This window comes from Castanea sativa, chromosome 1, assembly GCF_040712315.1.
Source record: "Castanea sativa cultivar Marrone di Chiusa Pesio chromosome 1, ASM4071231v1".
NCBI classification, from domain to species: domain Eukaryota; kingdom Viridiplantae; phylum Streptophyta; class Magnoliopsida; order Fagales; family Fagaceae; genus Castanea; species Castanea sativa.
In genome coordinates, this window is record NC_134013.1 from 73366360 (window position 1) to 73438448 (window position 72089).

The 72089-nt window shown below is 32.7% G+C and overlaps 4 protein-coding genes and 1 long non-coding RNA gene across 7 annotated transcripts; 3 read left to right on the forward strand and 2 right to left on the reverse strand.

Moving 5' to 3' along the window:
- Positions 1-19897: 19897 nt before the first annotated feature.
- Positions 19898-29444, forward strand: LOC142644446 (uncharacterized). 3 transcript variants are annotated; one of them, XM_075819063.1, is made up of 9 exons: positions 19898-19957; positions 21092-21159; positions 25688-25820; positions 26014-26258; positions 26368-26592; positions 27316-27408; positions 27509-27610; positions 27871-28287; positions 29123-29444. In XM_075819063.1, the coding sequence occupies exons 3-9, from the start codon at positions 25703-25705 to the stop codon at positions 29195-29197; spliced, it is 1275 nt and encodes a 424-aa protein (XP_075675178.1). In that variant the 5' UTR covers positions 19898-19957; positions 21092-21159; positions 25688-25702; the 3' UTR covers positions 29198-29444. The 3 variants fall into 3 exon arrangements, with proteins under 3 accessions (XP_075675178.1, XP_075675185.1, XP_075675181.1); XM_075819070.1 differs by lacking the exon at positions 19898-19957 and having other exon boundaries at positions 20826-21159; XM_075819066.1 differs by lacking the exons at positions 19898-19957; positions 21092-21159 and adding an exon at positions 25217-25346.
- Positions 29445-41028: 11584 nt separating this feature from the next.
- Positions 41029-41799, reverse strand: LOC142634055 (uncharacterized). Its single transcript, XM_075808328.1, has 3 exons — positions 41779-41799; positions 41544-41645; positions 41029-41466 (listed from the first exon to the last, which is right to left on the reverse strand). Exons 1-3 carry the CDS (start codon positions 41797-41799, stop codon positions 41029-41031), a joined length of 561 nt encoding a protein of 186 aa, XP_075664443.1.
- A 19783-nt stretch (positions 41800-61582) lies between these two features.
- Positions 61583-63393, forward strand: LOC142634066 (uncharacterized). Its single transcript, XM_075808339.1, has 3 exons — positions 61583-61613; positions 62056-62505; positions 63221-63393. Exons 1-3 carry the CDS (start codon positions 61583-61585, stop codon positions 63391-63393), a joined length of 654 nt encoding a protein of 217 aa, XP_075664454.1.
- A 1293-nt stretch (positions 63394-64686) lies between these two features.
- On the forward strand, positions 64687-65996 carry LOC142634073 (uncharacterized). The gene is made up of 2 exons (XM_075808351.1): positions 64687-65130; positions 65367-65996. Exons 1-2 carry the CDS (start codon positions 64687-64689, stop codon positions 65994-65996), a joined length of 1074 nt encoding a protein of 357 aa, XP_075664466.1.
- Positions 65997-67813: 1817 nt separating this feature from the next.
- LOC142606000 (uncharacterized) lies at positions 67814-69635 on the reverse strand. The gene is made up of 2 exons (XR_012839119.1): positions 69422-69635; positions 67814-68541 (listed from the first exon to the last, which is right to left on the reverse strand). It is a non-coding gene; the product is annotated as an uncharacterized LOC142606000 (long non-coding RNA).
- Between the last annotated feature and the right edge of the window lie 2454 nt (positions 69636-72089).

Here is a 72089-nt window from a genome sequence, read left to right on the forward strand (position 1 = left end):
AGGGTCCAATTGGGCTTGAAAGGTAAACTTTAGAGACTAATAATATAGTTTCACATTTTCTAAAAGGCACAACCTATAAATATTGAAAACACTCTTCAAAGTCAATAAATATCTTTACTACAAAATTTTCCTCTAGTGTCAGACTCAGAGCAACCCGTTTTGGACAATGTCTGTCCCCAGTTTAAAATTTAGGGAATAATCTTTGGCAAAGCTATGAAGAAAATATCATTAGGTTCAAGAGAGTTATTATGGGGTAATTTTTTTTTTTCTGTAATATTCATGTTTCAGTTTTTTTGTTTTTTTTGTTTGAGAGTTATGTTTTATGGTTAGTTAAGTTGTGAAGTCCCACATTTAATACTAATAACAATAATGAGTGGTTAGTACTTAATATTACATAATTTGGTCCAAACTCATTGGTTTAAAATTTTAAGTTAACTGATGTCCCTGTATATTATATTAAACTTCTCAATTGGAATCTCCAATGTCCATTAGTGGATTCCTCCAAGTAGAACGAGGAAGATTCCAATAAATATTGGTGACTTTGATAGTTGCGCAAGAAAGGCTTTCATGTTCACTCCATCCATGGTTAAGTAAAACGCACCCTATAAATGATGGTAAATTGGTAATGTATGACACTTAGATTGTCAAGGAAAATGCTATCATTTAAGGGAGAGACTTTTAAAGTATTTCTTAATAAACCATTTTGAGAAAACTTTTATGAGACTAGAAAAAAAAAAGAAAAGAAGTAATTAATATTTTAACATTATATCTACAAATTTTAATCAATTTTTCTTTCTATTTACCCGGTGAAGCAGTTTGCCCAGATTTGCTTGTCTAGCTATTTCGTTGTTGTTTACATTGAATTGTTTGTTTAATGTAAGTGGTTTTATGATTTATTTATTTATTTTTAGTTTGGTTGCTAAGAAAATGATTGACATAGTAAAGATATTTTTTTGGTAACAGATTTGGGCTGGCACAAGCATATGAGAAAGAGAGAGAAATAGAAAGAGAGAGAGAACTGCTGAGTTGAATCTTTTGATCACTGATCTGTTTGCGAGAGAGAGAGAGGGAAACCGGAAAAATTGTCCATAGACTCCATACGTTTATTTTGATTTTTATTTTGAGCAATCGATTTTAGTTTAGGTACGGGGTAAACCAATGCCACTTTGACTATTCAATTTGAGTAGTGTGGCTATCATCCTCCCCTTTCTTTGCTTTTCTTTTTTATATTTTTTTATTAATTTACACTAACAAGACGATATACTGGTAATGATCAGTATGGAAATATATAATTTTACTAGCCATTTATAGGAACAATATTTTTTTTTTTTGGATAGAAAACACACAAACTTCATTAATAATTAAAAGCAGAAGATACATCATGGAGAATAACCTATTCAAGAAAACATGGACTCTCTCTAATCCAAATAGAAAAATCAAAGATGCCTAAAACATGTTTAGCTGATTAATTGGAAAGCAGACATATTGCCATTCTTGTGAACATGAGAAAATAAAGCATTTCGAAACTCATAGGAAGCAGCTTGCACCCAATAAATCAAAGTAGTAATCGTTGAAGCAACATGAGAATTTCCACAAAGAGCATGAACAATATTAAGTGAATCTCCTAATAGAACAAAGTCCTGAATACCCATATCCTTAGCGAATTCCAAACCAGATTCAAAAGCCTTTCCTTCAACTTCAATAGCTCCAAGAGGACACCGAATTTCTTGCTATGACTTGCAATAATATTTCCAACATGGTCTCGAATTACAACCCCTACTCCGACTTCTTTTTTATCCTTAAAAATAGCATCCTTAAAAATAGCTCCATCTACGTTAAATTACTATTTTCTCACCAATAGAAATTTGCTACTTAGAATTTTGTTATGAAAATATTGTGGACATTGAGTTTTTGAGAAATAAGAGAAATGTTATTTCCACAACATTTTCACAACAAATCATAAGTGGCAAGTTGTTATGAGTTGTTATTAGTGGGTAAAAAAGTAATTTCATATGTGGATTTTAAATTAGAACCAATAATAACTTATCAACTATAATTTGTTGTGAAAGTATTATAAAAATATTGTGGATATGACATTTTTTTTTCCACAATATTTTCACAACAAATACTAAGTGGCAGGTTGTTTTTGATTATTACGGATAGGCAAAAAAGTAATTTCAATAATAAGTTTAAAATTAAAACTAATAATAACTTAACACTTAAGATTTGTTGTAAAATATTTTTTTATTATAAATTATTGTAAATATATTGTAAATATGTCACTTCTCAAAAAATACCGTGTCATAAGGAATTATAGGTGTCTTTACTATTTGGTAAAAAGTTTATCTACTATTAGTATATTCATGTTAGAATTTTGTATATGTTATCATGAGAAATTATTGATGTCTTTGGCATTTAAGTTTATCAACTATTATTATAATATTAACGTTAGAATTTAGTATCTGTTATTGTTATCTTTTATTTTTTGTAACGTTGAAGTTGTTTTTCGGTTGTTATTTGGAGTCCTAATAGGCTGCGAGAATACTTGTTTTTAGATTGTAAACATTGTGAAGTCCTTAATTTTTTATTGTTAAGTTGTAGTAACTGATATCAGCAACTATTATTGAACTAAAATGAATGAATGGTCTAATAAAGAACAATGGAAGTACAAAGAAAATCAGAGATCAAATAGAAATTTGATCATTCTCAAAAAAGGAAAAAAAAATTTTGATGACTAGCTTGTAGGTAAAATATATAAATCACTTTCTATAGGCAATATTTGCCCCTACGCTTAGGGTGTGTTTGGTTGGAGAGAAAACAGAGAGGATGAAAAATAGGGAGAGGAAAATAGGATGGAAAATGACATTTTTTACTGTTTAGTTGAAAGGAAGAGAGAGAGAGAGAGAAAAGTGGTGGGCCCACAAATTTTCTCTCCTCCCCTTCAAAATACGATCTCTCCAAATTAGAGAGAAAATTGGAGTGAAAAGTGAGATTTTTTTTTTTGACAAAACTGCCCCACTTTTTTTGTTCTGTTTTTTGCTTTTTTCTTTTTTCTTTCTTTTGTTTGGTCAGGTGGTGGGTTTTTCTTTTCTTTCTTTTTTATCTCTTAATTTTTATTTTTATTATTTTTTAAGAAAATATTTTTGGATGATTTCTTATATTATTTTTTTGAAATGTCCACTTTCATCTATACACAATTTTTTAAAAATGTATAATGTATTATTTTCTCTTTTATTTAAAAGAAACATGATGGTAAATTTATACAAATATTATTTTCAACCAACCCAAAAAGTTTTTCATCCTTCTACTTTTCTACCCTCTCAACCAAACATAACTGAGAAAAATTAAAAACTTTTCTATTCTCTCATTTTTTTTATCTTCTCTCTATTTTTTATCCTTTCACTTTTTTATTATTCCAACTAAACGGATACTTAAATTGCTAAAGAATTTCTTATTTCTACAAATTTGTACCTAATACAGGCTGATTACGTTAGTGATGTTTTGGAGTCTTATTGATGGCATAATCAAGGACTTGTAACGTTTAGGAAGCATTAATGGCCAGTATTAATTATTTCGCGCAAGGGCCATAAATGATAACATTTTCCGTCAATTTGTATTTATGGTGGGTATTGGACGTTTCTGAGAAAGAAATGACAGGTATTGGACGATCACATTAACTGATACCATGTTTCCCCATCAAATACCCTACCACGTGCGTAATGTCTTACTATCACAATCTGCAATGTCTATCGTCTGGCCCCAACTAATGTTCAACCACACTAACTTCTAAAGCTCACTTATTTTACGTTGAGTAACAATAAATTTCGGACAAAAGGTTTTTTTTTTTTTTTTTTTTATAGTACGGACAAAAGTTGTTGCAGATCCATTGGTACATTTTTATGGACAAACTGACTGACAAAGTGTTTAATCATTTGCTTGGTTGGTTAGTTTGAATAATATTATTTGGGTATTTTTGATATACATATAAGTAAAAAAATGTATTAAAATATGTGTAAGGTTATTTAAAATGTATAAAAATATGTTAAAACTTAGCTACCAAACACCTCTTAAAAGGTCAGTAATGAGATATTTGAGCTACAGGGTTTGCATAGCTTATTATTGTATATATTTCTGACCGTGTATAAAAAGAAAAATTCTTTATCACCAAAAATCAATATTCATCCCATTTTATCTCCAATCTCACGAAATCGTATCACTTGTCATACTAATCTTGCTCATCTCTCTGCTTCTAATAACCCAGGCATCCATTTAATCATTGACTTAAGCCATCCTCTTTTAAGTCATGCGATTCTTCGGACCATGAGCTCTCCAACCCGCCAAGCCCATCTCCCCACCCTTAAGTCTGACCCCACAACTCTTTCCTTTGAGCCCACCTTGCGCTACCGCTGTCTGCTGCCAGGTTTTCTCATTGGCGTAATGCAATTAATGTCAGCTGGGCTCTTCTAGCCAGTAACACATGGGTGTTGGTTCCCTCATTACCAAAAGTTGAATTCAATGTGTAAAACTTTCGGTTTTTTTTTTTATTTTTTTAATTTTTTTTTATACAATATAGAAATTTTATTTTAATTTAATCTAAGTGTATATATTTGTGAAACTCCTTTTGAAACTTGAATATCAACTATTACCCTCCACACCTCACAAACACTTATACTTTAAGATTTTAGTCAATATAGCAGTTGGAAAATTATAAATGATGCCAGCTACTTTTCATAATATTAGTGTGTGATTATTTCAGCCATAATGATACAGCTACAAGACATACTACGAATCTGAATCATATGACCATTAGGGTTATACATATGATCCGGAGAATCTGGACTGAAAATAAAAGAAATAGGGGCCACATGCATTGCAGAATAAGAGAATCCAACATTTCCTGTTTCTGATTGGAACTATGCATCAAGTATTCAAGATCGTTGGCCTTAATTTTTATGTGGCATAATGTGATCTAAGCTGTGCGTTAAACATCAAATTTTGCATTCATTAGGGATTAGAAGTGCTCAAAGAATGAAATAGGATTATCTTTCTACATAGGTTTAATAGATTTTCAGTCATTAAATCATACATAACATGATCAGTTTTCTATCGATAGGAAAATACCACATAATAAAAAAATAAAAAATAAAAACTCAGTATTTTTTGAATGAAAACAAAGTCGGAATATGATTCAATACACTCATATATAATATCAAGTAACAACACCATTTTTTCTTCCAGAATAAAAACAAGTTAAAGTAACAACACCATTTTTGGGTAACACTACTAGTTATGGCCGTACGGTTAAAAAACCAAACAGCATGGCCCTAAGAGATTGCACACGTACACTAATTATTATATTTATTATGTCTAAACATTCTCACCTAAAATATTGTGTCGCAAGTATTTACTACATATCATCTTCATTTTAAGAAAATAATTTTTATTTTCTTTGTGAACCAGAACTTTTATCGTGACATCTATTATGCCTTTTTATTTGTTTCCACCCTATCCAATAGAGCATTCTATCAGTATTAGTCTTGATTTTACCATGTGGCATGTACACTGTGTATGTATATATATAGGAAAATTATATATTAAAATCATAATTATTTTAAACTTTACTGTCTATAGTTTCAAATTAAACTCTATACTTCAAATTTAAATACGTTTAAATTGCTAAGGGTTTTGTAGTTTAATTTCTTGGCATCTCTTATATGTCTATGACATCTAAGGTTTATATACCCTTTCTCTGTTGTAATTGAAACAAACAAACAAGCATTTCAATTAACATTGTAAACCTATTTATGATGATGTCATTAATAGAAATAGTTCATACACATGTGCATATTATATATGAACAATATTTCACTCTTTGCCACACAATGTCGATTTTTAAAGCGCATTTTATACAATTAAAAAATATTTTTGAAATTGTATGGTTTAATTTAAATTTTCTAAAATTGTGGGTTTAAATTGAATTTATAGTTCCATACCTAAGTTATACCTAAGTTATAGGGTTTTTTTTTTTTTTTTTGATAATTAGGGGAGGGTGAAGTGGATTATAATGTTTCCATACCAAAAAAATACCTTAATCCATATGACTCTTGGCCTCTAAGTTAAATTATTAAAAATGTATTAAAACTCTACATATCAATTACTAGCATTCCATTACAACATACCTTAAGCATTAATTGCATGGGGTAAAACTTGATATTCGCAATTCTATTTTTTTTTTTTTCGTAATTCTTAAACTTCTTACCATTTAGTAGATCCTACAAATTGTTTAATCTCTTAGACCTCTGTCTTTATTTGAGTTGTAAGTGAGTCAAGAATTAAGATATCCAAGCTTGTTTAGTTTACTCTGCTATCAAGATTGAGTTAAACTCAAGCTTAAAAATTGAGCTCAGTTATAATGTTCGAGCTTAGTAGCTTAACTTGCCAAATGCACACCAACTTTGTTAAGTTGGTTAGATAACATTACTGAATACAATTTTCAATTAATAAGTATAAGTAATATCGAACTTTTCATATGAAAAAAAGAAGAAAAAAAAAAGAAAACGAACATTGATAGTCAATTTATATACTGAAGCCTCACTATTTTATACCTACATCACTAAATCTTCAATATAATTTAATTTTTCCTGCTTTAAAAAATTAACAAGGTTTTCTCATTGGCGTGATGCAATTAATGTCAGCTGGGCTCTTCTAGCCAGTAACACATGGGTGTTGGTTCCCTCATTACCAAAACATGAATGGAATTGGATGTAAATGGGTGTACCGCCTGATGGCTCTATTGATCAGTACAAAACTGTCAAAACAAGACGTGTATCAACGATATGGCATTGACTATTCTAAGATGTTCAGTCTTATGAACAAGCCCACATTTGTTGGCATTGTAGTGTCCATTGCTCTTAAATGGTTGGACATTTCACAACTTGACATCAATAATGCATTTCTTAATAGAAATTTGACAAATCATCTTAAATGATTATACCATTTGATAGCTTGACATCAATAATGCATTTTTTAGTGGAAATTTGACAAAAAATCAATTTATATTACTCACCCTCCTGGGTTTGTAGATTTTAGTTTTACTAGACCGAATCATGTTTTCAAATTTCAACGCTCACTTCTTGGTCTCAAACAAGCCCTTAGAGCTTGGTTTAATTGCCTATCTAGCTTCCTTCTTTGTCATGGCTTTTATGCCTTCAAATCTAATACCTCTTTGTTGCTCTACCATCGAGATGATGTTTGCATTTTTATACTAGTGTATGTTGATTATATTACTGTGACCAATAACAATTTCCAATGTGTATCATCCATTATCTCTACATTACAATCTGATTTTGGTTGTGTTGATGACCATCCCGCAACTGATGTTTATGCTATTTTCCGAAGTCATAATTTCATCTCATGGTCCTCCAAGAAACAATGTATCATTGCTCAATCCTTGAACTGAATCTGAAAATAAAGCCCTAGTTGACACTGCTGCTGAGATTATTTGGCTTAGGTCATTGCTCATTGAACTTGGTGTCTCTCTTCCTTCTTCTCATGTTGTTTAGTGCAACAATGTTGGGGCTACTTCTCTTGTTGCAAATATTGTGTTACATGCACGCACTAAGCATGTGGAAATCAATTTCCACTTAGTTGGAGAAAAGGTCACAAGTCTGGCGTTAGATATTCGTGCGATTTATTCCCACCAATGACTAGTTAGCTAACATCATGACTAAATGTTTATCTTTTCCACAGTTTGCTTTCCTTTGTGACAAGTTTAATCTCTCCTCCGAAGATACTTCAACTTGAGGGGGCGTACCATATTTCCATATTTTGTATTTATCAATCCATATTGTTTGAATTACTGTAATCTCTATTTGTTACCATCCTTATCATGTATATCCATTTATACAACAGTGGTGTTTATTACACACCACTTAATGCACACAACATACACAAAAATAATGATTTCAATGCAAAAGTGATTTGTGTGTAGGTTTTATGCATTAAGGGAGTATGCGATTCCGTTTAAATATAATTACAATACAAAAAACTCAATAGAGTGTGAGACGATTACAACAATCAAACCCATGCACGTCTGTTTCAAAAAGGAATATCCATGACTAATGTTAGAAAATATATGGTCTAGAGTGCAGCAATGAGGGCTTAATGGCACAGATTCAGGGCGGCTCTACATTGAAGTTAGAGTGGTCATCGGACCATCATGACCTGGAAAAAAAATAATTATTATTATATAAATTTTAAAAGTATTATGATTTTTTTTACCTTCAAAAAATATTGTGAACACCATAAAATTTTTAAGACCCAATATAATTGAATCTTGGACAAATTTTGGTAACAAACTTGATTGTAGACTAAACCTACAAATCCACCTAATATATATTTTTTTTATTTGATGTGAATTTTGACAAATCCACCATTGGATTACATTTTCTTCTTATATCCTTCATGCTTATTTGTAAAATTTTAATAAAATAAAAAATCAATAGCTATGTTATTTGACAAATGTTTAAATTTTGAGTTTTTGTAGTCTAAAATTATACATAAAAAAAAGTTTATAGATCGAATAATAAATAACATGTGTTTTAAAAATATAAAAAATATGCAATTCAACGATTAAACTTTCAAAATATGTAATCATGTTCATTTGTTTAGTGAGAATTGTAATCGTAGGCTATAACTAAGTTTGTAGCCAAATAGTCCAAGAAAAAATATATTGAACTAAAATTTTGTAAGAGATGTAATTTGCAACATTAATAATGAAACTATTATGTAACGATTTCAAAATGAGAAAACGTATAGAGAAAATTATAAAATTTTATGTATTTGCATGTGTGTGTATATATATTTTTTTATCAATATATGAAGCCTTTTTATTAGATTTTATATAATTTAAATTTCATAATGACCATCTTGAAAAAAAAAATTGGAGCCGCAACTGTAAGTACTATGATTTAAGATCTGATCCAAGGCTCATCCTCTTGGTTCCAAATATTCATTAAATATACCCATAATGCCAAGGATATATAACAAGGTTGCATATTAGTTACTTGTATTGTGTAGCTACTATAGTTGTTTATCTTGGTTGAATATAGTTCCATTCATAGCATAACAGGAAAATAAAAAATTCACAGTCACAAATTGCATTCCACCTATTCAATTATGAATTATCCCCAAAGACGATCATTCATAATCGTAGGAGTAAGGTCATTGGCCCAAAAAATACAAGGAGAAATATATAAAATAGGGCAAAGGAATAACTGCAGCACCACGCAACAACAAACATAGGAAAGATACGAACCCTTATTGTGTTGCCGATCATGTAGCTACACAAATGCATGCATGTCCCATGCATTTGAATCATCACCTTTATTTATCTTGCCCTGTTCTTTCGTTATCCACTGGCTGTGACTCGTTGTCTATAATTGAGTAATTAAGTCTTCATCTCTGAGAATCATCACCTTTATTTATCTTGCCCTGCTAACTTCTGCTTGCCAGACCCTTTCGTGCCTTTATTAGATGCAGTATGTGCATGAGTGGATTTACGAGTGGATGTATTACCTTGGAGTAGCTGACTTAGCTTTTCTAGCCTTTTTCAGATGCTGGCCCTTCCTTGCCTTCATTCAGGCCTTTGTCAGGCCTTTTGAGGCCTTCATCATTGGGACGTTGGAGCTGCTCAATTGCTGATGGTTTCGGGGCTTTCTTAGCTGGTCGAGATTGCAAATCTTCATCGAGACCTTGGAGCCGCTTAATTGATGATGGTTTCGGGGCTTTCTTAGCTGGTCGAGATTTCAAATCTTCATCGAGACCTTGGAACCGGTCCATTGATGGTGGTTTCGGGGCATTCTTAGCTGGTGCAGTAGGCAATACATTTTTAGAACCATGGAGCTGCTCACTTAATGATAGTTTCGGGTCTTGCTTAGCTTGTGCAGGAGGCGTTACGTTACTAGGGCCTTGGATCTGCTTACTTGATGAATTCTTGTCATTCTTAGGCGATTTTTCTTTAGAAGGAGTGCTCCCCTTCTCCTTTGATGATTTAGAACCTTGGGCTGGTTTCGTAGGGGGCATCTTCTTGAAGATAGAATAGAAATGATCACATTGATCCCCTTTTAAAGAATTTAACACCTTCACTGCTTACTACTTTTATTTTTCTTTAAAGATCTACCACAATTTATAGACTACACCGACTCCCACATATAGTAAAAAATTACAACGTTAACTATAGCATTTTCTGGGTTTTTAAGCAATACTAATGTGAAACTTAAATTCTATTTTCACTTTAATTAACTAACAGCATGGAGTGAAATGTTTATTTTTCACTCAACTAAAATGTTCAAGAGTATTTTGATCATTTAAAAATCAATCATGATGATTAAATTAATAATTGTATAATTACTGAATATGTTTATAGACATTTATTGTTATAAAAAATTAAAATTTTTATATACTTTAGATGATAATGTTGCTTAAAAACGAAATATACAAATTTATTATATATATCAAGGAAGTCAATACCGTATCGGAGGCTGTACTAGTTGGGCCACTGGTATGATATATTTCGAATACCGATCAATACCGGTGTACCGTTTCGAATTTATCGCTATTTTATATACACATACACATACACACACACTAAAATCTCTAGAACCATGTTTATAAATATATAATATTTCACTTATATTATAGTAAATATAAAAGTTTATCATAAAACATTACCTCAATTCAGAACAAATTATTCATAGTTTTAGACTTTAGTATCAATTAAAAGAAAAAAAAAACACAATATAAAAAATAGAAAGTTTAGTTGTTCATTACATACTAAGAAAACAAATAATACTAATAAGTTAATGTAAATAAGTTACCATTATACCCTTACAAAAATTCAAAAATTACAAAACTAAAAAAAAAAAAAAAAAGCTTTTTTCTGTACCGGCCGATATGGCTGGTACGACCGATATTTTTTCCGGTACAATATAGAAGTGTACCGGTACCGATACACTGGCCGGTACGGTCGGTACCGGTACGGTATCGACCACCCTGATATATATATATATATATATATATATATATATATATATATATATATATATATATATATATATATATATTCAAAAAGCATGAATGCCAACTATTGGAAATTCTAATGCTTGGAAGTTTAAAATATCAAAAATATAAATATAATTTGGAGATTTTGAAATTCTCAATAACTAAATAGGGTAACGTTTGACACTACAATTTTTTTTTACTTCTCTCCTTCAAATAAAGCACATATTATAAATAAATAACAAACAAACAAAAAGCGCCAGCGAGAACAAAGAAAAAAGAAACTAGAAAGGAATAAACATTTTTAAAATGAAATTGGTTTAAAAATTACATTTGATACCAAAGAATTAAAATATACATTTACAATACTGATTTAAAAGGTTCATGTCTAAAAAAAGATAATTAAAAAAACTGATAATTATTACATTTGTTCACAGAGACGGCTGCCTAACTATTTAAGACAAAATCCTTTTATAATCAGTTTTTAATCGAACGAATGAAATAGATGTTTTATTTACGCGATGGTTCTTCAGCTCTTCAGAAATCAAAATAGACCTTATCCTTACAAGAAAATAAGTCATTCATTATCGAAAAAAGAAAGGAAAAAGGAAAAGAACTGAGAGGTGAGAGGTGTTCTCTTTTATATTTGGACATAATAATTTAGTAGGATTCAGCATATATATATATATATATATATATAATGTCCAGCAAATCTTCCTTATTTTTTGGTTTTATGTAAAACGGATATTTGTCACCAGTCACGGTCGTAGTGTGTTTTATGGGGTTTATTATACTATTAAGCATATACATGTTAGTAAAGTCTCACATCAAATAACAATAAGAAAAATAAGTGGTTAATATAAAATAATTCAATTCATACCCATTGAGCTTAAGCTTTTTGGATTAAGTAGCTGATGAGATATGTTTCTTGAAAAAAAAAAAAAAAAAAAAAAAGGCTAATGAGATATGAAAGTTTCTATGAATAGAGTGACTCTTGTTTCTATGTGGGGGTTTGGAGAATGGGTTTGTTTAGTATGTTATTGATTGATAACGTTGTTCTAGTAACATTGTTTGTATTTTTTGAAAATATGTATAGGTAAAAGTGTGTGAAAATGCGTGTAATATTGTTTAAAAACTGAAAATATATGTTTAAATTCTTATATGAAACGGCCCCAGTGTACGTGTGTGTTGGTCAGTTGGTGTGAAAGCAACTTTGGGCGAATTTAGGATTTCAGTTTATATATATTTGTGAGTTGTTTTTAGTGTGGTTATAATTTTTATCATCTAAACATCAACTGTGTATTTTGATTGATATTACATTATTACTCATAGATGTTGATAGTGGAGAAGCCAAAAGTTGAATTCAATGTGTAAAACTTGGGGTTTTTATTTTTTTTTACAAGATAAAAATTTTACTTTAGTTTAATCTAAATGTATATGTTTGTGAAACTCCTTTCTGAAACTTGAATATCAGCTCTTACCCTCCACACCTCACAAACACTTATACTTTAAGATTTTAGTCAATATAGCAGTTGGAAAATTATAAATGATGCCAGCTACTTTTCATAATATTGGTGTGTGATTATTTCAGCCATAATGATACAGCTACAAGACGTACTACGAATATGAGTCATATGACCATTAGGGTTATACATATGATCCGGAGAATCTGGACTGAAAATAAAAGAAATAGGGGGCCACATGCATTGCAGAATAAGAGAATCCAACATTTCCTGTTTCTGATTGGAACTATGCATCAAGTATTCAAGATCGTTGGCCTTAATTTTTATGTGGCATAATGTGATCTAAGCTGTACGTTAAACATCAAATTTTACATTCATTAGGGATTAGAAGTGCTCAAGGAATGAAATAGGATTATTTTTCTACATAGGTTTAACAGATTTTCAGTGATTAAATCATACATAACATGATTAGTTTTCTATCGATAGGAAAATACCACATAATAAAAAAATAAAAAATAAAAACTCAGTATTTTTTGAATGAAAACAAAGTCGGAATATGATTCAATACACTCATATATAATATCAGCTAACAACACCATTTTATTTATTTTTTATTTTTCCAGAATAAAAACAAGTTAAAGTAACAACACCATTTTTGGGTAACACTACTAGTTATGGCCGTACGGTTAAAAAAACAAACAGCATGGCCCTAAGAGGTTGCACACGTACACTAATTATTATATTTATTATGTCTAAACATTCTCACCTAAAATATTGTGTCGCAAGTATTAACTACATATCATCTACATTTTAAGATAAATAATTTTGATTTTCTTTGTGAACCAGAACTTTTATCATGACATCTATTATGCCTTTTTATTTGTTTCCACCCTATCCAATAGAGCATTCTATCAGCATTAGTCTTGATTTTATCAGTATTAGTCTTGATTTTACCATGTGGCATGTACACTGTGTATGCATATAAATAGGAAAATTATATATTAAAATCATAATTATTTTAAACTTTACTGTCTATAGTTTCAAATTAAACTCTATACTTCAAATTTAAATACATTTCAATTGCCAAGGGTTTTGTAGTTTAATTTCTTGGCATCTCTTATATATGTCTATGACATCTAAGGTTTATATATCCCTTCTCTGTTGTAATTGAAACAAACAAACAAGCATTTTAATTAACATTGTAAACCTATTTATGATGATGTCATTAATAGAAATAGTTCATACATGTGCATATTATATATGAACAATATTTCACTCTTTGCCACATAGTATCATTTTTGAAAAGCATTTTCTACAATTAAAAAACATTTTTGAAATTGTGTGGTTTAATTTAAATTTTCTAAAATTGTGGGTTTAAATTAAATTTATAGTTCCATGCCTAAGTTATAGGAGGTTTTTTTTTTTTTTTTTTTTTTGGTAATTTGTTAATTAGGGGATGAGGAAGTGGATTATAATGTTTCCACTGGAAATACCAAAAAATTACCTTGATCCATAAGACTCTTGGCCTCTAATTTAAATGATTAAAAATGTATTAAAACTCTATATATTTTTTTTTCTACATATCAATTACTAGCATTCCATTATAACATACCTTACGCATTAATTGCATGGGGTAAAACTTGATTTTCGCAATTCTTTTTTTTTTTTTTTTTTTTTTTCGTAATTCTTAAACTTCTTACCATTTAGTAGATCCTACAAATTGTGTAATCTCTTATACCTGTGTTTTTATTTGAGTTGTAAGTGAGTCAAGAATTAAGATATTCAAGCTTGTTTAGTTTACTCTGCTATCAAGATTGAGTTAAACTCAAGCTTAAAAATTGAGCTCAGTTATAATGTTCGAGCTTACACTACAAGAAAACTGGGCTATTGCGGCGGGCCTATTGCGGCGGGCACAAAAAACGCCGCTATAAGTCGCCTATTGTGGCGGGTTTTTGGCCCGCCGCAATATAGCAAAACTATTGCGGCGGGCCAATGGCCCGCCGCAATAGTTCTGCTATATTGCGGCGTACTACAGCGGCGGGCCAATGACCCGCCGCAATAGGAGACTTGTAGCGGCTTCATCTTACCTATAGCGGCGGGCCAATGACCCGCCGCAATAGGCCTTAAATGAAACCCACTTGGCCCTAAATTTTCCCTCGGTATTTTTTTCCCTTTTCATTTTTAGCGCCTTTCCATTTCGTTAGTCTCCCCACCCACACACACACACACACACACACACACACACTCTCTCTCTCTCTCTCTCTCTCTGAAGAAATCTCTTCAATCTCATCTCTACCACTCCTCACAGCCACAGCCGCCGCCGCCGCCGCCACCACCCATACTCACCACTAGCCAACCCAACCCACAGCAAACCCAAAATCACCACCAGCCACCATCACCCACCCACCTTCCACCACCGTAAACCCCTACCCAAAATCAACCCACCACTACAAAACAAGGACGAATCACAAAACCTAGCCACCAAATCCCCAAATCGCAAAACAACCACCACCAAATCCCCAAATCGCAAAACCTAGCCAGTGACCGCCGAAGCACTGTGATCGCACCCATGGGAAATCGGTGAGAGAGAGAAAGGGACGAGCAACTAGGAAGCGGCGTGTATATTCCAAATAAGTAAACGACATCGTTTCGGGAAATCGGTTAGCAGATTGGAATTCTTACGCGGCTGCTCAATCGCCGGAGGAGAGCGCTAGTTTGGGTTTGGGTTTCGATCTCGAATCTGCGATCAGGTCCGCAAACGACACCGTTTCGGGAGCTTTCAGTGTGTAAGCTATCCCTCTCAATTTCTCAATCATGGGTTTTTTTTTTCCTTTTTGATTTAAGGGTTTTGGGTATTTTGTAAATGCGTTTAGTATTTTATATTGGGGTTTGGGGAATAGTGTGTAAGTATGAATGAACAATGTACATATATAAAATATGTGTATCCGTAGGTTCAACAAAGATAATCAAATTCAGCTCTTATAAAATGCTGAATTCTAAAAATGCTGATGTATCAGTTCTTATTGACTGTTTCTTTAGGAGTCCAGCTTTTGCCGATGTATCAATATAAAGCTCAATCTATATTTCAATTAGTTGATAAATATGGTTGGTTGGTTTTTGAACTTGGACAATTTGATTATGTGAAAGAATGTTAATTTGACAATATGTGCAAAGTAGTTAGGCTTGTTCTTTTAAGGTGCAACTGCACTTGTGATTTTTGGTTACAATATACACTTTTCCAACTGCACATGTGCCAATGAGTTCTAGTTCAAATAGGGCTTCTGCCTTAGAGGGTGAGGTTTTTGGGTTCAAGAATCATTAAGTGGGTGTTGAACTTATTTATGGAAAAAGAGAGAGAGGTACAACTGCGCATGAAAATATGGTTGCATTTATATATTTAATGTGAGTGTGCCTTGAATGTTTTACTCTTTGAAGTAAAGGGTCCCCAAGAGGCAGACTTTTTTGATGGAAGGTTTTGCCTTTTAATCGTTATTATGAGGTTATGATATGTTTTGTTTGATTACCAGATTGGACAGGAAAAGAAAAATGGTACTCCATGTTTAATTTGCTCTGCTTACTTTTATGAATATGACTAAAATTTGCATTTGCACTTTGAAAAATGTCTTGCAGGAGCATCTTGTAAAAACTTGTCACGGTTCTGTGTCTGTTGCTGTGTTTGGGGATCAGGACAAGCCAGCTCTTGTCACTTATCCGGACTTATCTCTAAATCGTAAGTAAACTAAACTTAATATATTACATGAATTTTTTTCCATCTTTCTGTTGCTCGAACATATGGATTGTCATGAATCCAGCATGTCCATTGCTGCATTACTTACTCACCAAACCAATTAAGTAGTGGTAGAATTGGTTGATAAACTTATTAATTCAGTGTCAGTGTACACAGTTAATTGATATGTGGGCGCATGTACGCGTAGGAATGGCAATGTGTTGGGTTTGGGACTAAAAAATCCAAACCCAAACCCTCTAAACATTTTAAATACCAAACCCTACCAACGCAAACTTATCCATTTAAATAAATAAATAAAACCAAACCAACCAGTTTATCTAACCATGAGTCAGATTGAACATGTTGTGGATCGGACCGTGTTGACCTAAAATTGAAAATCTAGAATACTATCTACATTTAATCATTAGTGAGAAATTTTACACTAAATTTAACAATATTTAAAACAGAAAGAGAGGTACACCACACACCTAATTTTTTTTTTGAAACTCGAGTTTTTGTGTAAATAAAATTAGTAATTAGGGTATTTTAGTAATTTAAATACATAGGCAGGTTGGGGTTGGGTACCTAAGGTAACAAAATTTCTTAAATTTCCAACCTTGACATTGATGTAGCTTCCTGAAGACCATGTCCATGTGGACTAGATACTATTTGAGTCTCCCAACAAAAATCATATATTATATTTTGTGGCAACCACGATCTTGCAATGTCTGGTAGATTATTCTTTGAATCATCATAGCTATATATGCAGAGACCATCACTTATAATTGTTATGTGCTGAATCTCTGCATCTCCTTCTAGTGAACAAATTGTATCCCCACTAGTTGGTTGTTACTACAACTATTTGCACTGACCTGCACAATGGAATATCTTTGGATCATTTCTATATCTTTGCTATCAAGGATGGAAGCCAGAAAAAGAAACAGGACTTTTTTTGTTAGTTTGTGAGAATTTGGATCAACTTTTACCTCTGGAAAAGTTGTAGGATTGCTCAGCTACCATATTCCTCTTGCAGTTTTCAACTATTTGATCCTTACTGTTTTAAATTTGATTGAAGAGTCACCATTTTAATTTGTGGGTAAGAGAGTACCCTCCTATAATTCACCTCCTATAATTCACACATCCTAACTATATAAATAGATCAGAAACTGTCATTTTTGAAAAATCACACGTTCAGTAGTTGAGAGCCTAGGGTGTCCACTTAAGTTTTAGGCCATGATCAAGCTTTGCAGTTACTTTCGTACCTGCTGTCTCATTAGTGTGCCTGTCATCCTTTGGCAATGCTAGAAGGGACCCTCCCCCTTTATGTCAATTTTAGATTATAAAGTTCCTATGTAATTGCCTTTGCAAAAGAACCTCTATGTATAATATAGGATGCTGTGCCATCCCTAATTTTTTGGTGCACTTATGTATGATCTATTCTCACAAAAAGATCATTTGTGCCAATTAGAAAGTGTCAGATAATGTTTTTGGAAGAAATGGTTTTGTTTGTGTTAGCAGAAGCTATACCTGTGTTGATGTTTAGAAAGTTGTCTTTAGATTGATTGATTTTTTCTCTTTTTCTTCTTTAGTTGCGAGGGTCTGCAGTTGGCTGTTTTAGGCTTTTAGCTGTTTCCTCTGTATAGATTTGTTTGCAGCTTCTCACTGGGTTGCAGTTCTTTGTATTGACTGTTTGCAGCATTTTCAAGGGTTGCTTGTTTCATTAAAACTTTTTTTTTTGGGGGATAAATATGAGTATTTTATTGATATAAAGAGGCGTATGGCCCAGGTACACTGGAAGTATACAATAGGTACACAATGATCGGTCAAATCTAATAATTTTGTAACTGAAAATAATTCTGATGTTATCATCCCTTCAAACAAGGATCTGAAAAACAGCAATTTCAACTCTAAAATGGTCCTTCACACCCTTCAAAGCTTCTGCTATTCCTCTCTCACCATATGCACTACATTAGTATTCTTCTCTCACCATATGCACCAAATTAAACTAAATTATCAATTATCATCTTCAAAATACATAAGAAAAGAATAAAACACTAAATTCAAAATAAATAAAGTAAAAAAAAAACATAAATACAAAATAAATAATATAAATGTAAATAATATGGTGCATTATACAAGTCATGACAACTTTTTTTTTTTTTTTGAAACGACAACTACGGTGTAGTCAGTTGACAAGTAGGTAGTACGTCAGCCATCGGGTGACTTTTCTTTTTCAAATATTCTGACTTAAACCTTTCTTTTATAGTTTCAACTTTCAACATTTAATCTTCTTTTATTTTCTTTTTTTTTGATTGATTCAACACCAACAACATTCAAATATTCAATCTTAATCCAATAGAACATGCATCTTTGATTTTGAGGCTCTATTTTTTCAGCGAGTTTATGTCTATTAGGTGGAAATTGATTCTGATAGCAAGTTTATTCGATGGAAATCAACCACATTACATACATTTTTCTATGACTGGTCTTTGTTTGTTGTATGGATTTGTCAGACTGCAAAAGAGAGTTGGAATTATTGAAATTGCTAAAGAAGGTGTTTTAAATGCTGTGAGGAACTTCTTTGAGCATAATTTTGTATTTATCTTCCATTCAGTCAAATTGGGTTATCACTGTTGCTGGTTCAAATCCAGGTCCTTGGTGAGCGTATGAGAATGTGATCTCAATATTTTTAAACCATTACAATCCATAACCAACCAATAAGGAAATCCCCATCACATACATTTCACATTGAGGATCAATTAGGATAGTCACCAAGGCTTCTTTGAATCACTTCAATAATTTTTTTGAGCACATCTTTTTCATTAGTGATTATATGGAAATACTTAAACAGGTAGCAAGTTGATTCATGTGGCAATGGATGCTTCAGAATTTATTTCTTCAGCAACACAAATAACCACTAGATAAGATCATTACTAAGTATCCTTATGATCCCACTTAGTCCTAAAAAAACTGTTAATTATTATGGATTAATAATTTGCTCATTATGTCAAAATCATATTGCCTTTTTATGTCATTATCTTTGGATTCACCCCCCCCCCAACACACATAGAATGAAAGAACTTTGAAGGTCTTATTTTAATTAAAATGCTGTGCTATGGACTGCTGATGGGATATACTGGGATTGGTTCGACCAACTTGGTCTTGAGTATTAAAATATGCTAAGGGCAAGGGGCCTAGGACATTGCTTCAAGCTTCTCTAAATATTTCTATTTTTTTCTTTTCTTTGGTTTTTATTTTCTCACAGCCAAAATTGTAGAAGTGGGGGAGGGCCTCCACTTCTACAATTTTGCTTTGTTTCATACAATTTTTTGCTTTGTTTCATACAATTTTTCCTTCAAGCTTATCTTAATTTCCTGATATATAGTTTAGTTCATGTAGTGATTGTTGAAAAATAACTTTTATGTGATCCTGTCATAATTTTTCATATGTCATATGTCAAATGTAGTGATTGGTTTGGTATTAATTCTGATTCATTTATGTGATCCCGTCATAATTTTTCGTAGGCAATGCGAGCAGCTTGTTCGAACCAAGGAAGCTCTTTCAAGGCCGAAATCATCAATAGAGGAGGAACTGCCTCTCGACTTTTGGACGATTGATTTGAGAGATGCCGCTTTGGCCCTTGGGCGTATAAGTGGAGAAGATATCTCTGAAGAGGTTTTGTCAAACATATTTGGCAAGTTCTGTATTGGTAAATAATAGATTGTTCCCAATATCTGAAACATGATGTAAAGTGCAAAATTTTGCTTTTGCTTTGCTTTGTTTTTCCCTTTTCTATTCTTATTCTAAAATACCTGGTGATACCAGCAATATGAGTACCATGCTATAGGAGGCTAAAGAGTAAGAGATGATTTAATGAAATATACTTTTCTGCATTTTTTAAAGGTAATGTTCGTTCTCGGTATTTAAAGATATTAACCAAAGAAGACTTTTCATATGAGATTCACTTACAATTATTATTTGAATAGCATCGGCATCCAATCACAAATATTAATTTGTGGGTGATTATCACTTACCGATTAAAATTGTGCTTCTTCTTGAGAAACACCGAAAGAGGGCCCCGAACAGACGCGCGCACACACAAACTCGCTAGTTTACTCTTGTAATCTATCTTCTAGTTTAAATTAAGCCTCGATGCAAGTTTATTTCCAGTACTTTCAGTTTTCTTCTAATACTTTAGTTTTTTGTTTAACTAAACTCTGATTGGTTCAATATAGCTTCAATTTACTATGTTATTATCGATTGTATTATTTTATTTTCGTTACACATTTAGATATAATTAATTTCATCACTTTCGAATTATGTCCAAATTACGATTGCATCATCACACCTAGGCTTAAGTCCTCTTCGCTAAAATGATACTAAATCCTCAAATCTTAAAACGCCTCATTGAGGACACTTTACAATCAAACTTATTACAAACGCTAACCTCAGGTTAAAATTTTCCCATCGACCAAACATTAAAGTTTCATTTGATGAAGTCTTTTGGTAATATAATATATTGGTTCAAGTTATTTCATATGTCATATATCAAATGTAGTTTTGAGTCACATTTAAACTTAACGTAGTTCTTCAGAATATATGATGGATAAATTAAATTTGGGAAGTTGAAAAGCAGCTGATGTTTATACAGATCACAATAAATAGTTTTAGTTACTAGGTTGGAGTTTTGTTATTGTCATAAGCCTAGTTTTTTTAGCGTAGATGGCAAAATTTCAAATTTGTTAAACTAGATAGCTTGGTTTACCCTATTTGTTGTTTGTTGAATAAAAGTTTCTTTTTGTCTCACTTTTAAGTTTTAATATTTCACTTTATGATCTATCAGCCACACAAAAAGAAGAGGCACTATAAGTTTGTGTGATCAAAGCAAGTGAAGTTGGTGAAAGACTTGAGGTACTCTCTCTCTCTCTCTGTCTCTCTCTCTGTCTCTCTCTCTGTTTGTGGTGGGTTGTTGAATTGGGGCAAGCAGGTGGCTTGCATGGAGTAATAAGGTGGTTTTAATTGATATTGGGAGTGCTGATTGTTTTGTGTAATATTGGATGATTGTTGTTAAGTTGTTCTTATTTGATTAATTCATTTTAAGGAATGCTTCTCTCTATCTTTTTCACACATGTGGAACGCTAAAATGGAATTGCATATTTAAAGAGATGTCCATTCCTAAAGAATATTGCTAGTAATGATGTTATAGTTACCAAATGTATTAATAACTTCTCTATGCATTTAAATTCATTGTTTGATTAGAAACATAGGTAAAAGTGAATGATTAAAGATGATTTGTTTCTTAAATTAAGGTGAAATTGTGTAAATGGAATGTGTGTTAACTCTTGGTTTGTGTTTTCATGAAATCACATTATAGGTATTTCTTGTAAACCACATTATAGCAATGGATAAGAGTTGGATGAAACTTACCAATAGAAGGTCGCGAGAATATTTAGATGGAGTCCAACAATTTCTGAATTTTGCATCTAACCATGCAAACCCGGATGGAACGATTTCATGTCCGTGTAAAAAATGCGTGCATACAGATTTGTTGCCTATAGATGTTGTACACATTCACTTAGTGTCACATGGGATTTGTAGGGGTTATAACCCTTGGATTTTTAATGGGGAATCATCGTTTGCAAAGACTTCTACTGAAACTCCTAGTAGTCATGTCCAAGAAAACCCGATAGAGTATGCCGATCTTCGTGACATGTTGCATGACATGTTCCCCATACAAGATATGGCATCTGGGCCAACGGAAGAAGTCCCTAGTGTGCACCAACCCACAGAAGGTCCTAATGAAGATGCACTTCGGTTTATGAAATTGCTTGAAGATGCTAATCAACCTTGTTATGAAGGTTGTAAGCATTTTAGCAAATTGTCAGCCATTGTGCATTTGTACCACATGAAGTGTCTTAATGGTTGGACTAACAAATCATTTACCATGTTGCTGCAATTTTTGCTTGATTTTCTTCCTTCAAATGCTAAGTTGCCAAAAGATTGTTATGAGGCTAAGAAGATTATTAAGGATCTGGGCTTGAGCTATGAGAAGATTCATGCTTGTCCTAAAGATTGTATTTTATATTGGAAGGACAATGCGAACCTTGAAGCTTGTCCAAACTGTAACCTTTCAAGATGGGAAAGTAATGTGTCTAAAGGTCAACAAAATACTAATGCTTCCTCCAACAGAAGAAAAAAGAAAGCTGCAAAGATCCTACGATGGTTCCCCTTAAAACCAAGATTGAAGCGACTATTTATGTCTCCTGAAACAGCCAATCATATGAAGTGGCATGCCAATGGTCGTGTGAATGACGGGTTAATGAGGCATCCTGCTGATTCTGAAACTTGGAAATCATTTGACTCTAAGCACATAGAGTTCTCATCCGAGCCTCGTAATGTAAGACTTGGATTAGCAGCTGATGGATTCAATCCGTATGGAAATATGAGTAGTACTCATAGTACATGGCCTGTCATTTTGATCCCATACAATCTCCCTCCATGGATGTGCATGAAAAGGTCTTATTTCATGCTATCCTTATTGATTCCCGGTCCAACCTCACCCGGGAACGATATAGATGTGTACTTACAACCCCTAGTAGAAGAACTAAAGGAGTTATGGGATGTTGGAGTAGAAACGTTTGATGTGTCTTCGAAAAAATCATTCCAAATGCATGCTGCATTATTGTGGACCATAAATGATTTTCCTGCATATGGTGATATCTCGGGTTGGAGTACCAAAGGGAGACTTGCATGTCCCTCTTGTAACTATGATAGTCAGTCTCGTTGGTTAAGATATGGAAGAAAATTTAGTTACATTGGACACAGGCGATTCTTGGATAGAGATCATAAGTTTCGTAAGCAAAAAAAATCATTTGATGGACATGATGATATGAGACCAGCTCCTATTACAGTACTTGGAGAGGAAATCATGTTACAAACGGATGCTGTAGCCGAACATGTGTTTGGGAAGAAAAAAGTGAACTTGACCAATAAAAGAAAAAGAGGGGAGGATGCTTTAACTGTGTGGAAGAAGAGAAGTATATTTTTCACCTTGCCTTATTGGGAGGACCATATGTTGCGTCACAATCTTGACGTGATGCACATTGAAAAGAATGTAATGGATAATATAATTGGCACATTGTTGAATTTGGATGGCAAGACAAAAGATAACTTGAAGGCACGCCAAGACTTAAAGGATATGGGTATAAGAAGTGGACTTCACTTGGAAAAGGTTGGGAATGATCAGACACGTATGCCACATGCTTGCTACCATATGAATGCTAGTGAAAAGGATGGTTTTTTGCAAGTTTTGAAAGATGTGAGAGTGCCAGACGGATATTCTTCAAACATCTCACGTTGTGTTAAACTGAAAGAACGCAAGATTAGTGGGATGAAGAGCCATGATAATCACATCTTAATGCAGCAGCTTTTTCCAATAGCAATACGTGGATCTTTGCCCCCTGAAGTGAGTAAGAGTTTAATTGACTTATCTTGTTTCTTTAGAGAGATATGTTCTAAAGTACTAAATGTGGAGGAACTTGAGGCTCTTGAGAAGAGGATTGCAGTGACATTGTGTGAGTTGGAAAGGATATTCCCTCCCTCTTTCTTTACAGTGATGGTACATCTAGTCATGCATTTGGCAAGCGAAGCCAAAGTTGCTGGCCCAGTTCATTACCGTTGGATGTATCCCATAGAGAGGTAACACATAACCCCAAACTTCGTCTATTTAGTTTTGTTTAACTTACCAATTTCCCGCTGTTGATCTTGGATTTTCCAATAGGTACTTGTCAAGACTTAAGTCTTATGTGCATAATAAAACTTATCCAGAAGGCTCCATTGCAGAAGGGTATATAGCAGAGGAATGCTTAACATTCTGCTCACGCTATTTTAAATCTGTTGAAACTGCATTCAATCGGCCTGTAAGGAATGTTGAGGAATCCACGGGTGCAGTGGTGAGCATTACACTAGATTCAAATTCATGGATACAAGCACATCGTTATGTGCTATTCAATTGTGAAGAAATCACTCCATTTCGCGAGTAAGTGAAATGTCCTTACGTATCTTTAACGGCATTCTACTATCAATACTCTAGATTAACACTAACACGTTTGTCTACACAGTGTACACATAGCGGAGATCAAGGCCGGTTTTCCTTTTCATGTGACTGATGATGTTATTCAAAAGCAGCACATAGAGGAATTCTGCCCTTGGTTTAGGGAATATGTAAGTAAAGCATATATATATATATATTGTTGTATTTTTGGTTGTAACACTTTAAATTTTGTTGTTATAATAAAAGTCTTCCTCAATAATAGGTGATGTCAATGGATGCCTCTAAGAGAAAGGAACTCTCTGATAAAGTTAGATGGTTTGCTCGATATCCAGATAATGAAGTAAAACGGTTCAAACGTTATGTCATAAATGGTTTGAAGTTTCGCACTAAAGATTTTGAGACAACTAGGAAAACTCAAAATAGTGGAGTTTGTGTTGTTACAGAAGGTGGTGCTACTTATTATGGTGTACTAATTGATATTATTGAGTTAAACTACTCTGACAAGTATCGATATGTATTATTTAAATGTCAATGGGCTGACGTTATTAGTGGGAGAGGATGTAAAAAAGATGACTTTGGCTTTCCTCTTGTCAATTTTTCAAGATTGATACACAAGGGCGATCGATTGATTGACGAACCTTATGTATTAGCATCTCAAGCTTTGCAAGTGTTTTACGTGGAGGATGTGAGACATAAAGACTGGATGGTGGTGGTCCAAACAAAACCTAGGGAGGTGTTTGATGTTGGTATTAAAGCTATAGATGATGATGAAGAAGTGGATACATATATGGAGAATGTCCCTTATAATGTAACTACTGATGATGCATGTGATGATGCAAATGACAACCATGCTTGGGCTCGAGTTGATGAAGAAGGAACCATTTATGATACACCGTTGATTAGTGAGGACGAATTGCATGAAGAAGACTTTATCGATGATGAAGAGCTTAGTGATGATATTTATGAGTCCAATGATGATGGGTCCAATGATGATATGTCTAGTGATGATGAGTCTAGTGGTGATGACTCTAGTTAATACTATTGGGTATGAGTCTATGAAACCTTATCTTATTTTGGATATTTTGATGGTGTAATTGTTTGCTTTAGTTTCCCTTCTATGTTCTCTAATGTGATTGTTAGAAGCTGAAATTTGTGGTCTTGTGTTAGCAATTTGAAAGGTTCAAGATATTATGGTCAATTTAATGCCTATTAATGTCTTCTAACATGTATACTATACTATATGCTGCTGAAATAATAGTGATATTTGGGGCTCTCATTGAAAATATTGTATTTGTGTTGTAAATGCTAGTTTTATATAGATTTGCTCTATGGAAGTTTTACTTGTACTATTAGTTATCATTGTGCTTATATACTTGTTTATTTCAGAATTTGACACTTGAAATGGGAAGGCGAAAGACAAATCTACGCACGCATTCTAAGAGTTTAACATTGGAAAGAGCTTCTTCACAAGATGCGGATGAAGTGGGGGACCAAGAAACGCACGAAGCTTCTACACAAGGTATGAGCTTTTTACTCAATAGTTTACCATTATGGCTCTTGCATGGTTTAATTTTTTAATTGAACCAAAGTTTTTAATTGGTTATAAGCAAAGTAATGACCACTTGTTTAAATACATATTTAGACTTATCCTATTAGATGGTTTTCATGCTTTGTTGTTTGACATTGATTGATATTGTCTCTTTCAAAACTAGATGTGCAACCAGCTGTACGTGTCACTCGCGGGGCAAGCAAGTACTTGGATGTTTGGGATCTTCCTGATGACGAAGAAATTGAGTTGTCACTAAATAGTTTGCATCAGCCGGTTGATGATGGGGCGAGGACTTTCACTGGTTTCTTGGGTACAATTGCGCGGAAACCACACATGTGCCCGATTAGATATCTTAATTGGAAGAACATGCCAGAAGAATTTAAAGAAGAGTGTTGGCGTGTTGTAGAGGTATTAAATCGTTATAATACTTGCAATTATGATATTTTGTACTAAGTTTTATATAATTAATTTAGCATGAACACATTTGTAATTTGATAACTCAACTATTTGATTGTAGCGTAAATACAGTGTCCCTGTTAATCCTATTGCATATGCGGCTCTGAAGGCATTTACCTTGCAAAAAATTGGGAAGGCTTGGAGGGATCATAAGTCTAGGATGAAGAAACGACATTATATACCTCATTCAAGAAACAAAACACGGGTAAAGAACAACCCACCCAAGGGATGCATACCACAAGATTGGGATATACTTGTCGATCATTGGTATACTGATGATGCAGTGGTATGTTTGTTTTATCTCTCTTTTTCATCATGGATCATACTAAAAAGAGAATGATTATTGAGAATGATTATTTGTAGCATTTGTTATACGTAATAGCTGAAAAATATATTGTAATACAACATGATCAAAGGCCAAGTTATATTTATCTTCAAGAAGAAAAAAAACTCACTAGTGTATAAGCAGTCCTCATGTCATCCCCACCAATCTCTACGCGAGGTTTAGAAATAATGACAGAAGGCATGAACTCGTGGCCATTGGCAACTTGCTTGTTAGAGTTGTAAACTACATTCAGTCTAACACTTGGAGTGAAAATATCTACCACCTCTCCCACTACTCTCCCCACGCTTAGTGGTCCACATAGTGGTTCTATGAGCCTCGACATTAGAGAAAAAAAAATGGCTAACTTAGCTGGGGAGAGAGTGAAGTACTTTGTGTTAATGTTGGTGCAATGGAAGTGTGGTTATGAGGGGGTGTTTTTATAGGCACAAGGAGGAAAGAGACTTCAATAGCATGGATTGGAGGCTTACAAGAATCTATAAAAGAAGTTATTAAAAAAATTCCATAAATTAAAGGGTTAGTGTCTATATGTGTATTATTTATACGGAAAGGACATGTGTTGTGTGCAAATTTAAATGCATCTTTCCATACTATATATAGAGGTTATAATTTGCTGAGTTTGTTCTAAGATATCCCTCTCAAAACATGTAATTTTGTTGAATGTAGATATTGTCAGAGAAGAATAAGGACCGTCGCTCTAAACAGGATGAGTTACATACTGCTGGCTCTTGTAGCTATGCTGTGCATGCTGCAAAAAAGGTAATAAGTATTATAACGGTTTTTAAATGATTTGGACTTCTCCTAAAGTTTATGTGGAACTTTGTATCATCATTACATAAATATGTTGTTCATAATGTAGGCAAAAACGGATGGACAACCTGTAGAGCGTGCAGTATTATATCAAGTACTACATACTCGTAAAGATGGAACTGCGGTTAACCCTGTAGTGAAAGCCAAAATGGTAAGTAATTTCTCCCTTGTAGATGGGGGTAACGAAATAGGAATTCAAGAAACAATATTGTATATAGAAACACTTATCAAAAAAAAATATTGTATATAGAAACAATACTACCACTTGTGTAACTTTTGAACTAATCCCATGTCCCATCCTATATATATATATATATATATATATATATATATATATATATATATAGGATGGGGTCATTTTAACAATATGATTTCTAACTTTTTTTTGTTTTGTTCAAACCCACGTATCAGGACAAAATGAAGGAATTGTTGGAGATATCTTCAAATCAATTGCAGTCATCTGACACGAGTGGTAGTATTGCATGGTCACCAGATGATGTCTTTGCCAAAGTGATGGGTAAGGAGCGTAAAGGTCGTGTTCGTGGGGTGGGATTTGGTCCAAGCCCAAGTGCTCGAAGTAGCAAGAGCGTTCTCACGGACATTGAAATACACTCAAGTCAAGCAAGGGACAATGAAGTTGCACAACTGAAGGCTTCCTTGGCTACTATGGAGGAGAAACTAGCGGATTTTGATGAAATGAAGCAAAAACTTAGTCAATTCGAAGAAATGGAGCAAAGAATGGAGCAAAGAGTGGAGCAAAGAATGGAGCAAAGAATGGAGCAAAGAATGGCTCGCATGTTTCAACAAATTTCTCCTCAATGCAATCAGGTATATGACACAGTCCTTAAATTTGTTGCATTAGTCAATGTCAATATGTTGACTTAAGCATTATTCATAAATAAAATTGAACAATGCATGATTAACACAACATCACACCTGAAACAAATATCTTGAGTGAATAAGGCTAAGTTTATAGTTGTGTTTCTACAATCATGGTTTAGATTATTGTACGATCAAATTAATGTTCAGATTATGTTTGAAACTAACTAAATAAAATATCATCACATCACATCTTAAAAATAAATGGCAAGAAAAAAGTGAGGGTTTTGTCAAACAAATAGAGAGACTTTGGTTTAGGCATTTCGTCAAATATATTGAGGGAGCTCATAGCAAAGCTGTCCAACTTGTGAAAGAGAAGATAGTTGGAAAGTTGAAATTGTTAAGATGATAGGAAATTGGAAATTTATTAACGTAGGAAACATTGGTTCTTTGTATAAGTCACACTCCTGTATTAACGTAGGAAATTTAAGGACTGTGTCATCAATGTGCTAAATTAAATTACTAAATAAATATTTCAAATAACTATGTTTACAATACTATTAAATAAATTAGGTGACTAAAAGTACTTGTGAATAGTTTTTTAAGTGCCACCAAGTGAGTTGGAAAATTCTATCCATAGCTGAATTCATTATTATCAAGGTTACATAGATACCAAAATTTTGTCAAAGGAGCTACAAAATTTTGTCCAGGGGAGGAGTATCCATAGCTGAATTCTATTCCATAAAAGAGAGAAATGTAATAGACATTTTTTGCGTAGATAATATTTTCTTATCATTCTATTCCATTTATACATACTAATTGAGTAACCATACTTTGTATGTAGGATGTTCCTTTGGCCGAACATTCTCCAAGTCTGCCAAAATCGTCAGCCGCATCCTATCAACCAAGCAGCATATAAGTTTTATCTTGCTGTTCGAGGACTTTTTTGTGAACAAAGAACTATGGAAGAATGAGGCAGTATTTTTTGCAAGTGTTGGATATTTTTTAAACACTTTGGAACTTTGATTATTGTATTAGCTTAATTTGAACAATTTGGAACTTTGCAAGACCACATCTTTTTTTGTTAATTTTATGATGGTGGTTATAGACAATATTATGTATTTGAGAGTATATTTCTATGCAAATATTACGTTAGTTTGGAGACATTTGTGATGTTGTTAATTAATTATATTTGTGGTATTGTGTTAGTAGAGCTAAAACTACTATAGGTTCTTTGTAACAGGTTTGAACAATATATTTGATGCAAAACAGGTTCTTTGAAACAGGTTGTCCCTTAAATTTGATGTAAACAGTAGTTTCAAAGCCCACTGGAAGAAAAAAAAAAATAACCTATAGCGGCGGTCAAAAAGCGCCGCTATAGGTCCACGTTTAATCTATTAAACGCGGACCTATAGCGGCGCTTTTTGACCGCCGCTATAGGTTTGAACCTATAGCGGCGGGCTATAAGCGCCGCTATAGGTCCACATTTAATACATAAAATGTGGACCTATAGCGGCGCTTTTTGACCGCCGCTATAGGTGAACACAATAGCGGCGGGTATGACCCGCCGCTAAAAGTCGTCTGAAACGATTTTGAACGTTGTATAGCGGCGGTTTTATGCCCGCCGCAATAGATTAAAACCGCCGCTAAAAAGCGTATCTATAGCGGCGGGTTTTTGTACCGCCGCAATAGACATATTGCGTCGCGACAAGCCTGGCGGGTAGAACCGCCGCAATAGCCCCCGCCGCAATAGGTGAAATGGACCTATAGCGGCGGTTTTTGGGGCTTTAGCGGCGGTTTTGGCCCGCCGCAATAGGCCAGTTTTTTTGTAGTGTTAGTAGCTTAACTTGCCAAATGCACACCAACTTTGTTAAGTTGGTTAGATAACATTATTGAATACAATTTTCAGTTAATAAGTATAAGTAATATCGAACTTTTCATATGAAAAAAAGAAAAAAAAAAGAAGAACATTGATAGTCAATTTATAAACTGAAGCCTCACTATTTTATACCTACATCACTAAATCTTCAGATATAATTTAATTTTTCCTGCTTTAAAAAATTAACAAGGTTTAAATTAAATTCAGAGGTTAAAAGGCCTTGTTTGCACCAAGTAATGTGACACATCAAACTTTTACACTTAAAAAAATAATAATAATAATAATAATAATAAGAAAATTTGTTCTTGGCAATAGCGTTGGTGATCGGTAAAATCGTAGGTTAACAGCAAGGTTTCTCTACAATGATGTGGATTCTGATACAAGAAAAGGAAGAGAAATAGGAGAGAGACTTTGACTGAGGACTTTAGACCCAAAGTGACTGCCATTACTGAAAGTAAGGATGTGGACTCCATTCTTGTTGATGAACTTGTATGATCTCTCCAATCCTATGAGTTAGACCTATCCAAGACAATCAAATCCAAATCAATGGCTTTTAAGTTAGTTGATGATGTTGAAGGGAATAGATTTGATGATGAGCTCTCTGCTACAGCGATTGCTTACCTTGCCAAGAACTTTAGAAACTTTCTTAGGAATGACAATAGAAGGGCAAGTGGTAAAAACAATGTTGAACCTAGAAATTTTAGGAGAAATGAACCCGCTAAGGTGAACAATAACGAAAAACCTAAAGAAAAAGTAGGTCAAATCTCTAATAATTCTATGGGTCAACAATGTTTTGATTGTCAAGGGTATGGTCATGTGAAATCAGAATGTCCTACATTCTTGAGATCAAATGGTAAGACTATAATTGTAATCCTTAGTGATAGTGAAGTTTATGATAATGAATCTGGTTGTGATGAGGATGGAACTTCATTACTTTCACAGCTACTATTGTAATTTATGAAAGTGTTGTGGTTGATGAGAACCTTCTAATGAGGAACTCTCTGAGAATGCTGATTTGCAAGAAGCCTATAATAATCTTTGCAAGGTTGCTGTAAAGGATGCTATGAATGTTGATTTAGGCTTACAGAAAATTGTTTCTCTTGAACTTGGTAAGGAGAATTTGCTCTTGAAATTGTTTGATGCTAATGAATTGCTTGATAAAGTGAAGATTGAGAACATGTTGTTGCTTGATAAAGTTAAGAACTTGGAACTTGAATTATCTATTGCTAGAGAACAAACAAATAGGTCTGCTAGTTCTAAACTTGATCACATGTTAAGTGTTCAAAAGTCTCCTTTAGGCAAAACTGGTCTAGGTTTTGTAAAAAGCATTTCTATGTTTGAAACTCATTCTATAAATTTTTTCCCTTCTTTTGAGCCTCCCGTGAGTGAGATTATCAAACCAGTGGAAGTTACACCTCCTAGGAAGATTAGGGTTGATCTTAAAGAGTCTAAGCCTAAGACTCTTAATCCTCTTAAGGATAAGTTGCATGATAAACCTGCTTGGGTATGTCATTTTTGTGGAAAGGTTGGACACATTCGTCCAAACTGTTTCAAGTTGCAAGCTTCTAAGCTTGAAAATAAGCCAAAAGTACTTGTGTCTCAAGCACAAAATCCTATGTTACTTATTGGTGAATTGGTATAGGCTTTAAACCTTCATTCCAATCCTGAAGTTACTCATCATTCTAATCAAAATAATAACTCCAATGCTAGAGTTGCATCTAAAAAGTTTTGAATACAAAAGGCTCAATCTAATTGAGTCTTTTTAACATGGTCCTTGTGCTTCATCTCTCTATCCTTTGTGACCATTCTTCTTTTTATGTTTTGGTTTTTTTAATTTTTTTAAGATTTGCATTGCATATCATTCATGCATTTCATGCTAGGTTGTTTTTATTTATTTTTTAATAAAAAATAAAAAGGAAGAAAAATGTGTTTTGCATTAATTTTCTCTTGGTTTTGAAATCAAAGTTGGCCATATTATCTTTACATAACTTGTTTATGTACTTTGTCTAGCTTGGATGAGCTTATTTTATTGCACTTTGCTAGTTTGAGTCTTGTAGTGCATGTTGTGTGGGAGTTGTTTATAGTTTTTGATCACATGATCTTAATCTTGAAGTCACATGTTTTTTATTGTAAGGACTAAAAAATTCTTAGAGAAATGCATAAATAACCATCTCACCACTGTTTATTAGCCAATCATGAACGTCTTAGTGCATATCATAAGATTTTGTACTCGAGAAAGTGTAGCACATGCATAAAAAGAACATAAGGTGTAGCCTCGGCTTATAATAAAATTCATATTAATTAAAATTGGTGTGTACATTATGAGGCAAATTCAAGAAACTTACATGATTGCAAACTTTTATTCTAGGAGATGTGGGAGTTATATGATGTAACTCTTTAGGTGATAGTCACTTTCAAACTTATGTGATAAATTTTGTAGAAATTATGATTGCTTACTATCTACTTATCACCTCACGTGTATCTCACACTCTTGCTAGTTGCACACACTTCACAAGTTACTCTTTGCTAAACTTGGTACATATTATCGTGTGTGATCTTTTTGTGGCCATCTAAGATTGAGAACCTTGATTTTGATGCAAAAATGTGTTTGAAGTTTGTGTTTTGAGGGTAAATTGGTTGGAAATCTAGTATTTGAATGATGTGGGTTAAATTTAAGGGTTTTTGAAAAACTTTTCATCTTATACTCATGCATTTCATTTATAAAATACTATGGGGAAGAGTTTCTGCATCATATTGCTGTGTTTTTTAAAAAATTTATTTTTCTAGATTTTCAATCGATCGAAACTGTTGCTTGACCAATCGAAATCGCGATTAAAAATTTGGTTTAAATCTATTTGGCTCGATCGCTACTCGATTGATGCTGGATTGATCGAATATGATTTTCGATCGATCGAACATATTTTTGACCGATCGAAAATCGTTCATAAAGTTTTTTAAAAACATAAGTTTTTCACATGTTCTTCACTATTTCAAAATCTTTCAAACATTTTTTGGCTCTCTCTCTTCGACTGATCCAACTCAAGCAAATTTTTGTTGTTTTCCCTCAAATTTTCTTAAAGGTTTTTGTCTTCTAGCACCGGTAAGACCCTTTTACCCTTTCTTTTTTGGTTTTATTTCATTTTTCATGCATTTTTGGGAAAAATTCGAACCTATTGGATTTTGGGTTTTTTGGTACTTTCAATGATTTACTTCAAAAATGATCAATGGGTTTTTGTTGTTGGATGATATTAACATGTTCTTCATGCTTTGATTTGATCATTTTGATGAATTGGGAAAAATTGCAATTTCTAGGGTTTGAAAATTTAGGACTTGGGGATTTTGTTCAATTGAGATTAATTTGATGAAATTGGCTTGTGTTATTGATTCAATTTGTCATTTTATATTGTTATCCAACTTGTGTAATGATAAATTGATCAATTAATTGGGATTTTTGAAAGTGGGTTTTCAAAATTTGGGGTTTTTGATATAAACTCTATGTTCAAGCCAATTCTGCGATTTTTTACAGTGTAATTAAACTATTCTCACTACATTAGTGCATGCATCATGTGTTAATATGGTTCATGCATCATATAGATTGTTATTTTCTATATTGTTTTTGCTCTAACTATGTCTGATGCAGTCTGCCATGGGGTTTTCTTTTTCTTTTTCTTTTCTTTTGTTCTTTTTTTGTCTGTCCTTTCCAAGCATCATGACTAGGAAGACTAGAGCCAATAGGAAACCCACCTCCACCTCTACTCCAGCTTTTGATAGTGAGAGGTTTCTAAGTGAGAAAAACCAAGAGACCTATGAGAAGTTGAACATCCTTAGGTCTGTGTGGGCTAAGAGAAAAGTTGTCTTAGATGAGCTTGATGGTGAGATTTAGAGAAACTTTGAGCGTAGGGGCTGGTTACCTGTGTTGGATATAGATCATCCTCCTCTGGCTACCCTGATTAGAGAATATTACTTGAACCTCTCTATTCACTCAGTTTCATCCAACATTCAATTTGTGAAGAGTTAGATTAGGGGAAAAAAGGTATACCATTACTCCTTCAGTAGTGGCTTCTGCTCTTGGGGTGCCTACTGTCCAGCATCCTATCTATCCTTACGATGAGTCTCCTCCCCTTGATGACATTATGTCATATCTCACTAGTATGACAGTAGTGGAGTTTTGATCCTCGAATCACTACTCATGAGTTGACCGAGATTCATTGTCTTTTTTTCTAGATTTCTTGTCATTCTATTTGGCCCATCTCACACTTGCACACTATTCCTATAGAGAGATGTTCATTTTTGTATGCTCTTATGACGGATGCTCCTATGAGTTTTCCTCATCTTTTCATTCGATCTTTGGTTGAGGTCCATAGGAGTAGTTCTTCTGCACATGCTCTTTTCTTTCTTGTGTTTATTCATCGGATTTTGTTGCATCTAGGTTTAGACGAGTTTCTTGTTTCTAACCTTGTGCACATTATAGCTCTTATAGGTGCCACCTTCCTTAGGCAGAGAGGACTGCTCTGATGAGAGCTAGCTCTAAATGCCCTAGAGTTAAGTCTTCTTTGGGTGTTGCTCCTCCTCCTCCTTCTTCAAGTGATCCCGCTGCTGAGGAGTTTGTTGATCTGACTGCTACTATTGCTGCTGCTAATCCTCCACCTTCTACTTTGGATGATTCTAGCATTCGTCGTATGTTGGACACTATCATAACCGTTCAGGCGGCTCATGGTCAGCTTTTGGTGGATGTACTCACAGAACTTCGGACTTTACGTGCAAAGTTGGTGAGTTTTTGGCGGTCCCCTCCACCACCTCCTTTTGATGATGAGTCTTGACTGCCCTTTGGCAATTCGTCACAAAAAGGGGGAGTACATATGGATGGAGATAGGGGGAGATTTTTTTTGTTGTGGAGCTTTGGAGCTTTAGATTGTATCTAGGTGCTTCATCTTGTACTTTTTTTGGCTCAAGATGTGTTTATCTTGATGTATTTATTTTTATGTGATGTATATGTTAGGGGGAGACATTTTAATTATTATTTTTGTTTCTTGTTTCACATTGTGCTACATTGGCTTAATGTATTTAGGGGCCTAAGGCGAAAACAAAAATTGAGGCATTTTATATATTTAAATATGATTTTTAAAATTTTAAATATTACTTAAATTTAATTATCTTGTTTTAGATGCAAAATTACTACTAATTAATGATGGATTTTCTTTTTGAAAGTTTGAAGAGAAAAAATTTGACAAAACTTTTCACACCTGTTGATGTGCTGGATTGATAATTTGATAGTGGTAAGTAAAAAGTGATGTTAGTCGTGGATTTAGATAAAAACTAGTAAAAGTTTTTTTACTCAACTTGTGAAAAATGTTGTGAATTTTTTATATTGCTCTTTTTTTTTAGAAGTGCTACATTTATAATATTTTCATAACAAATCTTAAGTGTTAATTTGTTACTGGTTCTAATTTGAACTCATTACTGAAATTAATTTTAATTTTTATTATCAATAATACCCTGTAACAACCTATCTCTTAAGATTTATTTTGAAAGTGTTGTGAAAAATGTTGTGGACGTAACATTTTTTTTTTCTTGTTTTCTATTTGATAAAAAAAATATTATTTTATATATTGGCTAATATTTTGACTTAATTAGTACTATTATAATATTTATAAAAACCCTATTGATTAAAATTTGGGGGCCTTTTTTTTACTTGGAGCCTTAGGTAGCCGCATCAGTTGCTTTACATATAGAGCCGGCATTGACTGTTCTAATACTGAAGCAAGTTAAGCAAGCCTCTTTAGTCTTTTCAGCTTCGACGTCAATAACATTCATTTTTCATCAACTACTTAGAAATTGGAAAGCTTCTCAGTTCTTGTCCTTCTGGTAGTGTTTAGATTCACTTTCTTACTGTACAAATGATAACTTTCTAATTCAAAACATGTAATATGACATTTGCCCCCCTCACTCTCCCTCTCTCTATCTCTTTTCTTTTTTTGGGGAGTTATTTCATGGTTTCAAGAATAACTATTACGGAATTTGGGTTTATTCATTAAGAATAGTTACCCTTGTAATGCAAACACAACCAAACAACTTAAAAGTGATTTTTGATATATCATGTTAACATAATTATTGATTATTCCAAAAATTTAATCTATTTGAAAATTGTGAATTTAATCATTTTAATCTAACCATTTAAAAGGAAATGTATTCATTTCTTGAATCTATTGTTGCCCAAACACTAATATATATATATACACGAAACACATGCACTAGTAGAACTGTACGTTTTTAGACCTCTTAACACAAGTTATTTAACCTTGTTATTTTGCCAAATGATTACTTAAATAAATTATTTTGTTCTAGGTTAACAAAATAAAATCATATCATATAAATAATGCGGAAATATAAAAAACACAACGATATGATAGCCCAAGAAAACCTAACTGATAAAAAACCTAAGGAAGATTTAACTTGGCTATCCTCAAGGTAAAACAGATCCACTATGAAAGAAATTGAAGTTTTTACAATAAAACTTAGACTGCTAACATCCTATTTCTACCTCAAATAGAAAACTTACTACCACGACCACGTGACAGCTCTGAGTCCACAAATTACTTCTTTCCTTAATTTGTAGCAACCACAAGTTCTCCTACTTGTGACTTTGAAACTCCACTCAAAGGTTTCAGATCTTCTTTAAAGTTCTTTATGCAGCAACTAAAGAGATCATCAAGTTCTTGACGCGAATCTTGATCTTGATAACTTTATGTGTGTGTATGAAGGTAAACACCTATAAATCTCACAGAAGATTCAACACACAACTCTCCAAAAGACCTCTAAAATGTAGCTAAAGTTTTTCCTTTTATACTTGAAGTAAAACACTTAACTCTACACGTCATATGGGCTTGGGCTGAATTTAAAATTCTGCAGAAAATTAAATCTGCACGAGTTTCGATTGATCGAGTTTAATTCTCGATCAATCGAGCCTTGCAGATTTTGTCCAATAACTTCTGCATCACTCGATTCCAATTTTACAATAAAACACACTTTGAGTAAGCCTAAACTTAAACTCTATATTTTGATCATGGTTTGCCAACATATTACAAATTGAAGTTCTAATACATTAGTTTCTAAAGTCTTAGAACTTAACAAGCACATTCACTTTTTATACTCTAGATCTATTCAATTCTTTTAATAAATTATAATTCACTTAGCTATGGCTACTTTCTTTTCGTTGTCAATTCTAGGGTTGAAGTTAAAAGAGGAAAAGTCGAAGCAATCTCAAGCTCATGAACTGCTTAAACAATGTCTTCAGTCATACAGAGATGATATTGAGAATTTAAATGAAATTCCAGAGCTTTCACTAGTTCAATTTATTGCAGCAGATGTAGGCAATGTGGAGTTTTTGGTCGAGCTTATTCATTTTGACTTTGATCTATTATGGAAAAGAGACCATAAGAAGAGAAGCATATTTCATATTGCTGTTGAGAAGCACCATGAAAGCATCTTCAATTTACTTGCGATAGGCTCAATTAGAGATCTATTAGCACATAGAATAAATGAAGATGGAAACAACATGTTGCATTTAGCTGCAGGATTGGCACCTGAAGATAAGCTTAATGCTATATCAGGAGCAGCTCTTCAAATGCTGCGAGAACTATTATGGTTCAAGGTAATTATTCATATGATTTGAGTACTAAGTTTTAGAATCATTTTGTTAGAATATTAATTAAATGATTGAATTCACCATTTCTCAATAATTTAAGCTTTTGGAATAATTGATCATTTATCACATTTTGTAGAAAATTCACTCATGTTTACACTTAGATTTAATGTCCACCTAAAATTTTCTGTATTTTAAGACTAACTAACAATTCTCTCTTGGTAATTCCTTATGATTTGCAATGGAAGGAGGTGCTGTAAGTGCAAACATTATATGTAAGCTTGACAAGAATGCTACAGTGGCATTCACACTATGAAAGATTCAATGTGAAGCAATGAACACACACAGTAGAAGAAGATAAAGGAAACATAGAGATGCGAGAGAGAAAATAAGATTGATTGAAGAGAAAAAATGAATTGCTTGTTTCTATATTGCACTGGATGTACAATATTTATAATACAAAGTACCCTTAACCACTTGATCAATGATCCCTAAATTCACGGGATTGATCCGTGAAATGTGGAGGGAAATGAGGAGCTAACTAACTAACTGAAAACTACCTAACAACCCTGAGCTGATGCATTACATGAAACGCAGTGTATCCATAAGTTCAATCCCTCATAAATGAAACGCATCGTTTCATTAAATACATGTACAATTGTTAAATAGAACGACATCGTTCTGTGACACTTCTTCAATTACTGGAACTAGCCGTTGAAGCACTAACCGTTGGGTGATTGAAACTGGGTTTTAGTAATGCTCTGTGATGCTCTCTTGGAAGTATTCTTAACAATAAGACCTGTATTCAAAGAAATGAAAAATGGAAACGGGGAAACACCATATGTTTTGTTTGCAAAGAACCACAAGAAATTGAGGAGGGAGGGAGAGAAGTGGATGATGAACATAGCTAAATCATCTATGGTGATTGCTACACTAATTGGAACTATAGTGTTTACTGACCAACCAGCTGATAAATTAAACCATAGTCCTAAATTTGTTCTGGCCCCTATTCAATTTCAAGTGCAATAGCATTATTTTGCTCTTCAACATCCCTGATTATGTTCTTTTCCATCCTTACCTTGCGTTATTCATACGAGAACTTCCTTGTATCGTTACCTATTAGGCTACTGATTGGAGTCACTACACTTTTCATTTCAATTGCTGCCATGATGGTCGCATTTTTTGCATCCTTACTACAACAAATCAGACTTTTTTCAAGGGTCAAAACCCCTAAAAAAAGTATTAAAAAACTTTGAAAGAAGTTATTTTAAGAGTCCAACTAACCCTTGATAACCTTTGAAACATATACTGTCAAAAATGAAATTTTGAGAGCCTTCGTGCCCCTTAAAACAAGTGCTCTAATCTTATTTTGAGGGTCAAGAGACCCTTAAATAACCTTTTACCAAGGTTTAAAATATTTATATTTACAACCCTTGATAAATAAGGTTATTTAAGGGGCCTCTTGACCCTCAAAATAAGATTTTATTTTATTTTAAAACAACCACAATCATGCACTATATATATATATATATATATATATATATATATATATATATATATATATATATATATATATATACACATTCATGAAGTTAGACATGGTAGCAAGTGGTGGCGAATTGATGCCAACCATAAACCTGGAAATTGATTAAGCTTAAAACAAGAAATTAAAGGACTGCACAAGAACCCAAATACACAAAGTGAAAAGTATCAACAATCCTGTATGATCAAACAATCATTAGGGGAGAGAAGCATCTATAAAATCCCCGAGGAAAATTTCAATATACCATAGCTTTAACAAACACACAGGTCTAAGCCTATCACTTATCAGTTTAGTAGAATCAAAAACTACACAAATCCCTCAATGATTCTTATAAAGGTATCTAAAAGTCCACTATGCAGCAACAATGGAGAACCATAAGAAATCATCACTGGAAACTGGCAGTCCTCTTTAGACAGATCATCATCAGTCACAATAGCCAAACCAGAAAAATCACAAGAATAATCTGATCGGCTACAAGCATAACAGATGTTGTAATGCTGCTTGTTGAGATGAAACAGAGGAAAAAATTGAAATTGCACCAACCAAAGCTTCAGATGTTGCCAGTGGAACAGAGAAAGCAATTGAACCTGCACCAGCTGTAGAGAGCCAATGGGACATCTGAGGAAAAGAAAATAGAAGCCTTAGATGATGTTGCTAGTGCTTATGAGGAGGCCAAAACACTGAAACCAATTGAAGCTGCAGTGGGTACAGAGAGCCAAAAGCAATAATAATTATTGCTTGAAAGCTGAATTACAGGTTAGCCAGTTGAATTACAAAAAAAGGCCATGCTAGCAGCCCAATTCCTCCAATAGTTTTTCATGCTTACATAATCGCTACTGCATTTGATTTAACAACAATCACAAGAAAATGAAGTAGCTGCGATAATATTTGCAACAGATTCCATGTTTTGATACAGGCTTCAGTAATTTCCCAACACAATATTTTCATGACAATATTCATAGTTAACACATATAACTGTTTCTGCTTTTGCTTTTGCTTTTGCCTAAGCTGTAGCTGTAGCTGTCTATCTCTCACTCACTCACTATGCAACAACAGAATAAACTACTGGAATCCATTCATCCAATGCACAAAAAAAAAGTGTTATTAATATAAATTTTTAAAACAACACATATTTCATATTGAAGAGGGCCTCGTAGTAGCACCAACGCAAAGAAAAACCTTAAACTCACACTTAGGCGAGATGGTCTGAAATAGCAACCTTGCCGCGTGTTCTTGCTTCACAATAGCACTTTCCATCTCGACTAACGCAGGTGCCACGATATTTTTGTAGCCGTGGCTACTGCCGTTATTAATAATAATTTTTAAAATGTTTACCCTACACATCTCAGCTGCAGCTTCTGAGACAAATAAATTCTTTTTGATTGAGAGACAAATAATTTCTAAACCCTCAAAAACACAACAAGCAGCATTACTACCGTTAAAGTTTTAATGATAACTTGTAATCACAAGAATGCCAAAGCTGGCAAGACAGCAGAGGGAATAACAGGTTTTAAAATAACAATGTTGCTTCAACTGTTTGCATTGTTCCAGAACATTATGGAACTTTACAAGCATGTGCATCGACATCTCATAGGGGAAAATTGTATTTGTAAACAGCTCAACAAGTCATTCCAAATTTATCCAATAGTACTAAAACAGTAACTAGCTTGAGTTAATCTTCATACCTTAGTGACCACTACTAGATTGGGTTGATTGCGAGGTGATATAATTGAACATCTGCATCATCATATTGTCATAATGTGCTCTTTGTTCAGCCATTTGACTAGCTTGTTGTTCCTCAAAATGTCTTCTTTGTTCTGCCATTTGAATAGCTTGTTGTTCGAGCATGCTTTTGAGGTGCTTTACTTCTCCTTTCAACTCTGCATCAGCCTCTATTCGTTTGTGTTCAGATTCTAAGCGTTTTTGTTCAGATTCTTGGAGTCGCTTCTCAAGATCATACATTCTAGATGAGGAGGAACCCCATAACATAGTAGGAGTGACTCCAGCCCCATAGCCACGAACTCGTCCATGACGTTCAGGTCCAAACACCTCCACAAACATTTGATCTTGAGATATTTGCAATGCCCCCTCATTCACTTGAGTAGTAAGATTCCTCAATGCCACCTAAAAAGAAAAGTAACTTGCAACAAAACCACATAAAAATATACTATCTATATTAATATAATTAGAAGATTTCATACCAATGCATCTTGTGTTGATTCATTTACTACTTGCCCATTAGCTTGCACATGGGTGATGTCAAATAATTCAATTCTATTAGGGCTATGACCTGTCTTCTCTTTCTACCATTTGACAAAACAAATAGAAAGTATATAGTAATTAAGTATTGAAGATGAATAATGCAATTACTCAGCAACATAAAGTCAAATAACAACAAATAGAAAGCATTCACAGAACTAAGAAACAAATGCAAACAAGAATCAGAATATTGGACATGTTTGATAATTAGGTCAGACTTCACAAACATATCATTATTAATTATTTCCACAGAAAAATAAGACATTTAAAAGGTAATATCAAGCTCTCATATCTGGCCCAAAAAGAATCCTGCCAAGCAGAAACAACAGTACTATCATTATCTTCCAAAGTCTGGCTTTTGCTTAAGAAATACCCTTTTTAACAATATAAAGTCCAGATTCAGAGTGTAGCCAGATTAAGTTCTAATTAAATTTTCCTCTAGACAAATAAATCTTACACATTTCACTTGCCACTGTAGGTTGGTAAGGGTTCCTAGTGAGATAAAATTTACAACAAAGTCTGTCACAATCAATTAGATCTGCAGCAATTTGCATAAGAACTCTAATTCAGTGAAACTGAAGTCCCATCTCCAATACACCATGTAGTTTCAGTCAAAGCTGAATATCTACAAGATAGGACACCTTTCCAACCCAATAGTCAGAATGCTTAGATCTGAAACTAAAAATGCTTTCCTTTACAGTACTTAGCCATTAAATCCTTATGCAGCAAACAATTTGGATTACAAATAACTCCTTTATAACAAAACCAATCAATAGAATCTGATAAAGAATTGTGCAGATGCAACACGTTCACTAATGATGGGAAAATAATAACACGTTCACTAATGAAAATTTGATCAGTACCATGTAGCATACTTTTATATGTACCGCCCATCCAACAGTCCATTCACATTCAACGCAACAGAATCTAGAAAAACTAAATATAACTATATAAAAATGGCTTTGCTAACTAATGAATGACATTCTAGAACAAAAAACTGTGGAACCATGTGCAACAAAAACCAAATAGAAATATCTATAATTCTATTGGAAAGACGATCTGCTGTCTAACCCACTCTATAGACTTATTCAGTCCATTCCACAGCACAATCATAATTCCAAGAGGGTAAAAGAAACAATATTTGATATGAGACAATAACAGTGTCCTATTTCCTACTTCAAACAGGACACTCTACTGCAATCTATAAGTGAATTTGGCTAGAAGCACCCATAGCAATCTCTCTAGTAAATTTACAATTAATGAAAAGTGAGAACAATAGTTTATCAAGACTATCCACTATCATGTCAGGTATACAACTGTCTTATGCACATAAAAGCAAGCAGACTCGCCATACAACAGGAAAAAAAAATGATAAAAAGGCATGTTATTTATATAGCTTTGCTGTTGCACTTTTTACTTAACCCTAAATAAATAAAGGGGAATTGTTACCATTTTGCTTTATTTAAAATCACTTTTGGGAAGAAAATGCAGAGGCAGGTTGAAAGAACAGGGAGCCTTAACCAATAGAAACAACTTATTGGGGCCTAATAAATGACAAGAAAAAATATAGATCTTTTATTTTTGCTAAGTAAAAAGGAAATGAGGATTAGCAAGACAAAACTCACTCAATTAACCACCTAGATAGGAGCCAGATCCAGCACCCTTTGAGATCAGTGTCCCAATAGCCTGTCAAACAGAAATATCTATAATTCTATTGGAGCCCATCCTTTTCAACCATAAAATATGAACCAAAGCACTGGAAAAAAAAATAAATAAACAAGAAATAAAACTAAATTTGCCTCAACCATTTTGTTATCTAAACAAAAACCTGTGTCCATTCCAAATTACCATCAAAAGAAAAACCGATAGCATTTCAATAAACCCATCATCCCAAACACAATGTTTAAAATAGTAAATTACTAATTAAGGTCCTCTGAGTCACTCTGAAAATTTTAAAATACTACTATTTCACTATAAACCCAAGTAAGCTTTAAGCACTACTATTCACAAATTCCCAATAGCTAACAATGATACCCAGTAGATCCGTACAGTTCAAAGTCAACACTCACCCACCAAAGCCAACAAGTTGGACGATGCAGATTGAAATAAACAAACACGGAGAGAAAGAAAACTAAATTTGAATACACAAACACACTTGACAGAGCAAAATGAAAATTAAATTCCTAGTTATTGAATGTGCAAATTATATTAGGAAATAAATCAAGGCTTACAAAGTGTCTAAAAGCACATTTCCCACACAACCAATACTAGCAATCCCTTGGATTGAGCCTTGCAATCTCGTTGTGCCTGTACTCACAATCAAAAAATAAAAAACTCAATCAATATTTGTATGAAAACTGTAAAGGAAACAGAGATTATGATTTGAAATCGAATAATGAGATCGCAAAAGTCGAACAATTAGAAATCGAAATAGGGAAATCAATGATGAGCTCAGTTTTCTGAGAAATGTGAAATGAAAATCATGAGGAAATCGATGAAAAAGCGTGAGTAAAACCAAAAAAAAAAAAATCAAAGACGAAATTAGGGTTTGCGATTCGTACCTAATTGAAGCTGAGAACGGTGATCGTCTAAATCGGCAGAGAGATGAAGAGTCACAAAACCGAGATGAACTCGTACCTAATCGATGATCGTCGAGCTATGAGATCTCCATGATCGTTGAGCTATGAGATTTCCATGCTCTGTGAGATTTCTATGCTCTGAGAGTGATAAGAGCTCTATGTGTTTGTTAGTTACGTTGGGCTATAGTTTTAATTTCGTTGTGGGCTTCTAGCAAGGGATGAAAATTCTGTTGTGGGCTTTTTTCAAGGGCTGAAAATTTTGTAACATTTTACCAAGGGTTGTGGGCTGAAAAAACTGGCGCATTTTTTTTCACATTTATTTCGTGGGTGCTTTAACTTATTTTGAGGGACCAAATAACATTTGAAATAAAGTTTAGTAATAAAATCCTCCGCATTTTTATTTATAGGTTGTATTGACAGATTTTAGTAAACCCTTGATAAAAAAGGGTTGAAATAACTACACTTTGTTGTAGTGCCTTTTGCTTGAAGAATCATAATCACCAGCAATTGCCATTGATTCTTTTTGTCATTGGTTTATTTTCTTGCGTGCCAATCTTATACATGTTTCTGAAGTGCCGCAACGTCTACTTTACTAGGAAGTGTCTGATGCGCCACTTTGTAGCGGGTGTCTTATCTTCTAATAGGTCTCACGTTCCCGCAACGCCCACTGCATAAGGCTGATGTATAAAATAATTAATGTTACTTTACTAGCAATGGCTATTCAAGTGCAACTAGTCAATCTTTTCTGTTGCTTTCCTTTCTTCATTTGTAAAATGAATATGAACAAATTGGAACTATAACGTTGCATGTTATTAAACACACGTCTTATCTTTTGCATTTTAATCTTTAGCATATTTCTTTTTCAATAATAATCTTTGGTATCTTTTGAATTATTTTTATGCATTTATCTACGGTCTTGTGTTCTTGAAATTATAGATACGTAATGATTCAGCTGTCACACTCATTATTTTACGTTCACTTTTCATGATTTAAATGTGAAAATCACTATGCTGCTTAAAATTTGTATTTCTATACATGCAACTATGGATATCGTGTGAACAAGTATATGTAAAATGCATGTAAAAGAATATATATTTAGTCTAAATACAATGCACACAATACTCCAAGGATACAAATGACAATTTATTTAACAAGCATTGTGTTCCAATAGTATCAAAGCCATTCGACTTTCTTGGCTACCAACTCTCACTTCTCCTCTTCCTTCATTTTTTTTTAGTTTTAACCTGGCTTGTAATGGTTATAGAGATTTTATCAAATATTAACCAAATAATTAATTATGCAATAGATCTGAATCAATGAAACATCAAACAAGCACAAATCACATAAACACAATATTTATTATTGTGTATTAAATACTGTGTTCATTTATATATTTATTTTGTATTAATGATTTTTGTAAGGTCATATGATCTTATACTGCAAAGTTAATTTTCGTAAATATTGAAGACTAAACCAAAAAAAAAAAAAAGCTAAAAAATTAAAATAAATAAATAAACAACAAAACAAATTCATCCCAAACAATTATGCATAAGCAAATATGATTCCTTTTTCATTTTTTTAAGGTAATATTCGAGGGCAAATTGGTCATTTAGTCTTTTTTAGCAAAATTTATACACAAAAAGCCCCCCCTTTTGAAGTGAAAAATGTACATACTCCCAAAGCACTGCTCTAGAAGTATGTAAGAATTGCCCCTTTATGTAACTCGAGTTTTGTGAAAGGTGGCAATAGTTGATGTGGTTATCTTAAAAAAAAAATTGCTATTGTATATTTGTTTTAAGAAAATCATATTACACTCTTCTGACTCGTCTTTTTCACTTACTCTCTTGTCTCTATTCTCAAACTCGTCTATCTCTCAAATATTTCTCACTCTCCACTCATCGTAAAATCACTAATGCTCCGGCGATCTCTGCTCCTTTTTCTTCATAAATATAAAATCTCTCTCATTCTTGCTCGATACTCTCTTAACATTCCTAACGCATACTTTCCATCTAATCTTTCTCTTCTCTCTTTGTTTTTCATTATTTGAAATTGGTCTCTAAAACCTTAAACTACGATCAGAAACCCTACTATACGATCTCTAATCTCTATGCATCTGTGAATTTCTATATTTATTACTTTTGTTTCTGACTTTGGAGTTTTGTTAGTAAAATTGGTTGGTGGGTTTAACACCCAAAACGTCAAACTCAAAATACAAAAGAAAATTACACCTGCATTTTGGGTTTGTCAGTGATTATTTATGGATGAAAGCAATATAATTTGTTGTTTTTTAAAATTATTTTGTACTATGTGATTTTGAAAATTGAGCTCTGAAGTACAAAAATTAGAATTCCTCTACCTCACGTGCTTTGTTTAAGTATGTGTTGAGAACAAATTGTAACCAAATCCAATATTATAAACAATTAAAAGGTGTCACAGAGTGAAGAGTTGATAGGATATGGCCCTTCTTCGTTCAAAGGAATAGACGACAAATAATTCATTATCAGTGCAGTGTATTATCCCTTTTTAATGCAACTGCTGAATACACAATCATATAGTGCATTAAAATGCCAAGTTGCCAATGCAAATGGAAGATTTACAGTTTATGCTGATAAGTTCCTTTAATTTGATGACTTGCTCGATCGATATGTGTCTTGCCTATTTTCTTTTTATTAATCGATCAGGGAGAACAATAACCAAATCAGGTAATTATTAACAGATTTCAAAGCACTTGTGGAACAAACCCACAAGAAAAGAGCTATTGACCATGAAATTTTATAATTTAAATAAAATAAAATAAAATAACGAAAGAAAGCCAATGATCATATTTACCTAGGAATAAAACACACAAATTGGAACGCAATTTGTCAAATTTGAAATGAAACCCAACGCTTAACAAGGCAGATGCTCAAAATTAATCTAAATAAGAAAAAGGATTTCGCAAAATATAGATCCAAAACAGAACAAAAAAATTGGAAAAAAAATTCAAACAAATATATATGTCAATAGCTTGAAGCCATGTCAATAATCTCTCTCTCTCTCTCTGGGCCAAATTGAGAGCTGCATTTTGAACTCATAAAAATCAAGTTCTAAACTTGAGTCCCATGCAAGAAATTAAATAATAAATAGAGTAATGTTACAAATACTACAAGTTTTATTATATTGATCTTACAAATTGATGTATCACCAATTAGAAAAAAAAAATTCAAATTCATATATGAGTTATTTGAAACCCACCAATCATATTAATTGTCAAATACTCTCAAAACCTGGTGGAAATATCTCAAGCTAACCCTTTACTATTTCTCTCTTCCTCAACTTGCATCTCTCCACAATTCAAACTTCTTCAGTTTTATATAGATTATAAATTATGTTAGGACATATGTGATTGGTTCTTAGAAACATATGTCAACATTTTATGTAATTTGGTTAATCTTTTGACAAAACGCACTTTACTTGTAATTGGGTAAATCTAGGATGTGTTTAATACTTCAAGGAACAAGATTTCAAGTCCAAGTATTGAAGCCATGCAAGTCTGTCCAAGATTCAAGCTAAGAAAGTGTTGTTCATTAAAGCTCAACAGCTAGCTCGACAGCTAGCATCTATCGAAACCTGTAGAGTTGTTGAAGCCCATGGCTCGACAGCAGCTTGACAGATAGGCATCTTTCAAGGTTTATGAAAAACAGAATTTCAGATCTATTTTAACTCCAATCTGTGATTATGTGTTTGAGCCTTTTTTTCTCACAACCCTAAACATATATAAGGATTATTTTAAGGGCCGTATCTGGTGACATAGCTAAGAGCACAATTGCACAAGAGCATAATTTCACAAGTGTGACCAAAAAACCTAGTTTTACCCCAGTTCTTGAAGAAGCTGTTGTATTTGTACACCGTATAGTTTTGTGACCAAGCAACTTCACGATCTTCATTTGTTGAAGAGAAGAACTTTGTAGCCAACATCTTCCTCAAATTGGTGATTGAAGTTGCGTACTAGGATCCATGCAATTAGTTAATCACGTACTGGGAGCCGTACATCAAAAGAAGAGATTGTCACTACAAAACAAGTCCAATTGGGTATTGGGGTAAAGGTTTAACTGTAGGTTGGTATAAGGTACTGGGATTCCTTTACTTGTAACCACTTGTTCTGATAATAGTGGATTCTCGAGAGTGGTGACCTTAAAATCACCAGGTGAGGTTTTTGTCTTTGAAGTTTTCCTCATTCGTAAACAAATCACTGTGTCAAATTTATTTTTCCGCTGCATTTAGTTTATTAGTGATTTGTTTGTACTACCACGCGTTTGTATGTTAAATTGATTAATTAATTAAACTTAGCTAATTAATCAATTAATCCATCACAATGGGTCACTACGTTTTTGGCCTATCAAATTATAAATTATGTTTGAATAAAATTTTTAAAACTCAACCATAAAACATGCTTAAAATTTTTATTAATTGATTTATAATAACAGTTATTCTTTACATCCAAATCCAAATGCAACTTTAAGATTTAACAAATTCTTCTAGTTCCTTCTTGATAGAACACACAAACAAAATTAAACTTAGTGGATCTTTTTCGACTTTGTAGCTGTTAGTATATTAGTATATGAATCAACCTTAGGTACAGTTCCTTAGAATCCCTTCTTAAAATTCAATCATATGGAGCTACTTGACTAAAAAATACATTTTCCTCTTATGAGAAAAAATTCACATGACAAAATCTTAAGAGGTAAACTAAAGGAACAGTACATAAATACTGTACCTACATCTTACCCTTAGTATATATTAGTTTCCATGTATTCTCACCTCACCTAATTGAACAAGAATCAAATTAAGGAAATTTTCCCATGTACAGTGTCAACTCTCAGGGCTATATAAGAGTAAAACTATAGGAACAAACTATTTTACAACATTTTTACAAATGGTTAATGAGACCAACTTCTTATTGGTTTTCATCTAAGCCTATTATTAACATCACTTTTTTATTTAATAATAATAACTTACCCAATAAGTCTATCAACAAAATATTTTTCACAAAGTCCTTTTTTCTCTCTTGATGATGTCAATGGCAGTTTATATTTGGAACGAATTAAGTAGGCCCAAGGGCCACCAGACCATTCCACAAGAGTGATCCCAAATGATGGTTCAAAGTCCATGCAAGGTGGTTTACACTTTACAAGGTAAGAGCCCAGCCCGTGACCATGAGGATTGGGCCAAACAACTCCCTGAGTAGTAAATGAAGCTATTTTTAATTTCTTACCAAAAAAAATAAAAAAACCAAAAAGAAGCTGTTTTAATTTTTACGTGTGTTTAAGGCAAAAATGGAAGTGATAAGAATCAAATTAAGGAAATTTTCCCATGTACAGTGCCAACTCTCAGGGCTATATAAGAGTAAGACTATAGGAACAAACTATTTTACAATATTTTTACAAATTGTTAATGTGACCAACTTCTATTTGGTTTTTATCTGGGCCTATTATTAACATCACGTTTTCATTTAACAATAACAATTTACCCAGTAAGTCTATCAACAAAATATTTTGCACAAAATCCTTTTTTCTCACTTGATGATGTCGATGGTAGTTTATATTTGGAACGAATTGAGTAGGCCCAAGGGCCACCAGACCATTCAACAAGAGTGATCCCAAATGATGGTTCAAAGTCCATGCAAGGTGGTTTACACTTTACAAGGTAAGAGCCCAGCCCGTGACCATGAGGATTGGGCCAAACAACACACTGAGTAGTAAATGAAGCTATTTTTAATTTCTTACAAAAAAAAAAAAACATAAAGAAGCTGTTTTAATTTTTACGTGTTCAAGGCAAAAATGGAAGTGATAAGAATCAAATTAAGGAAATTTTCTCATGTACAGTGTCAACTCTCAAGGCTATATAAGAGTAAGACTATAGGAACAAACTATTTTACAACATTTTTACAAATTGTTAATGTGACCAACTTCTATTTGATTTTCATCTGGGTCTATTATTAACATCACTTTTTCATTTAACAATAACAACTTACCCAATAAGTCTATCAACAAAATATTTTTCACAAAGTCCTTTTTTCTCACTTGATGATGTCAAGAGCAGTTTATATTTGGAACGAATTAAGTAGGCCCAAAGGCCACCAGACCATTCCACAAGAGTGATCCCAAATGATGGTTCCAAGAATCCAAGTCCATGCAAGGTGGTTTTCACTTACAAGGAAAGAGCCCAGCCCGTGACCATGAGGATTGGGCCAAACAACACACTGAGTAGTAAATGAAGCTTTTTTTAATTTCTTACCCCCCCAAAAAAAAAAAAAAAAAAAAAGAAGCTGTTTTAATTTTTACGTGAGTTCAAGGCAAAAATGGAAGTGATAAATTAACCCAAACGTAAAAGCCCAATTCCAACCGACATATGGAACTACGGCCGATGAACCATCTTTCTTGTCATGTTCCTCTTAGTTCTGCTGTATGGACCAAGCCCATTCATAGCAGGAAGGATCCAGCACATGAGATAATGAGGAGTTGTGGATTGGAGGACCGTCTAGTGGGCTTGGAACATGAAAAGGACCAATAAGCCCATGTAAAGTGTATTGTGCAATGATAAGCTCATGGTCGTGGGAAAGTTTAAAAATCTGTTTAATCAATGCCCACACTTACGTCTATTTGGGATTCGTTTGTTTTATTAAAATTGAAAAAATTTTGTTGAAAGTACTATAAATAAAGATAAAAGTTAGCTGAAGTAATACAGTGGAACTTATGAATAGTACTAAAAAATGCAGTGAGACCTATAAATAATAGCAAAAATAAGCTGAATAGTAAAATAAGTTAATTTTTCAAGTTAGAGCTAAATGCACACTTCTGGTGGCTTTTGGCCAGTAGATTAGTCAAGATCAGATAAGTTTCAGCCGCAGCCACCCTTAATTTCAGTATCCACTGCCCAAAACATGAAGATGCCAAAGTTCAGCAAATACAGCAAACTTCCCTCTCATTCAGCAAATCTTCTAGTAATCCCGACAAACCTATAAGATTGAGGGGAAGCTGGAAACAAAAACCAATAGACCCGAAGTGGTTTAAACTTTAGATAGATACGGAAAAATAATTTTACAATCAGGTATGGTACTTAACCCAAAACCAAGTTTCAGGCAGTCTCATGAACTTTTGAGTGTACAAAACACAAATGACCATTTCTTCTTCATTATACCAACCATAATTATCCCTTATTGAGATATTAACATCGTGATTCACTCCAATTTCATGATATTGCAGTATTGTTTCTTCTCTTGTGTAGACTTGTGAAGTGTTAGAACTTTCAAAGACATAACCCTAACCTTCTTCACCAACTATGTAGACAAGTAGTGGCAGCTTTAGTAATTTTTTTAGAGTAATCACTAAAAAACTTAAATTATACAAAGTCTAATATGGAAATAACTTAAATATCTCAACGTCACCAAAAAAAAAAAAATCACGCAAATAAATTAAGTATTGAAATTTCTTTCTACTGACAAAGAAAAAAAGAAAAAAGAGACTAATAAGAGATAAAGTGGAAATTAAAAATGCTAAGATGAGAATCATAAAGTGAGAGACAGTATTAAATGATAATAAAAAAGTGATATTTACTATAACTTTGAGCTGAAACGCTAATGAGAGCAAAATTGTTGTGACTGCAAAGTCAAAGAGAATATCACTATTGACATTGCAAAGGAGAACTCACGGCTATAGTATTTCTCTTTAAGGAAAAATGAAATTATAAATTATTTTTATGTAACAGGTTGAATGAATTACAATTTTGAATGATTAGGGAATTTTGTTTTTATTTTTCTATTTAAATGAATTACAAATTGAAATGATTAGGGATTTTTATTTTTATTTTTCTGTTTTTAAATAGGCTTTCGGTTGAATAATTTTTTCACTTCTTGCTATTTGGTCTAGTTTTGTTTTTATTTGGATTATTTTTATTGTTATTTAAGCCTTTTTTAAGGGGGTTGAGAATTATGTTTGGGGGGCTAGAATTATTTTTGAAATAATGTTACGATCACAATATTTTCACAACAAATCTTATCCAATAAGATATTATTGGTGAGTAAAAAAAGTAATGTCAGTATTTGACTCAAATTAAAATCAGTAACAACTTACTTTGTTGTGAAAATGTTATAAATATGGTATTGCTCTTACTTTTTTGAACCCAAATTCTTGTGATTTTTAAATCATGGTGTTCAACATTTTTATTAGGAGCTCAAATTAGGTTAGATTAGTATATAATTTTTTTTTTGCAAGTACATATGTACAGTTTTACGCAAGCAAACATGGAACTGCCATTGTAGAGCACGAGAGTGGCGTATTCGACTCCCCAAATTGATCCTGTGTTAGCAAGGAATGACAAACAAGTGAAGACAAGTGGCCTATTTGGTACATAAACTTAAACACATGTTTTCAGTTTTTAACATTACACGTATTTTCATACATTTTTTCATTCACACATATTTTCAAAAAAAACTAAAAACTGTTGTTTAAACACACGTATCAAACGGGCCAAAGATATTTCAAAAACCAACCCTCATGGATGACATACTTTGTAATGATTGATGCGTAAAAAAGATAATGACAATAATAGACAAAGGTAATAGTAATATTGCTTTAATAATAAAAGTCACATCAACTATTATAAAAAATGTTATATCAATAAAACTACTCTTCCAAACCATCATAGCTGAATTTTTATTTTTATTTTTAAATGAAAATAAAAATGTGCTAAGCTCTAACCCAAAGCCCTTAAAAAAAGTGAAAATGAAAATATCAGGAGCTTGCATGTCTATAGTTTCAAATTAAAATTTGTATATCAAATTTAAATAGGTTTCAATTGCTTAAGGTCTTGTAGTTTAATTGGTTGGAACCTTTTATGTGTCAATGGCTTTAAGTTGACTATGGTTGCATTTTTTAAACGATGGTATATGTTGGGAAATTTAGACCCTAGTTGATAGAATTAACAAGTTTTAAACCCAAGTTGTTAATTAGATTTATTATGCATAAAACTTGTTAAAACAAACAAACATCAATATCATGTCAAAACTAAGTGCAGCAAAAAAATAAATAAGACAAGATATGATGACCTAGGAAAACCAATGAAACCAATCAGTTTCACAGTAAAAAACCTGGGGGGGAAACTTTCTCGAAAAGCAATCCACTACAGTAAAGAGAAGTTTCAAATCTAGTATAAAACCTTTGTCCCTAAACTCTACAATCTCCATAGATGAACTCACAGCAGAAACCTTCTACCGCTTCAAAACCTCTGAACTCTTCAATATATGAACGCCACCCTTTGATGCACGGATCCCAGTACGTGACTAACCAATTGCGCGGATCTCAGTGCGCGACTTCAATCACCAACTAGAGAAGAAGATGTTGGTTGCAAAGTTCTTCACTTCATCAACAATGAAGATCAAGAAGCACTTGGTTACAAAACCCTAAGGCGCAAAGATGCAGTAGCTTCTTTTAGAGAGAATAAGGCTTTGGTCACCTTTTGCATATGTTCTCCTTGTATTCTCTCATGTGACTGCCTCTAAAATAAGCTTTAGATATGCCTAGGGTTGTGAGAAAAGAAACCCTACACAAATACAAAAGCTTGGCCCAAAAATCAGATCTGAAAATTCTAATTTCCGTAACCTCGATAGATACCTCGATAGATAGCATCTGTCGAGCCTCATTAAACCTCGATAGATAGCTATCTATCGAGCAGCTGTCCACAGGTGTCCAGCAGGTGTCCAGCAAGTGTCCAGCTATCTGTCCAGTTTTAGTAAACACATTTTTCTTCACTTGTTTCTTGGTCCAATCTTCATGGCAGACTTGAACAACATGTTCTTTGAAGTATTAAACACATCCTAGATCTACCCAAATATAAATAAAGTGCGTTTTGTCAAAAGATTGACCAACTACTTAAAATATGTCCTTAACAATACAGATCCTCTATAAAAATATAAATAAATAAATAATTGGTTGGACCTATAGCCACGCTTTAAAAACACGACTTTAGGTTAGGATTTTAAGTCTTGTTTCAAAGAAACACGGCTTTAGGTTGGCTATGGCTGCGTTTTTTAAACGCAGCTATAGGTCCTCTTTTAAAAATTAAAAAAACAATTCAGTTGGACCTATAGCCACGCTTTAAAAACGCAACTATAGATCAAGATTTTAGGCCACGTTTCTTAAAAATACGGCTTTAGGTTGGCTATAGCCACGTTTTTCAAACATGGCTATAGGTCCTCCTTCAAAAAAAAAAAAAAATTATTTGGTTGGACCTATAGCCATGCTTTCTAAACGCAACAATAGGCCCTATCAAAAAACTCGGGTATAAACACCTATAAATGTGGCTATAGGTCAATAGTTTAAGTTGCGTTTTTCAACAATGTAGCTATAGGTTAGCTATGCCGAGTTTTTTGTAAACATGGCTAAAACAAACGCGATTATAGCCCGCATTTTTTGTAGTGAACACTATTTCACTCTATGCCACACAATATTGTATTTCAAAACTTTATTTCAGTAAATAAATAAATCAAAATGTTTTTGAAAGTGTATGACTTAAGATCCGTTTGGATACCGCTTATTGCTGAAAACTGAAAACACTATAGCAAAATAATTTTCAAATGTATGAATAGCACCGTGGGACCCAATTTTAAAGTTTTTTTTTTGTGAATAAAGTACTTGCGGGTTCCTTGAACAGTGCACGGGACCCACTGAAAAACACACAACGCAACTGAAAATTCAGTTTCAGCTCTATCCAAAAGTTGGCTTAATATGCCTTAGGATCTTAATTATAAGCTAACTTATTACTTATTTTTCTACTATTTATGGATTCCACATGAGTCACATACTTATTTTATTTAGCTTTTACTTTTTATCTATAGCACTTTCAGCAAAAACTTTTCCTCAAAAACTAGATAAGTTGTTCCTCAACGAACACTTTAAGTGTGCATTTGGTATGGATTATTTTTACCAACTTATTTTACTATTCAGCTTATTTTTGCTACTATTCATTAGTCCCACTACATTTTTGGTACTATTTATGAGTCTCACTATATTATTTTAGCTAGCCTTTACATTTATCTACAGTACTTTTAGGAAATAGTTTTCAATTTCAATAAAATAAGTGAATCCCAAACAAACCCTAAATGTGCGTTTGGCTCCAAATTAAAAAGGTAGCTTATATTCAGCTAATTTTTGCTACTATTCATGGGCCCAACTGCACTTTTTGGTACTCTTTATGGGTCTTATTGTATTATTTTAGCTAACTTTTACCTTTATTTTTAGTACTCCAATAAAATTTTTTCAGTTTTAGCAAAATAAACAGGTTCCAAACTGACCCTAATTTAAAATTTCTAATTTGATAATTAGAGGAGGAGGATTTGAATTATAAATGTTTCTATTGGAAATACCAAGAAATGCCTTGAGCCATAAGACTCTTGGGCACTAAGTTAAATGGTTAAAAATGTATTTAACACTATTTTTTCGGCTTATCAATTATTATCATTCCATTACAACATACCTCACGCATTGCATGGGCTAAAACTAGGTTTTCATAATTCTTAAACTCCTTACCATTTAGTAGATCCTACACATTGTGTAATGTCTTAGACCTCTCTCTTTATTTGAGTTGTAAACGAGTCAAGCATTAAGATATTAAAGATTATTTAGTTTACTTTGCTATCAAGATTGAGTTAAACTCAAGCTTAAAAATTGAGCTCAATTTTAATGTTCTAGCTTAGTCGGTAAATTTTCCAAATACACACGAACTTTGTTAAGTTAGTTAGATAACTTTACTGAAAACAATTTTCAGTTAATAAGTATAAGTAAGATCCAACTTTTCATTGGCGGAAATAAATAAACTAAAGAACATTGATAGTGAATTTATATATTGAAGTCTCGCTATTTTATATGCTACATCTAGAGATATAATTTCTTTTTTCATGCTTTTAAAAATTCCAAGTTTTAAATTCAATTTGGACATTGCGTAAAAGGCCTTGTTTGCATCATCCAATAATAATGTGACACATCAAACTTTTACACAAAAAAGAAAAAAGAAAAAGAAGTGAGCATAAGATACTTAATCACACCCTCGTAAATACAAGATACAATAAAAACAAAACCTAAATTAGCATAAAAGCCCAAAGCCATAGCCAATCGATTCCTGGAGCTCATTGCCATCATCAGTGGCGGTGGTTTCTAGGCTCACATTCCCTCTCTATAAGCCACTCTCTCTTTCTTATCTCACTAGATCAAATTCCCAAAATTGAGATTTTTTGAGTGTTTAAAGAGAGAGATAGAAGGATGAGAGTTTAAAGTTATCGCTGGCAATGCTAGTGATGATCAGTAAAAATGAAAGTGATGAACAACAAGCTTTTTCTGCAATGATGTGGATCTTGATACAAGAAAAGGAAGAGAAATAGGAAAGAGAGTTTCGATCATTTTAATTTCAAACATATAAAGTCTATTCCTGATAATTACTATTTATCATCAGATCAAGACATCAATCAATTTTTTTTGTATAAGTAGGACTTAAACTCCAAATTTCGTAGTCAATGACAAGAAACTAACTAGTTGTATTAATTAAAATCCACAAATAAGAATTAAATATAGATTAGGGTCCGTTTGGATACAGCTGAAAACTGAAAACACTGTAGCAAAATAATTTTTAAATGTGTAAATAGTGTCGTGAAACTTATTTTTAATGAAAAAGTTACTGAAAAGTCAACAATTTCGACTATAAAAAAAAAAAAAAAAAGGCATGAAACGCCAACTTTTACTGTTTATAAGCCTCTTGCACTGTTCATGGACAATAAACACTGCAAGCAGCGCTATCCAAAAAAAAAAAAAAAAAGCTGAAACGCGTTTTGGCAAAACGTGTACGTATTCATCTGAATCCAAACATTACCTAAGAATGACTAAATCCCCTCTCATAAAAATGGGTCACAGTATCTAATTAATTAGATCTTGATTTACTATGGACTAGTGGTTAATATTAAAAATAATAAAAATAAAAATAAAAAAGGGTAACGTAGTCATCGCGTCCAGGAACTTAGTGGGATCCAACTTAAGATTCTGCAGTGGTAATTTTCTCGTCGCCTTCCTGGACAAGGATAAGACTTGCCCGTATTGACTAAGATATGATAAGATTCACAACCATCAAAAAGGATTCGATGAAAGACTTATTTCCAGCTGACCAATTTAGTATAATGCATTGGTAATTTCCTCCTCTCTTCCTGAGAAATCACAATACCAACAAGGATTGGAGGAGGAAAATAAAATATTCTTTCCAAATGACTTACAAGGGTATTTTTTCCAAATGACTTAAAAATAATTGACCATGTGAGCACATGATTGTCGACAAAATTAAGGGAGGAAAAGAGCCCTTTCATTTCTTTTTCCTTTTTTAAGTTTTACTAATGCTTTGTACTAAGTTGGTTGTGAGTCATAGCTGTCGACAAAATTAACGGATGAAAAGAGTCTTTTCTTTTCTTTTCTTTTTTTATTTGCTTAATGGAGGAAAATAATCTTTTTCAATTGACTAAAAAGGGGTTGCCAATTTGACTAAGAGCATGGAGTTAAAACAAAAGTGATGAACAACAAGGATTTTCTGCAATGATTTGGATTTCGATACAAAAAAGGGAAGAGAAATAGGAGAGAGAGTTCTCATCGTTTTAATTTCATATATATGGAGTCTACTTTATAATAATTAGCTTGTAATCCCATGCATATGTATGAATATACTTAAAGATATACAATAAGATGTATAATATAATTTCTATATATATAATTGAAATACTATTGATAGTCATTTTTATATTTTGTTAACTCTTAAAAAAAATTGTAAAGATATTATTAAGTATAAAATGTAAATTATCCATATTATTTATTTATTTATTGTGAAACACTTTTTTTTTACTATTCATTTATTCTAAACTCTTTAATTTTTGTACTTAATGTCTCACTTAGATGAATATTTACGATATGGTCCCACATTTGATTCTAAAATTAAGAAATAAAACTCTTTGAGAATAAATAATTTAAGACACATGGTGTAAAATTAGAATTCTAATTTGGAATTCTAATTTGAGTTTCTCTTAGCTTCACCTATTATTATTATTATTATTATATATATATATATATATATATATATAGATTACTTTTTATCATCAGATCAAAACATCAATCAGTTTTTGATGACTAAGAGTATTAAATTCCAAATTCCAAATTCCAAATTTCTTATGTGATGACTAAGAGCATTAACACTAATGAAGCTAAAATTTTTAGCTTTTAGCATCTCAAAAACTTGTTTATCTTTTTAACACGCCACTTTATAACACACTCAACATCAATGGTTCTATTTTTTTACTACTTCAATTAAAATAATATGAAGAACTCATTAAAATAATTAAAAAAATCCACCACAAATCTAGAAAGGTGAAGGTGGTTTGGGGAAAAAAGAAAAAATCTAGACAGGTGGAGAGAGTAGATAAAAAATGTGCGAAGGAGATTAAATGTGATTATATTTAATTGGAGCATGAATAAAATATTAGTTTTTATAAATAGTTTTGAGCTTCAATGATCTTACATAGATAGCAGATCACTGTAGTTCAGTTCGTAAAAAATTTAGAAATGGCTACAACAATGTAACTTTTTATTATTATTATTATTGTAACGTTGGTTGTTAAAATTAGCAATCTGGTTTTTTAGCACTGTCAATACTAATTCTCTAAGATATTATTACCGATGACAAGGGAATGAGTCTTTCCACGAATGACTTACAAAAAAGTAGCCTATATCAAGAATAAAGTTAAGTAACAATATTTTTACAACAAGTTTTGGGTGAAAAATTGTTAGTGCTAAATAAAAAGATAATATTCGTGGTGAATTCAAATGAGATCTAGTAACAGATTACGACCTAATTTTTTTTATGAAAATGTTATGGATATAACACTACTCTAATATCAATTGCATCTAGTACATTATAATTGGCATGGCTTAGCTAATTCATCTTTTGTAATACAATAAGATTGTTGACTAGGTTGTAACTCGTGCTTATGCACGTTATAACAATAATGATGATAAGGTGATCTTACCAAGGTGGGTGAAGTTGTCATCTTAGCTATTGAACAGTGTATAAGAATAGGTCACTTAACACCAAAACTAAGAAAACTAAATTGGAATCATAGCTCAAAATTAGACCACAGTTGGAATCTAATTTAAATAAGATTTAAATTTTACCCGCGCTTCAAATTTAATTCAAGTTTAACATGATATCATGATATGTATGATTATGTTTTTTTTTTTTTTAATCTCTCTTTTTGACTTCTTGCATAATATTAAATAGACTTGGGCATTGGAATTGTCCGCCATTCCACTGATTCACAAACTTTTCTTCCCTTCAACAATTACGTCCACACTTCCAGTACAGAGGAATTGCCTTCTAAGTAGTAACCATATTTGGAGGTTTATCTTTGAGGGCAGCTGCTTAATCCATTTGACCTCAATCATTCTTCAGGTAGATGTAACATACTAACATGTATGCATGCATCAACTTCTTTTATTTTCTCCTATCATTTTTCTTCTTTCATATTTTGTATGATGAAAACACTACCTGTTTTATGGCGCTATATGATTTTCATGTTTAATTTGAGCATTCATGCTTTAAGCATTTGAGAAAATGGATATTTTTTACGAGAAAAATTGAATTTGTTTTTTTTCTTTTTAAGAAAATTTTAAGAATATATATTTGTGTGTATTTTTTTTTTCATTTCATAATAAACAACACTTATATAATTATTCAATTATAAATGAAAAGGAAAAACTACACCAATGTTAATTTCATTTCCTTTATATTAGCGAACTAGCATCCGGGGATGCAAAAAAAACTTATTTTACATTCTCAAACACTACTTTATCTATTTTACCAGCCTATTTTACAGCTCAACCTACATCCCACATTTAATTTTTATATACAACCCAATAAAATAATATAAATTACCTAATAAAATAATAAAAAGTATTCTTCTCTCTTTGTTTCCTTGCACTATCTTTTTCTCTTCACACACAACCACAATATTAATTTTTTTTTTCTTTACCACCTATGAATAGTAAGGTCGCATATATGCAACCTTACTATTCATAGATTGCAAATTCTTTTACGTATACAAACTCGGATGGAGTGGGTTTTGGTTGTCTTAGGTTGTAAAATAGCAACTGGGGGGTGTTTACACCCCCCAATGCTAATGCTTACATGTTAGGTTCAACTTTGATTTTTTTTTTTTTTAAAAGGTAATGCTATAGTTGTTTTAAAACTTTTTGTACCACCTATTAATCAATAGATGTAATAGAATTTTAATTTATAATGTTTGTTTCGTGGTAGCTAGCTTATTTAAATATAATGAACACTTCCATATGAGTTATAATTATTGATCACATTTTGAAGTTGTCAATTACAGATAGTGGAAAAAAAGTGATAAATTTGTGTAAAAATAATTGTCTACCACACATTGTAGAAATCTTCAACAGATTGTAACAAACATTAATATGGTTAGGGTTGTCCACAAGACGAGCAAGTCGGGTTTGTGCCTAACCTGCAACCGACCTATACAAGATCGGGTGGGTGATTTTCCAACCCACAACCGACCCGTAATAATAATGGGTTTGTCGGTTCGGGTTGCCAGGGGGTGGTTGTCAATTTTAGGTTAAACCAAAATTCATTGGAATTTTGCGAAAACGCGGCGAGATCTTGCCAGATCCATCCAAGATCCAGTGAGATCTCGTCAGATTCGGCGAGATTTTCGCCAAATCATGTGGAGAAATCACCGGTTTGGCTAGATTCGGTGTATATTGTGCCAAAAATCGACAAGTTTAGCTAAAAATGTGGCCAAAATTTTGGAAAAAATGGCTGGAGTTGATGGCCTTCGAGCAGGTCAAGTTTCACGGTTTTAAAGAAAAATAGCATCGGGTTTTTAACATAGGGACCCATGTCCGATTGCTAGAACCATCAAATTGGATGGTTTCAGGTCAAGTTCGAGCAGGTGCGTGGGTTGGACAGTCCTATTAATGGTAAAGGAAAACTTGTTTTTTTTTTTTTTTAGTTTAAATTCTATTTTTTATTTAAACTCTTCTTGAATCTTGCTAAATCATAATAGATAGTTCTATATACAAATAAAATCATTAAAAAAACTATTTATTATTAACTAACATAATTATTAAAATTTATTTTGACAAAAAATTAATTTAAAAAATCATATTTTTATTAAGTTTTTCATACATTATATGGATTTCTTATTAATTTATACTTTTCTTAAAAAAAAGTGTGTGTGTCTATATATATATATATATATATATATATATATAATGACATCTTCCATCGATCTCAGGTACACAAAGGCTAACTGATAAGTGGCAATGACAACAGATGATGTCAATTCAGAGATCGGTAAATGTTTTATTTTCCAATCGTTTAATAGTGTAGGCATTCAATGAGTTTCTCAAGAAATGGATATGTCTGACAAAGATATCAATAAAGTCAACCATTATTAATTTTATTAAGACTGCATTCTCAAATTAAAACAAATTCTCCAGTCAATTTTGTTTTAGAATCAATTTTCCATTTAAATTATATATACCTTTCAATTGTTTTAGAATCAATTTTCATTTTGGTATACTCTACTAATTATATATAGATCGTCATACATCATTTCTTTTCCAACATTATAAAGTAACTCAAATAAAAAAATAAAGATATGTGACACATTGAAATTAGTGGAACATAAAATAAAACATGAAGAGTGATAGATGTATTTTATTAAATTAAATATTTGCACTATGATTTTTACTAATTACACGAAGAATTTTCTCACACGTAATTCATGAAGCAGCCCGTACTGAGCGCACTAAGCTTTACCTGGCTGCACTAAAAGGTGACTGGAAATCTGTTGAGAACATGCAAGAAATTCAAAGAAAAATAACCAAGGCAAAAGAAACCACACTTCATGTTGCTGCTGTAGCAAACAGGGAAGACTTTGTAAAGAATTTAGTGAGTAATGAGATGAGTAGCGACGACCTAAAAGTTGGAAACATTGCTGGAAACACTGCCTTGTCTTACGCTGCTGCAACAGGAAATGTGAATATTGCCAAGGTGATGCTGGAGAAAAATAGAGACCTGGCAAACCTAGGGAGTGGGGTGAAACCAATCTTTATGGCTGCTTCGTTAGGACACAGTAAAATGGTGCAATTTCTTTATTCTGAAACTAATGAGATGATTTGCGAATGGGAGGAAAATGAACAAGCTGAATTATTTATCACTTGTGTTAAGGGTGGCTTATACGGTAAGCAAAAGTAATTATAATCACTCTTTTAAAAAAATGAGTAATTATAATATTTCTTGCTTTTTTTGATGGGGTGGTCTTCACGGTTTGATTTTTTTCATTCTAGAGTTGATTTGAAGTTAAAAAAGGAAAAATAAAAAATCATAGCTTAAACATGCATGGTGTGAAAAATTAACACAATCTAACCCATTCCTTTAATTTCTAAATAAGGAAAATTTACACAATTTCACTCATTATCGAGGGCCAATGTTAATTAATTAATCTATTTATAATAATTATATAATTATAATGAGAAAGAGAAAATTTGAATCTTGAATGTCATGGATATATAGAAATTTGAATAAGTGATAATTTTAGGCTTTTGAATAAGTAAATGATTATGTACAAAAAAGTTGAGCTTTAAAAACTAATATATATATATATATATATATATATATATATATAAAAGATTAGAAGAAATCAATAAAAAAGTCATATGCTTCAATTATATATTATAGATGAAATTTTGCATAATAGATTACTATCCAATTATGACCAAGTGCATGAGGCCCTAGGGAGGGAAAAATTATCACAAGGAAATGTTGATTGTCTTTGTATTATGATTATGTCATGCTTTCTGTCTAGTATACCTTTCATGACAGAAATATTCCAAGTGTTCCTTCTTAAGATTTTCATTTTTTTGCTTCGAATATATGTTTTGGAATAAATAATGCAGGAGTAGGCTTGAAAATGCTCATAGTCAACCCTAATTTAGCTACCACTAAAGATGAAGATGAAGAGACTGCATTGCATGTGTTAGCTCGCAATCCTTCAGCATTTGTTAGTGGAAGTCGGCCAGGGTTGTTAAGGAGACACCTCAATATTCCATGTGGGTTATTCCGACTTTGAAATTCTTAAATCTTGCATAGAATATATTCCTCAATAATCTTGTATATAGAAAAAATTCATTTCATGATAAAAATTTTATTTTTTATATTTAATAATGTCTGTACTCTATATATAAATGATATTACATTATTTAAAAAAAAAAAATTAACTAACTTGTCAGCAAATACACTTTTACATTTATAATAAATAATGTCAACCATAAAATAAATATATTTAATCCACAAATGATGGAGAATTCACAATACAATATTTGGAGATCAACCAAAGCTAAAATTCAGTTCCTCTAATAACCAACAAAAAAATTCACAGAGCATGAGCAACACCGAGATTGAATCCAACAAAAGCCAATGCACGCACTGTGAGGACCGTTCTAATAGTGAAGCAAAACTCTTTTCAGCTTCGACATCAACAACATTCAATATTTTTCATCAAAAACTTAATAGAAATTGTAAAGCCTCTCAGTTTCTGTTCCTTCTGCTAGAGTTAGTTTAGATTCAATTTCTTTCTTTACAAATGACAACTTTCTAATTCAAAACATGTGATATGACATAACCCCCCCCCCCCCCCCCCCTCCCTCCCTCAGAAATTTTTTAGTCAATGAATTTTACTTTATATTTTGGAGTTATTTCATGGTTTCAACTTTCAAGAATAATTATTATGAACTTTGTGATTTATTTATTTGGAAAATTTCTATTAAAAAAAATTAACATTACTATATATTTTGAAAATCTAACCATTAGATTAAATTTTATTTATGTTCTTAATAAACATGTCAAATTTTGTATCAATTAAATATTATTTATTATTTGATTTATAGACTTAATTTTATGCAAAATTTTAGACTACAAAAACTTAAATTTCAAACATTTTATTGATGAAATAATTATTAAACATTGATCTTTTAGAAATTTTGCAAGCATAAAAGATTAAGAAGAACATGTAATCTAAAGGTGAATTAGTCAAAAATTACATCTAATAAAAAATGTTAAAGTGAAGTTATAGTCAAAACTTTCTCCTATTCATAGTCACATTTGTAATAAAAACGCAACCAAATAATTTAAATATGATTGCTGATATATTGTGTTAATTTACCAATTGTTCCGAAAAATTAACTTTTTGAAAATTGTAAATTTAATTATTTAGTCTAACTGTTTCAAAGGAAAAAGTATTCATTTATATTGAATCTATTGTTGCCCTAACAATAATATACAATACACGAAACACAGTAGCATGTTCACTCCTTATAGCCCAAATCTATTCAATTCTTTTATTAAATTATAATTCACTTTGGTAATGGCTACTTCAATTCCAGGGTTGAAGTTAAAAGAGGAAAAGTCGCAGCAATCTCAAGCTCATGAGCTACTTAAACAATGTCTTCAAGCTTACAAAGATGATATTGAGAATTTAAACGATATCCCAGAGCTTTCATTAGTTCTATTTATTGCAGCAGAAGTAGGCAACGTGGAGTTTTTGGTCGAGCTTATTCATTTTGACTTTGATCTATTATGGAAAATAGACAATAAGAAGAGAAGCATATTTCACATTGCTGTTGAGAAGCGTCATGAAAGCATCTTCAATTTACTTGTGGGAGGCTCAATTAGAGATCTATTAGCAGATAGAATAAATGAAGATGGAAACAACATGTTGCATTTAGCTGCAGGATTGGCACCTGAAGAGAAGCTTAATGCTATATCAGGAGCAGCTCTTCAAATGCAGCGAGAGTTACTATGGTTTAAGGTATTTATTCATATGATTTGAGTAGTAAGTTTTGAATGGTTTAAGGTATTTATTCATATGATTTGAGTAGTAAGTTTTGAATTATTTTGTTAGAATATTGATTAAATAATGATTGCATTCACCATTCATCAATGGTTTAAGCTTTTAGAATAATCGATCATTTATTACATTTTGTAGAAAATTCATTCATGTTTACACTTAGATTTAATGTCTACCTAAGGTTTCTGAATTTTAAGACTAATCAACAAGTCTCTAATGTGGTATTTCCTTATGATTTGCAATGGAAGGAAGTGGAAAAGGCTGTGAGACCTGGATTCAAAGAAATGAAAAATGGAAATGGGGAAACACCCTATGTCTTATTTGCAAAGAGCCACAAGAAGTTAAGGAAGGAGGGAGAGAAATGGATGATGAATATGGCTAAATCATCTATGGTGGTTGCAACACTAATTGGAACTATAGCCTTTTCTTACCAACCAGATGATAAATTAAACCAAAGTCCTAAATTAGGCCTGGCCTATTCGGTTTCAAGCGCAATTGCAGTATTTTGCTCTTCAACATCCCTAATTACGTTCTTGTCCATCCTTACCTCACGTTATTCATATGAGGACTTCCTTGTGTCGTTACCTGTTAAGTTGATGATTGGAGTCACTACACTTTTCATCTCAATTGCTGCCATGATGGTTGCATTTTCTGCATCCTTTTGCTTGAAGAATCATAATCACCAGGAATTGCCATTTATCTTTTCTGTCATTGGTTTATTTGCTTGTGTGCCAATCTTATACGTGTTGCTGAAGTACCGTCTTTTAGTTGACATGGTCCAATGTACCCGCTTTCAGCTTCAGCCACGGCATCGTCTACCTTACTAGGAAGTTTCTGATGCACCACTGTGTAGCAGGTGTCTTACATTTCATAGGTCTCATGCACCTGTGAATCCAGCGGTTGTCTTACAACTTGATTCTGAATCCAACACCCACTGCATGAGGCTGGTGTATAAAATAATTATTGCTACTCTACTAGCAATGGCCATTCAATTGCTACTAGTCAATCTTTTGCTGTTGCTTTCCTTTCTTCATGTGTAAAATGAATATGAATAAATTTGAACTATATTAATAATGTTGAATGTTATTAAACACAAGTCTTTTCTTTTGCGTATTAGTATTAATCTTTAGCGTTTCTTTTTCAATAATAATTTTTGGCATCTTTTTAATTATTGTTATGTTTTTATCTATAGTCTTATCTAGTATTCTCCAAATTATAGATACACGGATACATAATAATTCAACTGTCACACTCATTGTTTTGCATCCACTTTTCATGATTTAAATGTGAAAATCATTATTTCTCCTTCTAAAATGTGTATTTCTATATATGCAATTATAGATAGTACAAAATTTAGCTACAAAATTAGTTGTAGCTTAAAACTACAACATTACTCAGTATCTTTTTATTGAAGATGAATTTTGACAAATCGACCATTGCATAACATTTTCTTCTTATGTTCTCCATGCTTGCAAAATTTCTAGAAAATTAAAGATCAATAACTATGTCATCAATAAATTTTATAAATTGTAAGTTTTTGTAGTTTAAAATTATGCAAAAAATATAATCTTATAGATCATATAATAAATAATATCCGATTGACACAAAATTTAACATGTGTATTAAGAACATAAAGAACATGCAATTTAATAATTAGATTTTTTAAATATGTCGTAATGTTAATGATATCAAATAAGGTTATAACCTTAAGTTACACTCACAGCTAATTTTGTAGCTAGATTTTGTCCATGTAGATATTGTGTAAAGTGTAAACAAGTGCATGTAAAATGTTCATAAGAGAATATTTTGCCTAAATACCATGCACAAAATACTCCAAGAATACAAATGACAATCTATTCAAACAAGCGTTTTGTTTCAATTTCGTATCAAAGCCATGCGACTTTCATGGCTTCCAACTCTCTTTTCTCCTCTTCCTTCACTTTCTAGTTTTCAACCTAACTGAAAACTCTCCAACCCCTCCTCTTCCCTCTTTTAACCAATGCTCACCCCTTGTTATTCATCAAATTCACCAATGTTAAAAACTATCTATACCAAAAAAAAGAAAACTAAACTCATGCCTTAGGTAATAAGGCAACATCTCCTTGGCTTCATTGATGGCTTCTTATGTGTCACGCCCCAAACCCAAAAAGGGTCCAAAGCATGAAAAATCGAGCCTTCAAGAGATATTGTAGGGGATTTTTTTTTTTCTTTCCATTTGATAAATTAAATAAATATATTGATCTCTCTACAATATAAGTCAAAGCTCTATGACACATCTACAGACAATACAAACTACAAATCATGTGTCTCCAAATATACATGAAACTTCAAAGCTCCAAATAAATAAACACAAAATCATGATCCTCTCTAAGATGCATAACCTCAACAAAAAATCTAGGCCTATCATGCCTAAGGCTAACAAACCTCAAATGCGTAACCTCCAATAGAATTAATTTTACGGCCTCGATTAATTTAGTAAGTTGAGCACCAACAATTTATAGCACAAATCTCCCACTTAGCATAGTACTCCAATTACCACCAATAAGCTAAGCTCCATGCCTGATATATAGCTAATTGATCTGAAAAACTGTTAGAGGGTGGAACGAACTAAAACCTAGTAAGTAGCATAATTAGTGGAGTTGGGGGAATGAAAGTCTCATGATAATTAGCATTTTTACAAAACACGTTACACTTTGGGAGTTTCCACTTAATTTCTGCAAAATCAATCTTCATGAATAAAATGACAAAAATTATTGAAACAGTATAGCACAAAGCTTTTTCAAAATATCTCCATGTGAAACTACATACTATATACTATGAGCAATAATAACACCGTTCCGAAACTAGAAAATCCAACCCAAGGCCACATAACAGTCGCCGACACAAAGCCGAAACTCATCGCCGACACAAAGCCAGAACTCATCTGCCAACACTTCAAACTCATTTCTTGTCAATAAGATTTTGTATCAATTTTCCCAAATATCACAGGTCAAGAGAAAAGAATCTTTAAATTTTGCAAATAATGTAATAAAACCATAAAATCCATTACCAAGAATTAAATCAAAGATGCTTGTCATTTCCATGCTAACAAATCATGTATTTTCCCATATGCAATAACAAATATGATGTACTTATCATAAATAATTATATCTGTTAAATTTACAACACGATACTTTTTAGGAAAAATGCAGTTTTCGTAAACAGTTTTCCAAAACGTGTTTAACCCAAAAACAATGTTTTATGCAAAATAGATATTTTTCAAAAATCCCATTAAATGCTACTTACCTTGGGAGGCCAACCAATTTTACCTTAACCGGGCACCATGAAATCAACCAATCCCATCACTACGTCCATCATCAAAAATCTCAGAACCTAGAAACAGAATGATTAAGCCTATCAATAACAATGCCCATCAGAAAGTCCCATCAAACTTGTCTCCATAGATTGAAAATGTCCCCTAAAATCAAATTAGGGCCTAGAGCTTAACTTAACTATCCAAAGGCATCGATTCCCAAGGATACCAAACAAGCATACAAATGGTCCAAAGGATCAAAACACAACCAAAGAATTTTAATACGCTACCGCAAACAATTTGCATTTATTAGATAACATAACACATCACTTTAAAAAAATTAGGTAACTAGACTCAAGAATTTATTTTGGATACTAACTAATAAAACCAAGCCATTATAACAATTCTTATAAATTCACGAGTGTTCACAACAAAACAACCATGTTTAAGTGTTACACTAACTCATGTATTAATAATGTCAATACATATTACATCATGTAGGAATCAATTATAACATCATCAAATCACTTTCAAAGTTCTAAAACTCATTATATATCTTACAAAGTTCTGCGTTGAATCGAATAAACAACTATAAACAATTAAACCCAACCTCATAACTCAATGAGGTAAAATATCAAACACTTTATGTGCAAAAAGCACAACCTCAAGGCACTTAAGCTTTTATAGTTAAAACTTTCATTACCCACTTATTTAAAACAAGTTCATAGCATCCAAACCATCAAAGTTCCACATACCCACCTCTCCACAACTCCAAGACCTCCAAAACCCATTACCCAAGACAAAATCATGATTGGGTGAACACTAGAGCAACATGACTCAAGACCAAACCAAACTTTTCATTCCAAATAAGAATTTCTTACATAAACCCAATAAGCTTGCTCTAGCATAAACCCCATAGCTAAATTTTACTTAGTTTTGTTAGGAAAATAGGAATTTTACCTCAAATTCCTTGCTTGGCCGAATGGGTCCCTCTCTTCCCAAAATCTTTTCTTCACAACCGGTGGTGATGGATTGAAAAGAAACTCATGGCTGAAGTAGTTTTAGTGGAAGAGCATGTAGAGAGAGAAAGGGATTCAAGTGAGAGTAAGGGAGACAGGAAGCAGCTCGAGAGAGAGAGAGAGAGAGAGAGACGCAAATGTAGAAGTGAGGGGGGCTGACTTGAAGGGATGAAGCCTATTTCCAAGTTTGGCCCTAAAATATATTGCAAGTAAAATTACCAATCTGCCCATCAAGCTTCTTCCAAATTACAATTAACAACCAGGGTGTTACATTATGAGCCTTCTAAAACTTCCTCTCGATCTGATGAAATTGTTGGGCTGACCTAATCTCATCATGAAATCTGGACTACACAAAACTTGAGCCTCCACTTGCCTCTGCCTCTGTTACTAGAATATTCCTATTCCTAATTCACATTCAATTCCAAGATCATAAGCATGGTGTTCTTTCTATCGGTTTGTTTCTGCATAGGGTCTAAACATTATCTAATCAGTGTGGCAGGAGATAGGCTCTAACATCAACATTCTAATATCTACGCATTCAAAGGTCTTAAATTGGTGTTCAGTGATTTAGTCAAAACCTTGTCTATTCGTCCCTATCTATTTCATTTCTTTGAATTGCCATAGCTTTCACCAAGGTCATTAGTTCCTTCACACTACTGTTGACTTTTCTTCTGCTATTTTGCAGTCTTTCTTTGGCACCCCCTGTCAAACTCTAAACTTGCTAGTTGCTAAGGCTTTCATTTATTTGATTGGAGGATAGAAAAGTGCAGGATTGAAGAGATTTAGTTTTTCTTTATGTGTTTGGTTGTAGATTGAAAAGTAATGAGATGCTCCTTTTTTTTTTCTTTTTTGTGTGTGTATGTTACCGCCAAATAAAAAATCAAATCCAGGAAATTAATCCTTATGAAGCTCGTTGTCGCTAGGTTTACTTCTTGGAATACCTGTTAAGGTGCGACTTGCGACTTGAGTTAGTACTTGCTTTATCATCCTCTTAAATGTCCTAATATCTTCCATCATGGGTGCATTCTCCATGTTGGTTATGCTATGTGTCTGAATACGGTTTACCTCTTGATTTGATTTCAGGAGCATGGGTGAATCTGAGCTCATTCTATAGGTCTTGCTTGTGAGAAACTGATGTTGGAGCATAGACTTATGTAGCCATCCATTCCAAGGTTTATTCTCATTCTAGGGACGTGTATTCTATAGTGATGGTCTAGGTTACATTGTTAGAGTTGGGACAGCCATACTATCTCTCTGAAACCGTTTCCATGCCTAATAAAGTGCTCTCTTTATTGCCGGAACAAGGCCGGCCCAAGAAAATTTGGGCATAAGGCGGAAATTTTTTTTAGGGCCTTTTTCATTATATATACATTAATTAAATAAAATTATATGATACTAATTGATTTAAAATTAATTTGATGTAAATACAGAAATGGATAAATAATGCAAACTAAAGGTTAATTTTATATAAAAGATTGAATATCATAGTTGGACCATAAATTTAAACAAGAACTAAAAAATATTATTAAAAAAATTTACTTTAACTTGGATGTATGACTATGCATAATTAAGTACCATTGTAATATAAATTTTAATTTTATATATTTTTTTAAGTGAAAGAGATAGATATATTTGGTGTGTGGCTTTGTAGGAGATTAGTTTACAAAAATTAAGGTCTCAAACTATTAAAAGAGATTTAGCTATTATTGATGATTTATCACATTTATAGCATCTTTTTTGAAACATTTTAGGGTGTGTTTGTTTAGAGATGAAATAGGGTGGATAAAAAATTTTGGAGAGAAAATTTTTTTGGAGTGTATTTGGTTAGGGGTGGAGGAAGGAAAATAAATGGTAAAGTCCAGGTATTTTCTCCCCTGACTCATCAAAATGTTTTTTCTCCAAAATGAAGAGAAAACTGAATGAGGATGAATTTTTTCTTGATTGACAAAAATTGCCGTGACACGTACTTCTTCAAGTTGCCTTTAATTTTTTTTTTTCTTTTTGCATTGGCTTATGTTTTTTTTTTTTTCTTTTTGGGCAACATTGCCTCTTCTTTTGATTTTCTAGGCCTGCCTTTTTTCTTCTTGTCGGCAGCAACGTCGCCTTCCTTCTTCTTCTTCTTCTTCTTTTTTTTTTTTTTTTTCCTTTGATTTTTCAGGCCTGGGCGTGCCTTCTTTCTTTTTCTCTTTCCTTTTCTTCTTCTGGCAGTAACGTTGCTTCTTTCTTTCTTTTTTTTCTTTTTTTTTTTTTTTCCTTTGATTTTTCAGGCCTGGGCGTGCCTTCCTTCTTTTTCTGGCAGTAACGTTGCCTTTTCTTTCTTTTTCTTTTTTTTTTTCCTATTCCTTTTTTTCTTTTGATTTTCTAGGGTGGGCATAATAGTTGTTATTAAAAATAAAAAATAAAAACTAGACGTGATTTTTTTTTTTAGACATGATTTTTTTTTATAATAAATTTGGGTGATTGTTCTTTTTTCCTGGTTATATGTCACTTTTTTGTTTTAATTGGACATCATTTTTTAATAAGGGTATATGAGTAAATTTATTCAAATCTATTTTTTTCATCCCTCCACTTTTCCATTCCCAACCAAACAAATATGAGAGAAAATAAAA

Coding starts and splice junctions, on each gene's coding strand:
- LOC142644446 (XM_075819063.1), top strand. CDS start 25,703: ATGGGAAGGCGAAAGACAAATCTACGCACGCATTCTAAGAGTTTAACA. Junction 25,821..26,013: donor GCACGAAGCTTCTACACAAG/GTATGAGCTTTT, acceptor TTTCAAAACTAG/ATGTGCAACCAGCTGTACGT. Junction 27,611..27,870: donor CTGTAGTGAAAGCCAAAATG/GTAAGTAATTTC, acceptor CCCACGTATCAG/GACAAAATGAAGGAATTGTT.
- LOC142634055 (XM_075808328.1), bottom strand. CDS start 41,799: ATGTCCAATATTCTGATTCTT. Junction 41,646..41,778: donor TGTCCAATATTCTGATTCTT/GTTTGCATTTGT, acceptor GTCAAATGGTAG/AAAGAGAAGACAGGTCATAG. Junction 41,467..41,543: donor AATCAACACAAGATGCATTG/GTATGAAATCTT, acceptor TTTTCTTTTTAG/GTGGCATTGAGGAATCTTAC.
- LOC142634066 (XM_075808339.1), top strand. CDS start 61,583: ATGACAACAGATGATGTCAATTCAGAGATCG. Junction 61,614..62,055: donor TGATGTCAATTCAGAGATCG/GTAAATGTTTTA, acceptor TTCATGAAGCAG/CCCGTACTGAGCGCACTAAG. Junction 62,506..63,220: donor TGTTAAGGGTGGCTTATACG/GTAAGCAAAAGT, acceptor TAAATAATGCAG/GAGTAGGCTTGAAAATGCTC.
- LOC142634073 (XM_075808351.1), top strand. CDS start 64,687: ATGGCTACTTCAATTCCAGGGTTGAAGTTAAAAGAGGAAAAGTCGCAG. Junction 65,131..65,366: donor GAGAGTTACTATGGTTTAAG/GTATTTATTCAT, acceptor CTGAATTTTAAG/ACTAATCAACAAGTCTCTAA.